General features: G+C 40.2%; 3 long non-coding RNA genes across 3 annotated transcripts; 1 reads left to right on the forward strand and 2 right to left on the reverse strand.

The window, feature by feature from the left end:
* Positions 1-15,362: 15,362 nt before the first annotated feature.
* Positions 15,363-33,671, reverse strand: LOC114137757 (uncharacterized). The gene is made up of 3 exons (XR_003594094.1): positions 33,557-33,671; positions 31,265-31,270; positions 15,363-15,372 (listed from the first exon to the last, which is right to left on the reverse strand). It is a non-coding gene; the product is annotated as an uncharacterized LOC114137757 (long non-coding RNA).
* A 4,994-nt stretch (positions 33,672-38,665) lies between these two features.
* LOC114137755 (uncharacterized) lies at positions 38,666-55,028 on the reverse strand. Its single transcript, XR_003594092.1, has 3 exons — positions 55,018-55,028; positions 54,878-54,880; positions 38,666-38,772 (listed from the first exon to the last, which is right to left on the reverse strand). It is a non-coding gene; the product is annotated as an uncharacterized LOC114137755 (long non-coding RNA).
* Positions 54,982-55,910, forward strand: LOC114137753 (uncharacterized). Its single transcript, XR_003594089.1, has 2 exons — positions 54,982-55,344; positions 55,617-55,910. It is a non-coding gene; the product is annotated as an uncharacterized LOC114137753 (long non-coding RNA).
* Positions 55,911-72,089: the final 16,179 nt, after the last annotated feature.

Consider the following 72,089-nt stretch of genomic DNA (forward strand, 5'->3'; position numbering starts at 1 on the left):
CTACTGTCATATAAGGGACACTAGAGCCCACAAAAAAGACCCCTGGAGGGATAAAAAAAATAAATAAATAAAAATAACTCCCAAACTCTGTGAAAAGGAATCCTGTTTGAATAACTTTCCCTTCTTTTAAATTCGCATGGAATACTAGAAGAGGTTTTCAGAAAGTAGCAATTGCCAAGATTTTTATACGTGAAAGAAAATTACCCATTCATTTAAACTAATCTTGAGTGGAAAACACAATAAGCAAAATGTTCCTTTTTATTTTATTTGTAATCCTGTCCTAATTACATTTTAAAACTCTACGGTATCAAAAGATGGTTATGAAAATATGCCAGAGGAAATATTCACCTATTGACTATAAATAGCAAGGTTACATTAACAGGAACACTTTTGAAACAATGTGCTTGAAGTTTAACGGCTCACTTAGCGGTCGCCAACTTGGCAGCATCACAAGGAAGACAGAGAGACAGCGACCCATTACAGAGAGACAGGCAGTGGAAAGAGGCCAAGAGTGCAGAGTGGAGGCTGTTAGAGAATTTGATTATCTCCCAGTCATGATGGCTGGAGTGAAGTTTTGTTGCTGACTTTCCATTCATAATTCCTGCCGATTTATAGAAAGCATGCAGCAGAAAAGAAATAAAGTAAATGATGCCTTTCAACACTCTTTCATTGTATAGAAATAGCAGTACAGTGTATAAACTACATACTTTTTGGAGTTTTATACTTTATTTAAAATCAGAAATAACTGACTCTAACTGCATCATCACTACACATTTTCAAGTGAAGCCTAAGGCACCATCAGGACGTCTAAGTATGAACCATGTAAAGGAGCATAGAGGTTAAAGCAGACTTGGCTGCTGCATTATATTGACCCAGAATGCCCGGCACGATAGTCCACTTCCTGCTTTTGGAGCGGTCTCTGGTCGAAGTCGAAGCGCACCAGAGTTCACTTCGACAAACCAAGACCAAGGTTTACAGGTGGAATAGAGTGCGGTTTTTTGGGTCCCTATCAGAGTTTGATGACACATTCTCTCTTTCAGGACAGACTGGAGTTCCTCTAGCAGTGAATAGAATGTGAATACTGTGTGGAAATTTTAGTATTTTTATTTTTTTTGAATGCCTTTAACAAAATCTTCAGGGCTAGTAACTCTAACCGGAGCACTTTTAAGACATTTACAGTTGACAAATGGTGTTCATGAAGGTTAGGAACCGCAGCCTCATACAAAGATCCATGAAGATCCATCTAAAAATAGGATTTTGTGTTAAAATAGTTAACAATATTTTAATAGTTAGCACACTAAATATGTCTTAATATGAATTACTACAAACAATTTAAACCATCTTACTACTACTGCAGACGCACCATCTTACTACTACTGCAGACGCTAGCACATATTTCTACTTTTGGAGTGTCCGTTATCCTGCAATAGCTAGCCCCGCCCACTTCATCACAACCCTCCGGGGCTGACTACTGACCAGTTCTCTGTCTAACAGGTCCGGAAAATCTCTAAGACCTGGGTATTACCCTAAATGAGATCTATAAGAGATAATCTATTCAAACTGGTGTCGAAAGCGATTCGTCTAGCTCTAACTACCTTCAATCCAGAAGCTACGACCCTTTTCAGTTAAGGAACAATCAGCTGAGTAGCCCTCACAGCTGCATAATTCCAATAACCACTCCTGTTAACGGTAGCTCGCTTTCTAAAATATAACTTGCTCTTGGAACCGGCTAGATTAAATTTAGTGACTTGGATGTAAGTCCCTGGGTCATTATTTTACTCTCGCCAAAGGAAATTATGAAGCCTCCTCTTTACTAGAACCATGTACATTAGTTTTACCTTTATTAAAAGAACTGAAAAATGAGTAAATGACTCAATTAATTCCAATGTCCACCAACCTCATTAGCATTTTAGAGTGTGAATTTATTAAGCAAGCTTAAGCAGGGATATGTGACATACAAATCAATAATCAATTGTATATAATTCAAGAGCAGTGTAATACAATCAACATGTATAATCATACCCTACTGTCTCTTTTCCCTAACCTATGTCGCGGATTCTGAGATAGCTTTTTAGGAAGCAAGTTCAACTCATACCCAGTTGGTGGTGGATCTTTAGCAACAGGAACGTCCGAAAACCTTGGTCTGAATCTTTGTCCTTTGTGTGGAAAAATCCTCTTTAGAATAGAAGCAAAGTAGAGAGGGTTCAATTGCTTTGAAAACCCAACTCCTTATCCCTCCGGAACCTTTGTCTTTTCTCCAAGTCTGTTGCAATGTTTGGGTTGAGGCAAGACCGACGATCGAATCAGGAACCCGGGTTGGACGAACTTGTCTCCCTTTGGCGGCACGAAGCTTCAGCTTTTCCCGTGGCTCCAGGGTGTGGTCTGCTGCTGTTTCCTTGATCTGCTTCTTCGTGTTAGCTCTACTTCGGTGCCGCAGACAAAGAACAAGAACTTCTCCTTTTCCGTCTGCTTTTATACATTTCTCTGCCATGTATGTGTATGGGGAGTTTTACTTTACGTGGTTTCCTGAACATCTGCTGATTTCACGGAAACCCCCTCTGCCCCTCCTGTTTGCTGGCTGGGATGGAAAGTCCCGTCCTTCCCTCAGCGTGTTGATCTTAGCCAACCATACTGCCCCACCCATCCTGTGCGTCTGGCCATCTGTTCAGAACTGCTTGCGACATCAGGAACTCACAAGTTCCCCTTCTCTTTTCACTCACCCTTTTCTCTGATTAACTATTAAACACAGTCAAATATTAAAAACTATGTGCTGATTTCCATTAAGCATTAATCATAAGCATTAATCACCTCTTTCACTTATTATAAATCATCAAACCTTAATCATTTCACTTATTATAAATCATCAAACCTAATCATTTCATTGTTATTATGTCATTACAGATCATGATTCGTACACTTCAGAATCATTCAATGATTACTTACACACAGACATTTTACCTATTGTATTCATACATGTCCAACTTAATCATTATAAATCAAAACACAAGATTGCTTTATTTCCTTCAGGCCTTCATGCACCTTTTTCTGCGTGTACCTGGATAGATCTCAAACCCCATACCAGTTTTCTTGACAGGAGGTAAAGTCAATCAGTCAATCAACTCCAAAGAAAATACATGATGCTCCTGGATTGACTGCTTTGTATGTATATATATATATATATATATAAATTCCCTTCTCACCCACCGCGGGTGGTTCTTATCCTCTGAGCTCGGGTCCTCTACCAGAGGCCTGGGAGCTTGAGGGTTCTGCGCAGTATCTTGGCTGTGCCAAGGACTGCACATTTCTGGACTGAGATGTCTGATGTTGTTCCTGGGATCTGTTGTAGCCATTGGTCCGGTTTGGGGGTGACTGCCCCGAGGGCCCCGATGACCACAGGCACCACTGTGGTCTTCACCTTCCAGGCCCTCTCCAGTTCCTCCCTGAGGCCCTGGTATTTCTCTAGTTTCTCGTGCTCCTTTTTCCTGATGTTGCAGTCGCTTGGTATTGCTACATCTACCACAACGGCTTTCCTCTGTTATTTATCCACTACGACAATGTCTGGTTGGTTCGCCATTACCATTTAGTCTGTCTGGATCTGGAAGTCCCACAGGATCTTAGCTCTGGCGTTCTCCGTCACCTTTGGGGGTGTTTCCCACTTTGATCTCGGGGTTTCCAGTCCATATTCTGCACAGATGTTTCTGTACACTATGCCTGCAACTTGGTTATGTCGTTCCATGTACGCTTTCCCTGCCAGTATCTTGCACCCTGCTGTTATGTGCTGGACTGTCTCAGGGGCCTCCTTGCACAACCTACACCTTGGGTCTTGTCTGGTGTGGTAGATCTGGGCCTCTATTGCTCTGGTGTTTAGGGCCTGTTCCTGGGCGGCCAGGATGAGGGCCTCTGTGCTGTCCTTGAGTCCAGCTTTTTCCAGCCATTGGTAGGATTTACTGATATCAGCCACTTGGGTTATTTGCTGGTGGTACATCCCATGTAGGGGCTTGTCCTCCCATGATGGTATCTCTGGCACCTCAACCTCCGTTCCCTGTTGTCTGAGACATTCACTGAGCACATTGTCTGTTGAGGCTTTGTCCCTGATGTATTTATGGATCTTAGTTGTTTCGTCCTGGACTGTGGTTCTCACACTCACTAGTCCTCTGCCTCCTTCCTTGCGGCTCGTGTACAGTCACAGGGTGCTGGATTTGGGATGGGACCCTCCATGCATTGTTAGTAGTTTTCTAGTCTTAATATCCGTGGCTTTTATCTCCTCCTTTGGCCAGCTAATTATTCCAGCAGGGTATCTGATTACAGGCAGGGCATAGCTGATTATCGCACGGATTTTGTTCTTGCCATTGAGCTGGCTTCTCAGGACTTGTCTTATTCGTTGGAGGTATTTAGCTGTGGCTCCTTTCCTTGTGACCTCATCGAGGTTGCCATTTGCTTGTGGTATACCTAGGTACTTGTAACTGTCCTCTATGTCTCTCTCTCTCTCTCTCTCTCTCTCTCTCTCTCTCTCTATATATATATATATATATATATCCAGAAGCCCTGGATGACTCAGGAGGTCCAGTGACTGCTAAAGACCAGGAATGCCGCCTTCAGGTCTGGGGACAGGACCGTCTACAGTACAGCCCGAGCTAACTTGAAGAGCGGCATCAGAATGGCTAAGTCTGACTACAGGAGGAGGATAGAGGGCTACCTTGACAGCAACAACAGTAGGCAGGTGTGGCAGGGAATCCAGCATCTCACCAACTACAGGACCAACCTCGCAGCTGCGGAAGGCGACGCCACGCTGGCAGAGGAGCTGAACCTCTTCTTTGCCCTCTTTGCGGTGAAGCCAACAGAGGCAGCCACACTACACCAAGCAACCCACAACACCACACCCCTCGTTGTAGAGGAGCATGAGGTGAGGCGCACAATGCGGGCTGTCAACCCAAGGAAGGCTGCTGGACCTGATGGCGTCCCTGGACGTGTCCTGAAAGACTGCGCCGATCAGCTGGCTGGAGTCTTCACCAGGATCTTCAACCAGTCCCTAGCCCTGTCTACAGTCCCATCCTGCCTGAAATCTTCCACCATAGTCCCCATACCCAAGAAACCTCACATCTCCTGCCTCAACGACTACCGGCCAGTGGCACTAACCCCTGTGGTGACGAAGTGTTTTGAAAAACTGGTCTGGGGTCACATCACAGCACTTCTCCCTCCTGGCTTTGACCACCACCAGTTCGCCTACAGAGCCAACAGATCCACAGAGGACGCTGTGATCACGGCCCTCCATGCTGCTCTGTCACATCTGGAGCAGCAGGGGAGCTATGTGCGGATGCTCTTTGTAGACTACAGCTGCTTTTAATACCATCCTCCCTCACAGACTGGTGGACAAATTGGGGGACCTGGGCCTCCCTCACTCCACCTGCATGTGGATTCTGAGCTTCCTGACCAACCAACAGCAGAGAGTTAGGGTGGGAAAACATACATCCACTGCCCTCAGCCTTAGTACTGGCTCTCCACAGGGCTCTGTGCTGAGCCCCCTGATCTATTCTGTACACATACGACTGCACCTCTGCCCACCACAGCAACAGCATCATCAAGTTTGCTGATGACACCACAGTGGTGGGGCTCATCTCAGGAGGCGACGAGTCCGCCTACAGGGGTGAGGTGGAGCGGCTGTTGCAGTGGTGCAGGGAGAACAATCTGCTCCTCAACAACTCAAAGACAAAGGAACTCATAATAGATTACAGGAAGAATAAAACGGACATTACACCACTAACCATTGGGGGAAAATGTGTGAAGAGGGTAGCTGATTTCCGTTTCCTGGGGGTCCACATTGAGCAGGGCCTCACATGGAACATGAACACCTTCGAGCTGATAAAAAAGGCCCAGCAAAGACTGTACTTCCTGAGGGTTCTCAGGAGGAACAACATCAAGGAGAAGCTGCTGGTGTCCTTCTACAAGTGCTCCATAGAGAGCATACTGACTTACTGTATCTGCGTATGGTATAACAGCAGCACTACGGCTCAAAGGAAAGCTCTCCAAAGGGTTGTGAATACAGCCCAAAAATCATTGGCTGCCCTCTCCCCTCACTGGAGGACCTGCACAGCGACTGCTGTCTAAGAAAAGCACAACACATCACAAAGGACACTTCTCACCCCGGACATTCTCTGTTCACACTGCTGCCTTCAGGCAGAAGATACAGAGCAATCAGAACAAGAACCAACCATCTCAGAGACAGTTTCTACCCGATAGCAATAACAAAACTAAATGCAATCAAAAACAACCATTAATCATCATAAATGATGTATGTGAGAATGTGGCTGTTCTTACTTTTTTTTTGCCAGTTTGTTGATTCTTGCGTTGTGTGTGAATTGTGAGACAGTTATTTTTTGTTTTTGGGCATGTGCACCAACTGATGGCACCCTTTGAACTTCATTGTCCTTGTGACAATGACAATAAAGATTTATCTTATCTTATCTTATATATACATATATGTATATATATATATATACATATATATACTGTATATATAAATTCATTTTAACAAAGTTGTTCTACCATGGTACTGCAGCTGCGGTTAGCAAGTAAAAGAATGGTCTTTTTGCCCTCTAATATTGTCATGCACAAAATCTCTGAATGTAACAATAACATGCAACATATCAATATGATTTTTTGCCCCCAAACTAAGGGGGGGCAAAATAAACAGAATTTGCACAGTTTCAAATTTACCTTTAAAACTACATTTCTGATTGCGGGAACAACAATAGCAACTGAGTGAAATATTTTCAAACACTTTTTAGTTCTTGACGACCTAAAGCAAATTTTACAAGTCTCTATCACCCATTCACACCGCAGTTCTGGTTTTTAGTTATAATGAGGCCATTTAAAGCCATTTTTTTGTACCAAAACTTTCTAAAAAACAGAATACATGTATCTTTGTGGAGTCATCACGAGGTACAGCGTGTTGGCTGAGTAGGCACGCACGGGTGGGCCAGCAGAAGAAACACTAATGTCCATGTTCAACGGACTGAACAATGTAAAGCAAAGCCTGAAGCTAGAAAACATTTCTGGCTCATTTGCCAGTGAGCAGGTTTTGCGTGGGGGCTTTGTTTGAGTTCTGTATCCAGGTCTTATTCGTGGTTTGTGCTCTGCAGAGTTTGTGTGGGCACAGTGGGTAATGGAGATGAAGAGGAGGTTTTTCCATTGATGATTCTCCTCGTTTTCTATTCTTTTTAATACAAGCCTAGATAAGAGTCTGTACGACAATAACTCAAGATGTTTTTCCAAGCCGAGTCTTTAATCAAGAGTAGCAAGAAGAGGCCTTTTTTGCTTCGTCACTGTAATCAATGGCTGCCCGGATGTTAATGAGCTATCGGCTCCAATGAAATGCCATCAAATTGCATGTAGTACTGAAGTTTCAGCTAAACACAAGTAAAAAAAAACATCAGATTCCAACAAGTCGGATCTGTTGGTACTTCAGACACATTGGTACCAGAACATTCTGGGGCTGAGAGAGAGCAGCAAAAAGCTGCTCCTCTGTTACTTCTGTCTTACAAAAGAATTCTTGTAAATAATTTTCTTTGTAACATTAGCAATCAAACACCACTGTGTTCATCAATAAAATGCTGATTATTTTATTGGTATTTTATGTCATAGAACAACTCCGTGATGTACAGATGTGAAGTAAAACGAAATTATACATGTTTTTTAAAAAAGTGAGATGGATTCAACGTGTCTGAGAATCACCATTTGCTGCAGACGCAAATTTTTTGATTCTTTGTTTCTATACGTTTTACTCATGTAGAGACTAAAATATTTGTCCATTCCTCTTAGCAAATGAGCAAAAACTCAAGCTGGTTGAAAAGCATCTGAAAATACCAATTTTCTAACACTAGAATTTCTCCCATTCACTTGGATTCCTCCAGTAGTATTTCTACCAGTTAATTCAACAAAGTTCTGAATGATGATTTTGATGCTCTGTGCTGTTTTAGAATTGTAGTCTGCCTGTAGTTTTAGCAATAGCATTGGAGAAAGTGAATGAAGCTGTTCGTTTTGGCCACGCCTCCAAATACTGAATCAATATTAACAGCCGCCTCGTTTGGCTCGACACCTCTACCTTCAAAATGGAGGACGGTTGTTCACAGTGCAGGCAATTTCTGATAAGCTTCGTAGCATCGAACTGGCTCATCTCACATGCTGCAGGCAAACGATAATGATAGGATGAAATCAGATCCAATTGTTTATCTTCTACAGAGTCCACGACTCCACAAAACTGTTGTATATCAAGAGCCGAAGGTTTAGACCCTGTTTAGGAAAAATCTTTTTTGTTTTTGGGAGTGAGCGATACACCAAATCAATCAGAGAAATGCCCATTTGTCTTTAGATATTTCATTTAGAAAATCAGAGTAAATATCAGTGTCTGAGAAAAGAAAAGTGAGAGAAGAAAGAAGAAGAAGAAGTGAAACTTAACACATACAATACTCCTTTTATATTTGATCAGTCACGTACACGGTGCCTTCCACCCATCTCTCTCCTGTAGGGAGTTTCTCTAAGTTTCTCCCATCTTTGGTTAATTGATAGCTCTGTCCCTAAATCAAACCTGGTTCAAATGAGTTTCAGTTGGAAAGAGAAGAAACTACCTTTATCAGTTCCATAAGTATAACACCTGCTCAGAAACCTTTATAATCAGTTCATTCTTCACAGTAAATAAGCAACTTTTATTTTCCAAGACAACTCCATGGACGAAGTGAAGCGTAGAACAAAGGGATGATTGTATTTAGAGGCATCAGAAAAATAAGGCTGACATAAAATTTACACTATGCAATTTCTATATTTTTTGTAAGAACATTTTGATACAATACAATGTCTCACTGTTATTTTTTCAAAACACTAAATCCATAAATGAAGGTATGGACTATGAGGAGCAGCAGAGCCCAGTCATCTGTCATCTGCTGCTCACAGCTGCAGCTGCATCACATTCAGTTGTGCCTCATTGAAAACAAAAGGCCAAAAAGAGCTGCTGGCAGTGACAAATTCACACATATTACAGCATCATGTTGCTTCTTTGATCTAATTATGCGAACAACGTGAAGTAGTATCCAAATCCCGGCTCTGTTTACATGCAGTTTCATGTTTACATTTCAAAGGATTCTTTATGCACTCTGAAGATGGTTTAATGGGTCTTTTGTGTCTGCCTCAAACAGAAGACGTGAGCAGCAGGAGTGAAACATCCCCAAACACCAGCCTGCACACAGCGAGTTTTCTGTTGGAGCACATCACAAGATGGTGAGCGTCATTATAAATATCAGTGGTAACAGCTGGGAGGAACTGGCTGGTCGGGTTGAACGTGACTGTTGCTGATTTTAAGAAATAAAGCAGAAGACATTCAAAGCTCTGATTATGGTGAGCGAACCTTAAAGTATGTACTGTTTACTGACAGAAAACCTTTGTTCTACTCGATCCAAATTTTCTTCTAAGTTCATCCGTCTTCCAGTTTCCACTCTGACACACGATGCTTCCCTTAATTCACTGCTGTGACCCAATTAGTTTATGTGCAGAGTTTAATGTAAAATGGAGCTCTTTAAGCCAAGCATTGATCTTTTTTTAATACTCAGTGCAGTTTTTTTTTTATTTCTTTTTGTAACACGTTTTGTTTCTATAGCTGGTTGGTACAACAAAAATATTTTAGGGAGCCCAAAATCTCTTGGGACAATTTAGGGGAAAACACTACCTGTGTTGTTTTTCTTAATGATGATGATGATGAAATAATTTTGTTGACAACAAACACATTTATGTGTGATTTTTTTTTTCTTTCTTTTTTTACATTAGTAAAATATCGACAAGGTCTTGCTCACATTTGTAACGGAAACGCAGCTGTTGAGATAAACACGGCTCTTTGATGACTAAGACATGACAGTCTTAGTCGAGATCCAAGCTTTTGTTGATGAAACGAGACTCGACAAAAATGTTAGTGGGTCGTCTGTCAGCCACTGTTACTGAGTGGTAAAAACCAGCCACTTGTTTTACACTTTGGTTTGTCCAGAGATTGAGAAACAAATCCTTCCTGGAGGCGTGGACTATCAAAAATATCAATGTCATCGTTCACAACTTCTCCTTCTGTTCACTGATTGGCCTGGTAGCAAATTGACCATAGAAATCCATTTCAATGGGAGAAAGCCCAGACTTTGGTGTGAAGGAAGATGAGAATTGAGGGAAATTGCGTAGGAAGGCGACGGCCAGGCTGCCAGATGTTAGTTATTTCTATCACATGTGGCAGTGCATCGCACATGCAGTGATTTGGAGTGAATGCTTCCGGTTTAAGCACATTTGAATACTCAAATCTACACTTGCATCAATATTTCTTCCTCTATGGAAATATTACTAAATATTGTATTCAAACTCTTTGTTATCAAATATCATCACACATGTTTTGATACCAGAACAAAATGAAGAGTTCTCATCCTGAAACATGTTCTCTCAACGTATGCAGAGTGAAATAAATGAGCGGTTTTATTTATCGCGTGTATGACAGAGTGATCAGACAGTTTAAGTCTGTCCTCTGTTGATTGGCTGTTAGGTCTCTGTTAACGAGCCTCTGTTGGATTTTAAAGCTTCTCCACAAATCTGCACATTTATTTGACTTGCATCTAAAGCAGCGGTTGGAAAGCCACGCTTTCTGCTCGTCTTGCTAAAGTTATTTTTATAGTATTCACAACAACTTTCCTGATACATTCAAATATTCAAATTAAGGCAGACTGGTAAATTAATCTTTAACCTTAAGCACTTTGATTCAACTCATAAGGAACAGAGAAAAAGAGAGAGAAACAGATGAGCTTATGTTGCAAGACTCACTACCTCCATTGGACGGATGCTTCCTGTCTCTTTGTGGCGGCGCCGCAGCTACAGCTTACTGACTAATCATGCCAGGGGGAAATCTAGCTGTTTCAGTATGCAAATACTCTTGATGCGACACATGAGAACTCTGCTCAGCACAGCAATTACACTGATCTTCAGATGATGGCTTTCCGGTGTAAAGGAGTTTGATGGGGGAAAAAACCAACAACAGTGATTTAGATAGCATCTAACAATTAAGTTATTTTTTAATTACTGCCAAAAGGCTATTAGTAAGTAAGCTAAATGCACTTTGTACCATTCAAAAATAACTCTTTTGTAACTTCTTTTAACATGTATATTTTTGTAGATGTTATTCTTTAGTCTTTTCATAAAACAAAAGGAACTGCTGTTAAAAATATTTCTTCTAGTTTTGCTTTTTTTTGTCACCAAAATGTTTTAGATGAGTAAAAAAACAATGCAGCTAAAAAACCCAAATTCCTTTCATTAATGTAAAAAAATCTACATTTGTTAAGTAAGATGCCATCCAACTGATTCTTTATTAATACAACAAAGAAGATTGGACATAAATGTTCACACACATGGCATAGTTCATCAGAGGAAAGACAATAATTCCACAGTATCTGTGTTTCTATTGCAAGTCTTTAGTGATTTCTTGATTTTGCCAGTCAGACTGTAAATTAAGTCTAATAATATTGAACTCAGCTTTTGTAATTAGTTAATTTACTATTTTACACGTGGAAAAGGATAATGTTTTAAATTGAGCCAGGTTGGTTTGGATAGTTTTTATAACTGCATTTTGTATTTCCTCAAGTCTGATATTTAAATCCATTTCATGATCTGAAACAAAAAGGGGCAAATTAAGTGCACAATCTGTTTATTACATTATTTGCGATGTGTATATATATTGCTAAGAAATGTAGCCGACATGTCAGAGCTATAAATTTCCTGAAATGGAGTTCACCAAAAACTCTTTTAAGCAAAGAGCAAGGGGAAAGATGGATGGGGAGTATTTAAATGTCAGTCTGCATTATACGCACAGAGCATTGAAAGCTAGCAAATGGATGAGATGAAGAGAATGGGTGAGAAATAGCTTTTAGTAGAAGCCTGATCAGACAGGAGACGGCAGACAACAGCAGAGCGACAGAGGGATCAAAGACAGAAAGCTGTGGGAGCATAGAGGAGATTGTCAGGTAAAACCACCTTATTTGCTCAAAATGCTTTGAAAGCCAATCCTGGGAAGCTCTGTTCCAGATTTAAGGTATCAGAATTCGGCTAAATTAGTCTGAGCTCAGAGCTTAACAAAATCGTTGTAAACATTCTGCCTTCTCAGAAGGAGGAAGAAAACAGACAGTACAAGCACCTTGTTGCAGTTTAGTTTCGTCTTTAGTGTTTTTGTGTGTTTAATTGTGTTTTCATTGATCTATTTGTTTCCCTGTTCCAAGTTGAGCAGTCAGTTTTTCTGTGTTGTCCCTCTGCTTCAGTTCGGTTAAATACTCTGTTCCTTTTACCAATAATCTCACCTTATCTATCAAAACGTCTTAAATATTCCACTATTGTCAAAAACCACAATTTTGAAACTGTGGTGTTTCCATTACATAAGAAATGTAATTAAAATCACACTGAAGTTTGTTCAATAAAACACATGCCGCTCCATCTTCCTGTCGTCTTCCTCATGGTTTGCACCAGTGGCAACGTCCTGTTGTTGATCATGTGACTCGTGTGATACAAAAAGAAGTTGCGGTTTGCTAAATAAACCAGGTTTGATACAGACAAAAAAAACAAAACAAAAAAAACTCATGCTAGCACTAAAGCTTTTTATTTCAAAAAAGTTTCATGAAATTGATTGTTTCTGTTCAGCGAACCTATTTTCAAAATGTTAAATTGCACATTTATATGGTCAGTGGAGAAGCAGCTTCAGCCTCCAGTTTTGTCATCATTGTCAGATCATCTTCCATGGATTTGTTTTTTATTGTTGTGACAAAATACATCACAGTCTTAACACAGGTTGAATGCAATCCAGAGTAAACCTTTGTGAAAGAATTAGTCTCTTTATTGAACATTTGAGTTTCTATACAGCAATAAGAGTTAACCTTTATTATTTTGTGACAAAGTTTTGAAACCAGAAGTGTGCAAAACTGCATATTTGAGCATTGATCCAATACAAAAATACAGTTTTGTTATCTGTATTGCTAATACATATTCAATACTTATTAAAGTTTGATGTTTCCTATTTTAATTTTTTATTGTACTTTTGAAGGGGTTTTTCTTTGAATTATGCTAAAACCACTCATGGGATTCTTCTGTTCCCAAACCTTTCTGCAGTTGCAGTTTCCTTTTCTTTGTACATTTTTTCACATAAGTCTGTGTTAGATCAGTTGGACTCCAAAAGGTCTTCTATTGTCATTTTTTGTTTAAAGAAATCACAAGACTTTAAAAGCCTGAAAAAACAGAGAATTTGTTTGAAATTTGGATTCAATGATGGACAGCAAATTAAATTACAGAAGAGCTAATAGAGAACAAATGAAAGGCAATTTTCTCTCTTGTTAAACAAGCTCTATGTAGAATCCACATAGCATTTGCCTCTTCGTCCAACCCTGATATTGTTACGCTTTTGCTTTAATAGAACATAACTTTACACTGGAGCTCTGTTTGCCATTTACTCTACATTTTAAAGCTCTTCTACCAATTTTCCTTACACAGATGGCACAGCTAATGCGATCAGGGATATCGGCGCAGTTGTCTCTATCGCTCTGCAGCCATTTGTAACCCATATCAGCAATTTTCTCTGCAAACAGAAAACGGTTGAATAAGCCAGTGGAATATTGCAAACTCTTGAAATCTAGCAGCCGTTATCAGAGCGAGCATTCTTCTTAGCTAGATGAGCGCTTCAGTTTGAAGTTGATGAGCACATTTACTTGCTTTTATGTTTAGTGACTTAAATTACCACTTGGAGAGCAGGATAATTTATCATCTGAACCCTAGCGAGAGTGGAAATCCTATATTTATGTGATTTGGAAGGGGTTGTATAGGTAAATGGGGCCCTCATTTAGTTTGTGGCAACAAAAACTGAAGGTGGTGATTATTCTTTGACTGTTTTTGTTTCAAGCTCCAGCAGCCATTGTCAGTGAGCTGCCTGGAAGCGTTTCTCTGGCCCTTCACATGGCTTATTTCTCAATAACTGCACAGACGCAGCACAAAGTCAGCCATCGATCAAAACCTGGAGGAGTACGTGCCATGGACCAGGAGGCCAATTTGAATGTGAATGAATATCAGATCAATAAATGATGCTGCAGCGTCACCACAACACACAAAATGAAAAGTTACAGTGAAAAATGAACAGCAATAATTTGGGTTATTTAGTCTGTCAAGAGAATAAAATGGTTCATTGTTCAGTCATATTTTCACCATGTTGTTCATTTAATTATAAATGTCAGTTTCAGAATAAATATTTAGTTAGCGAGTAAATATTTAGTTTGAAGCTAAACATTTATCTCAGAGCTAAATATGGAGTTTATGATCCCTACTAAATATTTAACTAAATGCTTAATTTGGAGCTGAATATTTATTTGGCAAACTAAATGTTCAGCTTACTATCTGCATATTTATTTTAAAACTCACATTTATTAAATGAATAACTAACATGGTAAAAATATGACTTTGAAAAACGAACCATTTTTTCTCTTCTGGTAAATAATAAAATAAAAATAACCAAATGATTTATTTCTGTTCATTTTAGACTGTAACTGTAATCATTATAGCACATATGCTTTGTTTTAACATCATGCCTTTTCTTAACCACTACCATTAAAATACTGAATAAGACTTTTAAGGGTATATGTATATACATACAAAAAGAGGAGTAAACTTACATCAAAAAACAAGATTCTTTTAAATCTTAGAAAATTTCCAAAAATTCAAAATTTTCAAAGTTTTTCTAGAAAATTTCTGAGATCAATCTCAAAATTTCTTATTTTTTTCTTGCACATTTTTGACTTTTCAAACTTAGAAATTTCCACATTTTTCTTGATGATTTCTGAATTTTTGGCTGAAGTGTGCTCCTTTTTTCTATCTGCAAGGGCCCTAATATGATGTCGTAGTTGTAACTCTGGTTTTAGTTGAGAAGCGATGGTCCTTTTCAGAGATGTGCTGTCGCTCCAGTGTTTGCTCTGGTTACAGGCAGCAGCAGCCAAACCATGACTGGTCCATTTAAAGGAATTGCTGCCTCGCTGCCTCCAGATTGCACATTTCCACCTGACAGAAAACTGTTTTCTGCAGGATTACTTTTAGACTTTGTAGAAACTGTAACGATCTGGGAGAAAAAAAATCTAGTTAGTTTTCAGTAAAGGGATTTATTGAATGATCTGATTTATTGTTATTGCATGGTTGGGATTCATGGTTGGGATTGTGTTTGCTCTTGTGGATGCTAAGGTTTCCTAACATCCTGACATTCTAAGGGTTTTTTTTTTTTTTACTTAGCCATCTGTCGTATTAGAAGTGGAGTCTGGGAGTCAGCATAATGAGTCCAGAGAAACACTTCTTCTGGATTAACATAGACAAGAACTAGAACACGTTTACACAACTGAGCTATTACTAAATAGCTAAACCAGTTGTTTTGTCTGAGTTCAAATGTTCAAATCAAATGCAATGGTTGCCTTGAAATGATGAAATGTTGGATTTAGTATCAATTCATATAAGTAGACCAAATGTTCATGTACAGAGAACATTTCACTAATCCAGTAAAATGACTCTAATTTCACTGGATCATCATTTTAGTAAATACACTTCAACAAATGCCCAAATTTTAAAATAGAAAAAAATATTGCCTAAATGTATTTACTGTTGTAATATTAGCCTCTGAAATCATCAAATGGATTCACAGCCACAAACACAGATCAGGTCAGGGACAGTATGTGGTATTTGACATTAATCTTACATATTCTCTAGAAGAAAAGCACATTTCTAAGCTCCAAAAGTTGAAAATTTGTAAACATTTTCATGAGTTGAAAAATGTTGACTTTTTGAGCTTGGAAATTTTCACTTTTTTTGTGGAAAATATGTGAAATTAATCCCATAATTTCTGGGCTGTTTCTCACTAGTTTTTGACTTCTGGTGCTCTTCTGTAGTTTTTTGGTGGAAATGACTGTCTACAGTGGTCCTAATATGCTGTTGTGGGATGATAGTTGCATTTCTTTAAGAATAATTTAATGTTTTTTTCAAAGGTACAAGCTGTCTTGTACCTTTGGTTTTAATATGTCAAAATTGGAAAATCTTTAAATATTTTTGCAAAAGAGTTTTCACGTTGTTACATTAAGGGCAGCACAGAGAATAATCTGCCAACCTTTTGTTCTGCTCTGTGTCAGTAAGACGTGTGCAATACTGCATATTTTGGCCATAAATATATGGCCAGTATTGCTGATACTGATATTGATTCAGTACTTTTTATTATTTAGGTCTGACATAGCATCAAACGTCTGACCTTTGGGTGTTCTTGTGGTTTTTCCTTTGGATGTTTTTGTCAAACAGAACTTGGCTTCTAGAAAATGATTTAATAACATAATGACATAATAAACAGATACAACAGAAAAACAAACCTGTGTGCAATTTTTCAACCAGCGCACACAGATTTCTACTTAAGAGCAAAACAAAATCTTTTTTAAGGAAAAGCATCAATGTAATGAAGAGATCTTCATTACTGGGACTATTTTATTGAAATCACTGTATTGCATTTTTTAAAGTATTTTTGCACTTTATTAACAAGCACTTTATTTAGCACTGCACTTTAAGCATAGATTTGGACATCAAAAACAATTTGCACACAAGAAGTTTTAATTGTATTTATTGAGTATTTTTAGACATTAGCATGTAGCCTTTTGTTCTGGGCTCTGCACAGCTGCTCCTCATTGACAAGTGAGGTGGTTGCCTGTGGAGGGAGGATAATTGTTACTCAGAGCAATGAGCTACTGGTGGGTAAAACTCAGCAAATGTTTGTGCATAATCTGTTAGGTGTGGAGTGCTAATGTAGAGTGACTCACCTGTCTTTTCTGTGTCCTCTCCAGGGTGTTTGGACAAATACTGCCCTGGGGTCCAGACACCATATATAGCCTCTGGGAGAGGCCATTGAAAAGTGTGGGGGGGAACTTTTTATGGGTTTTGTGGTGTTTCATATGATGTAATGATAAAACATAAAATATTTATAAAAAGTAAATGGAAATGTTTGTATTTAGTAAAAGGTATTTTAATTAAATAAGTGGATATTGATGAATTGAGATTCCCCTGTGAATTAAAGGTGGTTTGATCCGTCATAGCTGGGACTATTTAAGACTGCAGTTTCACCTGTGAAGTGTTGTTGATTTTGTGTGAAGAACTGCTGTTTTCCACCTGACTCTGCCTCAAAGCTTCATCCTCACTGTAAAATCCAACCGCGAAAGGCTACCTTGTTACAATCAATTTTACCACACTAGTATCAATCCAACACTGATACTGACTTGGCATTGATATTATCGATCTATCTGCCCACCACTGTCAGCATCTATCCAAAAACACTTGTGTTTTCAAATGTTTGGGCTGCTGTGTTCATCTGGGTAACTGCTGGTAGAGTCCAGCTTGATCTGCTGGTGGCGGCAGTGTGGATGGGCTGCTACAGGGCTGAGAGTGTGTGTGTGTGTTTATGGGCAGCTGATATCAGTGGATTCCAATAAGGAAACTCTGTAGCCCTACAGACACGCATAAAAACACACTGATACAAGCCGCCGCCTGCAGTGATGTATAGATCAGGGCAAAAGCAGCAGGTTGTGTTGACGGCCTGAGGGAACAAGGACGACTGGATGAACAGAGATGGAGAGAAAGACAAACTGAGGCCAACGGCTTTACACATGTGGTAGGTGACGTCACCACTCTGTTGCGTTTAAACAGTCGGCCAAAGATTAAACAAGACATGAAACATCTATTTGTTTTATTATTATTATTATTTTACGAATTTAATTGGAATCAGATGGAGACCAGAGATTGATTTTGTTTTTTTAGCTTTACACAGTCAAACTACGATGGAGTATTAGAGCCAAACTGAGAAAAAATATAAAGATAATCAAATTACAAGAATAAAGTCATATTACGTGAATTATGTCAGTATTGAGAATAGTCATAATATTCCTAGAATAAAGTCATAGTATTACAAGAATATAGTTGAACAACAATAAAGTCAAACTAAAATGAGAATAAAGTCAGAATATTTTTAGTCATTATGACTCTTAAACAAATGAATAAAATCATAATATGACTTTATTCTCAATGTTACAACTTTATTTTCATTTTATTTCAACTGTATTCTGGTACGTCTTTATTCTTGTAATTGTATGACTTTATTCTTTTGTTATTTTGACTGTGTACTTGTAATTTTTTTTTATTTTCTCAGCCCTAAAACTGCATCATAAGAAAGAGAAAAACTAATCATTTGCTGCTTTCTGAACGCAGCAAATGTCTGATGGTGACTTTGGTTTACAGATCCATTCATGGCTGTGGTGTAATTCCTTTTTATCAGGCTTCTGTTTAGACTGACTGCAGTTCGCTACAAGAGAGCAAAAAATTGCTGAGACAACACAGAGACAAAGCTACACAACATGCAGCTCACGATCGATCTCATTAAACTGGAGCAGTAACAACTAAACGATCGTTTTCGTGTAGCTTAATATGTAAGTTTATCCACTGGGAGTTATTGAAAGAAGCCGGTCTCGTTGGTACTCCAACACAAAGCTCTATTACAGAAACAGTCAACACGCCTTAAACCCCTTTTTCTGGTGAGAGCATGAACCAACACTGAAGTATTTAATTCAAGAAGAAGAGAGGGGGCTTTTGTCAGAGGCAAGCTTTGTACTGCCAACATCAAACTTTTATCTTTCATAGCCAGAGGGCTGACTTTGAAAAGAATTTTAATCTCCAAAGGCCATTCTGATGTTTCCCATCACTTAGAGTCAATACTCCAGTGGAAAGTTTGCTCCTTGCAGATTTTCACAGAGTTTCGGATGGAAAGTTTGGGGATATTTAAGTGTTAAACCCTCCATCTTCCTAAGTGCTCTGATCAGGAGCATCCCTATTTTTGCTACCAAATTTCGATTCCAATCACCCATGAGGGCCGAGCATTGCCAATCACCTGGATTGGCTGTTAATTTTTTGCTTTAGGTATAAATGCTTCTATGTGATCTGGCAAAATGGAAAAATGATCTGGCAATAAATTCACCTACGTACTTTAGACATAAAACATGCAAAATACTTTCAGGCACAATACAGCAGCTACTCAGTGTAAAGGACAACTGAAAAACCTAAAATAATATTTAACAGTAAGGCTCTCCATCCATCCATCCATCCATCTTCTTCCGCTTATCCGAGGTCGGGTCGCGGGGGTAGCAGCTTCAGAAGGGAGGCCCAGACTTCCCTCTCCCCAGCCACTTCTTCTAGCTCCTCCGGGGGAATCCCGAGGCGTTCCCAGGCCAGCCGAGAGACATAGTCCCTCCAGCGTGTCCTGGGTCTTCCCCGGGGCCTCCTCCCGGTGGGACGTGCCCGGAACACCTCACCAGGGAGGCGTCCAGGAGGCATCCTGACCAGATGCCCAAGCCACCTCAACTGGCTCCTCTCGATGTGAAGGAGCAGCGGCTCTACTCTGAGTCCCTCCCGGATGACTGAGCTTCTCACCCTATCTCTAAGGGAGAGCCCAGCCACCCTACGGAGAAAACCCATTTCGGCCGCTTGTATCCGCGATCTCGTTCTTTCGGTCATGACCCAAAGCTCATGACCATAGATGAGGGTGGGAACGTAGATCGACCGGTAAATCGAGAGCTTCGCTTTTTGGCTCAGCTCTCTCTTCACCACGACGGACCGGTACAGCGCCCGCTTGACAGCAGACGCTGCGCCAATCCGCCTGTCGATCTCCCGCTCCCTTCTTCCCCCATTCGTGAACAAGATCCCGAGATACTTAAACTCCTCCACTTGGGGCAGGACACCCCCCCTGACCCGGAGAAGGCACTCTACCCTTTTCCGGCTCAAGACCATGGCCTCGGATTTGGAGGCACTGATCCCCATCCCGGCCGCTTCACACTCGGCTGCGAACCGATCCAGCGAGAGCTGCAGATCACGATCTGATGAAGCCAAAAGGACCACATTGTCTGCGAAAAGCAGAGATGAGATCCTAAGGCCACCAAATCGGATCCCCTCAACACCTTGGCTGCGCCTAGAAATTCTGTCCATGAAAGTGATGAACAGAATCGGTGACAAAGGGCAGCCCTGGCGGAGTCCAACTCTCACCGGAAACGAGCCCGACTTACTGCCGGCAATGCGGACCAGACTCTGACACCGGTCATACAGGGACCTGACAGCCCGTATCAAAGGGCCCGGTACCCCATACTCCCGGAGAACCCCCCACAGGGCTCCCCGAGGGACACGGTCGAACGCCTTCTCCAAGTCCACAAAACACATGTAGACTGGTTGGGCGAACTCCCATGCACCCTCCAGGACCCTGCTGAGGGTGTAGAGCTGGTCCAGTGTTCCACGACCAGGACGAAAACCACACTGCTCTTCCTGAATCCGAGGTTCGACTATCCGACGGACCCTCCTCTCCAGGACCCCTGAATAGACCTTGCCAGGGAGGCTTAAGAGTGTGACCCCTCTATAATTGGAGCACACCCTCCGGTCCCCCTTTTTGAACAGGGGGACCACCACCCCAGTCTGCCAGTCCAGGGGAACTGCCCCCGATGTCCATGCGATATTGCAGAGTCGCGTCAACCAACACAACCCTACAACATCCAGAGCCTTAAGGAACTCCGGGCGGATCTCATCCACCCCCGGGGCCTTGCCACCGAGGAGCTTTTTAACCACCTCGGCGACCTCGCCCCCAGAGATTGGAGAGCCCAACCCAGAGTCCCCAGGCTCTGCTTCCTCAGTGGAAGGCATGTTGGTGGGATTGAGGAGGTCTTCGAAGTACTCTGCCCACCGGCCCACAACGTCCCGAGTAGAGGTCAGCAGCACACCATCCCCACTATAAACAGTGTTGGTGCTGCACCGCTTCCCCCCCCTGAGACGCCGGATGGCGGACCAGAATCGCCTCGAAGCTGTGCGGAAGTCTTTCTCCATGGCCTCTCCAAACTCCTCCCACGCCCGAGTTTTTGCCTCGCAAACCGCCCGAGCCGCATGCCGCTTCGCCCGCCGGTACCCATCAGCTGCTTCCGGAGTCCCACAGGCCAAAAAGGCTCGATAGGACTCCTTCTTCAGCCTGACGGCATCCCTCACCGAAGGTGTCCACCAACGGGTTCGAGGGTTGCCGCCGCGACAGGCACCGACAACCTTGCGGCCACAGCTCCGATCGGCCGCCTCGACAATGGAGGCACGGAACACGGTCCACTCAGACTCCATGTCCCCCACCTCCCCCGGGACGTGTTCGAAGTTTTGCCGGAGATGGGAGTTAAAGCTCCGTCTCACAGGGGATTCCGCCAGACGTTCCCAGCAGACCCTCACAACACGTTTGGGCCTGCCAGGTCTGACCGGCTTTCGCCCCCACCACCGGAGCCAACTCACCACCAGGTAGTGGTCAGTGGACAGCTCCGCACCTCTCTTCACCCGAGTGTCCAAGACATACGGCCGCAGATCCGATGAAACGATGACAAAGTCGATCATCGAACTGCGGCCTAGGGTGTCCTGGTGCCAAGTGCACATATGGACACCCTTATGCTTGAACATGGTGTTCGTTATGGACAATCCATGGCGAGCACAGAAGTCCAGCAACAGAACACCGCTCGAGTTCAGGTCGGGTGGGCCGTTCCTCCCAACCACGCCCCTCCAGGTCTCACTGTCGTTGCCCACGTGAGCGTTGAAGTCCCCCAGCAGAACAAGGGAGTCCCCAGGAGGAGCACTCTCCAGTACCCCCTCTAAGGACTCCAAAAAGGGTGGGTAATCTGAACTGTCGTTCGGCCCGTAAGCACAAACGACAGTCAGAACCCGTCCCCCCACCCGTAGGCGGAGGGATGCTACCCTCTCGTTCACCGGGGTAAACCCCAACGTACAGGCGCCGAGATGGGGAGCAACAAGTATGCCCACTCCTGCCCGACGTCTCTCTCCCTGGGCAACTCCAGAGTGGAAGTATGTCCAGCCCCTCTCAAGGAGACTGGTTCCAGAACCAGAGCCATGCGTCGAGGTGAGACCGACTATTTCTAGCCGGAACCTCTCGACCTCACGCACTAGCTCCGGCTCCTTCCCCACCAGAGAGGTGACATTCCACGTCCCAAGAGCCAGTTTCTGCAACCGAGGATCGGACCGCCAGGGTCCCCTCCCTTGGCCGCCACCCATCACACAGTGCACCCGACCCCTTTGGCCCCTCCCACGGGTGGTGGGCCCATGGGAGGGGGGGCCCATGTTTCCTCTTCGGGCTGAGCCCGGCCGGGCTCCATGGGTAAAAGCCCGGCCACCAGACGCTCGCCATCGTGCCCCCCCTCCAGGCCTGGCTCCAGTGTGGGGCCCCGGTGACCCGCGTCCGGGCGAGGGAACACCAAGTCCAAGGTTTTCTTTCATCATTGGGGTCTTCGGGCTGCACTTTGTCTGGTCCCTCACCTAGGACCTGTCTGCCTTGGGTGACCCTACCAGGGGCATGAAGCCCCAGACAGCATAGCTCCTAGGATCATTGGGGCACTCAAACCCCTCCACCACGATAAGGTGGCAGCCCATGGAGGAGAGTAAGGCTCTCAGTTCCATAAATTATATGAGTCAAATACATTTCCCTATATCAAATAAAGAAAAAAAAACATTCATTCAAAGTCAAATGCAGGTTGCATTAACATAAACAATCCTCAGTTACTGAATCAAAACTTCCTGAGAGCATGGCTAGCTGATTAGTGCTGGTTCTGATTGGCTAGCTGATCAATGCTGGTTCTGATTGGTTGTTTCTGACCAAGCTGAGTAATTCTGCAGAACACAGGGAGGAGGCAGAGGAGATTGATTATTTTCCCCAAAGATTATCTGTTTTATGTTAGGACATAGCAAAAGTTTTAACACATGCGTATTAAGGTAATTTTTCATGGCAACACGCAAACGTCCCCATTCACTCTGAGCGTTAAGCAAAGTTCTTCACCACTTTGCTTAGGATTTGCTACTGTGTGCTTGAGCAGTGTGAAGGAAAAAGGAGATGAGCTGCATGCATAGGTTCTGAAGTAACAGGTGATCGGCAACAAGAGACAGAGATCGGCGATCACCGATCATACACTTTTTCATTGGCCAATCGATCGGCACACCTCTACTAAAGAACAAAAAGCCGGTTACATAAGGAGTAGTTCTCTTTTTTTTTGCTGATGGAAAACCTTTTTACTGAAAAATGTCAATAAACATGGAGGAAGCAGATAAAGAGGAAAGAGTGTTGGTAGCAGTGTTTCCATTGACCATCTAACTGGATAATTTGACATTTAAAAATATTTTTGCTTAATAGAAACATGCCAGTTTAGAAAAAAACACTCTTGTTTTTCGGTAAAAAAAAAATAAAGTTGGCACTTGGTTGATGTTTTCCTTTGGCCAAACAGAATTTGGATTATTTAGGAAAACTGTGACGGGAACACTTTATTTGCATCATGAATCACGTGATCAACAGTTGGATGTTACTCCTGGTAGAGGAAGAGTGAGAATTGGCAGCAGACATTCCAGTGATTTGTAACCTGATAAAAGATTGTTGCGTTCACAGCGATGTCCGTTTATGACCAAAGTGAGTTCTGGGACTTTGGTGACTAGAATGATTGTTGTATAGGAGATAGATTGGCACAAAAGCCATGTTAGCATTAGCCTGTAACCTGGACAGCTTAAGCTAAGCTAGTACTCTGGTCTATGTGCGTACATGTTAGATACATGTACAGTCTGTTGATATTTTGTGAGGAGTATTTTATACTTTTGTCATTCAGCATTTAATATTGATACTTTGTTCATAGTTTTTCTTCCTGTATTATAGACGCCAGAACTATTTCCACATGACTCCTCTCTGTATATGAGCTCTATTGTGAAGACCTTAAATATATTGAGCCTTATTGATTCTGCCACCAAACAATCCCTGAACATTGTTGGCCCTTAAAGAGACACTCCAGCGTAGTAACAGCTGCGAAGACGCTGTGGCCCCTACAGATCAGAGGTATTTGTGAAATATTTCTTTGCAGCTCCTTCACACTGTACCTAGAGATCAGTAGCAGAAAAGTGAAACTGTGTTTTTATGTGACAGAAGATAATTCCACCTGCAATCTTGTTGTAAGAAGTCAGTTCCTTGTCAGCTCAAGAATCAATTTATTGGTTTTATTGGGTTTTTTGTTATTGATTCTTTGCTTTCTAGGGTCTCCATCCAATGTTACTGAGTGCATGCAAATTACAAATAGTTTGTTTATACTGCAGTTCAGCAAAAAAAAGCCATTCATCAAAGGGAAACCTTAATATTAAAAAAGGTTTTTTAAAAAAGGTATGTTTAAAGAGAAGCAATGACTAATATATTTTCCAAAATGTCTATCTACTTTTCCTTTCAGCTTATTTCATCATAGACTGTCATTACAGTGTACATTCATTTTAAACATCACTTGTCTTTATTTAATATTGGCCAACAATGATAAGAAAGAACTGCATTTAAGTAATGAAATCAAATATCCATTTAAGTAATGGAACAAAATATAATTTTTCATCATTAAAAAAAACCCTGCATAATTGATTTTCTTGGAAGCCATTTCATATCTTTGTATCCTCTGATGTGTTTGACGTTTGCACTGCAGGGATTAAAATTTTTTTTCACTGTCTGTCCTCAGGAGTCTTTCAACATATCCAGAGCTTTGACAGCAGTGAACACCTGGTTTATTTGAATGAGTGTTTCAACCACAAGACTGAATTTCCTCCAGTGTAGATGGTCAACATTCTGTTTTCATTCATTTCAAAAGACCAACTGGGTCTCTCCTCCATTTACCAGCAGCTCCAACTCTTGTGACTGCTAAACTCCTTTACTGCTCTTTTTATTTTTAAATAGTTTACAGTAAATGGTTTTTAAGTCTTCTTCTTGAATACAAATACAGTAATAGGCTATTGAAAGGATAAAAATTACATTATATTTAATTTAATTTATGAATATTGTACATGTTTATTATTTTTGCACATTTAGCATTGATTAATTAACATAACGTAACAAAGACTAACCTTACCTTTAGCCTAGCCCATATGTTGGCATGTCTGTGTGAATATTAATGTGAAGTGATGTTGGATAAACAGCTTTGGAAAAAATGAAGAGACCACTGCCAAAAGATCGGTTCTCTGATTTTACTCTTTATAGGTGTATGTTTGAGTAAAATGAACACTGTTCTTTTATTCTATAAATTACTGACAATATGTCTCCAAAATTCCAAACAAAATTTTAGTATTTACTTGCAGAAAGTGAGAAATGGACAAAATAATGGAAAAAGATGCAGTGTTTTCAGACCTCAAATAACGCAAAGAAAACAAGTTCATATTCATTTAGAAACAACAATACTAGCATTTTAACTCAGGAAGAGTTCAGAAATCAATATTTAGTGGAATAACCATGAGGGTTCAGTTCAGTGGTCTCTTCATTTTTTCCAGAGCTGCTTATGTTTTTCATGTTCTGCAAAACAGAACCTGCTGTAAAATAGCAAATATGCTGAGCCAGGCCCGATTCCTTTTAATCCTTTCCTGTTTAAAAAAAATAAATAAATAAATAAGCACATATACAATATAAAAAAACCTCAGAAGTTGATATACCTATGAGCAATGCTACGCAACACTCTATTGGCTGTTTGTAAAACATTCAATCCAGGAGCACGATTCATTTTCCTTGACATTGATTGGTTAATGTGTTCATACTATTAAAATATACAAGTGTTTCTAAATGTTTTAAACAGTTTTTAAAATGAATTAAAGTCAATACAAAATCACCAGCTTGCATAGAAGCACAAGTGTGTGTGTGTGTGTGTGTGTGTGTGTGTGTGTGTGTGTGTGTGTGTGTGTGTGTGTGTGGGTGTGTGTGTGTGTGGGTGTATAGGTGTTTGTCCTGTGTCTCTATGCTGTGGACCGGTGACCTGTCCTGTCCAAACAGGGTAAACGGGTTTAGATGATAGAAGGAATGTAGGAATCTGTTTCTGTCTGGAGCGTTTTTCTTTGCCATGCGTCTCCACTCCTCTTTAAGAAAAACACAGTTCCAGTTTCTGTCTCCCTGTAGAGAAACTGAGGAGCATTTAAAATGTGACAAGGATTTTGCTGAGCAACTGTCTGGGTGTGTGAAGGGTCGCCAGGGGTTTACCTTTCAGACAAAACAGATGCTGAGATCTGCGAGTCCAGCAACACATCCATAACCCAAACAGGATAACAAATATGTTGGGCAACTGATTGGAGGAGAGAAGTGGACGAGTTCTGAGTGAAACATATAATCAGGCACATTCTGATGGACAGATGTGTTACAGTGACGAGTGAAATACCAGTAATATTCTCAACTCTTTAGAGTTATTGATTCACTTGATGTCACTTCACATTATCACACATATCCTAATTTCTGAACTGACTGACAACAGCAACACTAAAAACACAAAAACCTTCCTCTCTAGGAAGTGAATTTCTGGCTCCAGACAGAGTTGATCTCGTCTGGACTCAGACCTTTATTCTGATTTTACATAGAATCCTCAGCAATGTCAAAGTGACCTTGTCTCCTACAGCCCAAATGCTAATGACCTTTTAATACCAGCATTATGTTTTTGCCATACAAAAAACAATAAAGCTTTACCAGAGAAGACAGGAAAACCACCAGGAAGTATGAGGACGCCTGAAGCGCTGGCAGCCTTGCTCTCAGTCATGCCTCCTGTTTATTATGGAAATGAAAGTAGGCGCTGACGGGGGAGAGGCTTCACTGCTCTGAGATCGTGCACCATTCATCTGCATTAGGACCACTTATTATAAAGGCGGCAATTTTTTTTCCCAGGCACATTTTGCTGTGAGGCTGAATATTGTAAGTGGGGAGAAAAAGAAAGGAAAGGAAGGTAAAGAGAGAATTGATTTTGGTGGATAAATGAAGCAAAGGCTGGATAATATTTATCTCCACTAGACTGGGTGTTTGAAAAAAAAAAAAAAACAGAAACAGACGGAAGCTTAATTAAACATTTCCAACATCTCTCTTTTTGGCTGTTGTCAACTCACTGTGTGCCCTTTTCCTGCTTTTTCATTCTTCACTCTGGCAGGATTTTGAAGGAACAAATGAAAAGGACAGCAGTTACTCAGACAGAAAAACACTCAATTGCTCCAAACAGCTTTAGTAGCAGTAGACTGAAGTCCAGAGACCAGACTGCAGCGCACCCAAAGGTCCATCTCACACTGAAACTAAGGCAGCTCTGAACAGCTGGCTTTTTAGCCTTCATTTAAAGGCACTCAGCGTTTCAGCTGCTTTGCAGTTTTAAAAAAAGATTGTTCCAGATTTGTGGTGCGTAGGCCAGAACCAGAACCAAGAGACCTGAGAGGTCTGAAGGTTGATTCAGCAGCAGCAGATCTTTAATCCATTCAGTGATTCATAAACTACCAGCAGTAGTTTAAAGTCTCCTCTCTCAGTGAAGGACTGTAGAACTGGGTGATGTAGAACTGGGTGATGTGCTCTATGGTCCTGGTTTTAGTCAGAACTCCAGCAGCAGCATTCTGGATCAGCTGCAGCTGGAGGATTGATTTGTTAGTTAGACCTGTGAAGAAGCGGCTGTAGTAATCTGTGCCACTAAAGATAAACACCTGGATGAGTTTCTCTGATGCTGGAACATTAGTCCTCTGATCCTGGAAATGTTCTTCAGCTGATAGAAGGCTGACTTTGGAACTGTCTTTATGTGTCTCTGAAGGTTCAGGTCAGAGGTCATCACCACTCCCAGGTTTTGGGCTGATCTCTGGTTTCCAGCTGTAATAACTGAAGTTGTGCGTTGACTCTAGATCATTCCTCTTTAGAGAAAAAGAGGAATGATCTTCTTTCCTCTTTTGTTTATTATTCCGTCTTCAACGGAATAATAAACAAACATGTGAAAAGTCCTCAATAACTGCAGTTGTATACTTGTTATAAGACTAAAGAAAGTCATGTGACCCAGTTCTGAAGTTTGTTTCTAAAACAGTTTTGAACATATTATTTTTTAGAACTATGGACTGATTCAGCAGTGTCCCTCTCTCTGCGGGTTTCTGTCTCTTCTCCTCAACAAACTTCAGTAAAGATGTACAAGACTATCAAGGCAGCAGCTCTGACACATGAACATGGAATCTACCAGAAACATTTGCATTTATCCCACACCAATCCTGAAGCTCTCAGCTCTAACGAGACGAGCAGCAGTCTCCCAGGAGTGTATTGAAAGTTTTTCATAAACATTGCAGGCACTCTGAAGGCACACCTACACACACCTACCGCTCTCTCACACAGTCAGGCACATTAAACACGCTTTGCAACAGGGTTATTTTTAACATGGCAGTAATCACACATAAACCACATAAACCAGAAACATGTTTGAATATGAAACTAAACACCCAAAATGTTTCCATCTGCCTGTTTACTTTTTTAAAAGCCAAAACATATTTTACATTCTGTGCATCTATTAGGTTTTGATCAGCTGAGAGGTTGAGGAAAAAAAATAAATACAAAGTGTTGAGAAATGTCAGGCTTGTCAAACCCCTCATTATGCCAACATGAAACCCAGGAAACAAAATACAGTCTTATATGATGTAGTGCAATATTTTTATTTTTGGGTATTTTTCATTTTCTTAAAAATTCTGTATCTTTCTGCTTTGTTTGACCTCAAACCTTATTTATAGACTACTCTTTTCTTCTTTCTAGGAGTCCTAGGTACAAACTTGTTCTCAGGATGGAGGATTCATTAGCCTAGTAAAATCAGCTCCTGGTTCTACGCTTCACTTCATCCAGAGGATCTGAACCCTCAGCTATTAAGAAACATTTTCTTCCTGCAGACGTGGACTCTGTTAAAGTTTTACATTTTTGCCCAGTGATGTCTGTAATTTGCCAGTTTGACGCTATGAAGCTTACTGGACATTAGTGGAGCTGTAAACAACTGTCTTCCATCGTGAAAAGAGAAGTGCCGATCCGAACGAGGCGACTGTTAGTCCTGATTCAATAATTGTAAGAATGACCAACATGGACTGAAGAGCTTCCTTCACTTCTTCTGCTGCTTTGCTAAAACTACAGACTATAATTCTAAAACAGAGCAGAAAATTAACGTCATCGTTCACAACATCTGTTCGCTGATTAGTCTGGTTGACTGAGACTTAGTCAGGTGAGACTTATGTTTTTTCCTCTTCATCTCACATTTTTTGATAGATGCGTTGAATGTTAATTCATACAGACTAACATGATCCAAGAGGTAATGATTACTGTCTGCAGTCAGGCAGAAACCCAATCACTGTTTGAATAGGAGGAACCAGTCCACAGATGGGTGCTTGAAGAAGGTGCCCAGGCAACTCCACACTACAGTGAAATCTCCACACTCACCCAGTTGTCAACACACAAAATTCAGGTCTCAAATAAGCTTTCCTGTCATTTTAGCATTATTAGCAGCTTGCTGCAAACCTCGTTTCCATAGAGAGAAGGAGCTGACCCTCAATTACATGAAGTCATTCAATAAATCTCTCTTGATACTGGTGGAGGTCCAGAAGTGCTCCAAAAACGGACACTCCACTCTGATATGGAAGGATTCCAGACACTTTGATGATGTAAGGAATGTTTTAGGTGAATACATGCTAGACCCAAACATTTTGACTTGTCTACTTGCAACTTCACCATAACTGAACTTGAACTGCAAAATTGCTGTGAGGAAAAAAAAAAAGGTGGATCCACAAAACTGATTAGCCGGAAGTCCATGACCTTGTTTAGCAGTTCCACAGCAAATGCAGTGACATCATAAACAATAAAATATAGTAGGCAATAGAGAAAACTGAACAGACTAAAATATATAACACAAAAAGAATATAAAGATATCTATGCAGGAGAGAATAAACATCATTGTTTTGCACTCCTGGACACTCAAAGTACACAAAAAATTATTCAAGGGCTAAAAGATGGATTTTGCATAATATGTTCCCTATAAAGCAAAAACATAAAGAAGTCTCATTCTTATGTTTCAATTTCTGTATCTCCACATTTCTTTCACCGTTAAATAATAGAGCAGATGCCATTATAGTGGAACATGTCAGGCAGGCCAGCAGTAAACCATCATCAGGTTCCTAAACAGAACAGCCTCCCCTATCATTCCTCCCTATTTTGATTTAGTTATTATCACAGTCCATTCTCTCCATGGAAGAGCAGCAAGCCATGCAGTGGATGATTCACTCTCTTGTTCATTAATCTTGCCTGTCATTTAATCCACTGGGAGCAGAACATTTCCAGAAACAACTTTCCACCAGCACCCCACCAGCCAATTACAGCAACTCACCTGCAACCCAAGTTGCACATCAGTATAGTGGAATGCAGTTGAGAATGGCAGCCTAACAAGAGAGAAATTCAATCTCAATTATCGGGCAGCACCTGTCCTGAATGTCCTTTGAATGCACAGAGCTGTACAGGGAATTTTTAGCTTTAATGACAGAATCAGCAGGCAGTGCGACTCTTACACTACTGTTGTTCAGGTTCTGTCATCCATCTCAACTTTCCCACCTTTATCAGACTTTCTAGCAGCGATGGGAGGCAGGCTCCCTGCCTCTATCAGTGAGTGAGGCAGGCTCACTGATAGAGTTTATATTTGTATTTTCCTCATTTTTATCATTGCAAATAGTACTAAAGTTGCACTCTCTAGCATGATTCAGACTCTGGTTTCTGTTTTGTACTTAAACATTATGGTGACCAGATATAACAAGTAGTTCATTTTGACTGGTGCCTGCTGGATGTTTAGCTATGTAACAACAGGTATAAGGTATAGTTGTAAAAATTACAGCGGAAATAAAGGATTTCTTAAATACAATACTCCACAAATCTCAATATTCCCTAAAAGATATTTACCAAAAATTATAATCAGTTTATTTTTCTAAAGATCATGTAACATTTGCAGGCCTAAACAACTTTATTTAGGGCAACATGTCTCAGTCCAGCCCACTGGAAACACATTCTGAAAGTAAAATCATACATAAAAGACAAGTTTGAATTTTTTTAAAACAACGCACTAACCAAATCATCCACTAGGGATGCAGTATATGAGTCAGAGTAGAGGGGAATTGATTTGCAACATGATGTACTGTAGATTTGAAGGACAAGTTGGCCTCACTGGGTTTGGACACATTTTATAACCATTTCTTGCCTTATATATCCCATCCCTATTTAGGGTGTTTCCCATCTGATAGTCCAGTAGAATTGGTTTAACTGGGGGCCAAAAACCCAACATCTGTTCCATTTTTAGCTGCTGTGGATTGCTTTCACACTGCACTGTCAAACAAATCAAGCCCTTTGAGCATCCTGTTTCCCTCCTCACCTGTGGGGGGCGCTGCACCAAGAACCACTGAAGGAAACAACAGAAAAACCTCATAAGAAGGCTCTGAGCGGCTTTTCCTTTTTCATGAAATGTAAACAAAAATGGAGCAGCATCAGATTTTGGTGGCTGGAGGGATATTTGGTGGGATATTTGGTTGCAACAGGGATGAGGAAGGTTTTTGACGAACTGCTTCCTGGTAGCACTGTAGATAGAAGTAGCGTTCAGGAGGAGAGGACGTCATCTGAGTACGATCTTTTTGACGCTTTTCTTTTTGAACCTTCCAAGACTGGGAAGCAAACCTCCCAAGCTGAGGAAGTTTGTTTCTCTGGTTACGATATTTTTGATTCTTATCTGTTTGATCCGTCCCCGGCTCAGAACCAAACATCCCTGGCTGGGGAAATTTGCTGTGAAAAGGAGACAGCTGAGTTTGAAAGCTCAACTTCTGCCATGAAAAAGATGACATTTGAAGACACTACACACGAAGAGAGCGTTGTCCAGACCACTGTCGCAGGGAACGATCTGGCCAATCTTCCCAAAGAGCAAACTTTGGGAAGATTGACGGTTGCAAATGTTTGCTGTGAAGAGGAGACAGTTGAGTGTGAAAACTTTTTTGCTTTGATCAAGATGGCAATTGAAGACAGTAGCCATGAGCAAACTTCCCCGACTGAGGAAAATGTGTTTTCTCACAAAAACGACAATATATGGGAGCCATTTTTGTTAATGTTTTTTAGTTTGTGTTTATTTTGCCTTCCCTGGGTTATTATGTACTATGGTGACTTTTTCATGTTTTTATTTGTTATATATTTGTCAGGTCTAAATACCTATTAAACAAACACAGGAAAGACAAGAGAGTTAGATTCTTTGTTTCTCGCGAGGAGAGCAGACAGAGATGTGCTTTCAGTTACAAATCTCCAACCGCTCTGAAACACATCTGTCTGTTCCTCTCTTTTATTGCTCTTAGGAACCCTCTCACACTGAGCACTGCAACTCTATGGGGTGGGGTCAAAGCATTTTAGTTGCAGTGCTAAAAGACAATCACTAAACTAAACACATGTTATCTACAATCTAAATCCTTCTTGCTCCAGGCACGGCGTCGAATAGGACACGTTGTATAGCTTCAAAGCAACGGCTTTGTAGCACAGAGCAGAGTTTATTGCAGGCTTGTAAAACTCTGCTGGGAGCAACTAACACCTCTGTCTTGTAGGAAGTCCTGCAGGGCAACAGCTGCTGAGAGTAGCTGTCACCTCTATTTCTCAGGGAAGTCTCAGGATAGAATCAAAGTTATTTAACACACAGAAACATTATCTAAATGTAACTACAAGGCTACATGATACAACAAATATTTGATAATACTAATAATACAATTTACCCAACATTTCCCTCCTGTTTATCAGATATTTGGTGCACTTCTCATATCCCTCCAAAAACAGTCACTTCAAATGATTTTCAGCTGGGAGATCATGTTTTGGAAAGCAAACATGTTTACACTCAGGGGTCACACCCAGTCCAAAAGCCAGGATCTGGATACCTGTCAGAAGAATCCTCATCAGAGTATCCTTTGTCAACGTCAGATTTTTTCTCTAATAAAGGATACATCTGTGCCATCAACTATCACAAGTTGTTAAAACAGACATTACATCATCGACAGGAGTTTCATTAGCATCATAAACATAAGCACAACATTCTCTAGTGTCATCGTCATCATCAGTGTCAGCATAATCAAACAATGGCTTAACTTAAAGAAAGTAAATTTGCTTTGTCATTTTCCATTAAGGGAATTACTTTAATCTTTTTTATCAAAGAAGCAGACTTTGAATGAGACCACATCCGCAGGGCACCAGGAAAACAGCTGCAAAACTGTAATGACAAAACAGAGATCAGATTCTCCAAAGGCATCAATTCATTTGTGTAGTTATCACAAATATCTTCAATTCACTGTGTCCGAGTGAATTCTCCAACGCTCGTGGCTCTGTGGCTGCTATCGTCAAAACAAGTGTGCAACCACTTCTTCAAGCAGTGGCACTCTGCCTCAGAGACAACAGCTTGTGTTGCAGAGTTCAGAGTCAGGCTTGGAGCTCAGAACTCCAAGCCAGTCTGTATGTAGTTAGCCATGAGCAACTCATCACGTGAAGCCTTATCTCCTACTTTGTCCAGTTCTGCTCATTAAATGGTGGATGTGATCTATTCAATCTATGCTTCAATTATATATATATATCACAACTCCAACTGATGGAAAATACCAAAACCCTGTAATCACCAGCTTCAAAAGACATGTTTCCAAAGTAATGTTTTGCCAAAATGTTAAACATATGCAGATCTTCCTTTTAAACCAATCTTATAAAATAGAATTAAACAAACAAAACAAAACAATAAACAAAAGCTTAAAATTTGCTGCAGTTGTACAGTTTACATTTATCATCAAAACAATGAATATCAGTGTGAAGTAGACAGTCCAGTTTAAATTACTTTTATAGTACAAACTGGATCTTACTGGTTATTTGTCTAAAACATTCAACATGCTTTCCTTAAACAAAATTCAAAAGAGTTAAACTTGGAGAAATTATAATGTCAACTTAACAAATCTAGACATTTTCAAAATCTACCAATTTTACCTAGGTCTTTTACTTGTCGTTGAATTTAAAGTTTTATTCAAAATCGTTTTAAATGGATGTAAATCAAAACAAAAATCAAGTTTAGAAAATCATTATAATCCCACCTGAGTACTTTTACTGATTAGTGATAACTTTAATCAATAACAGATTCTTCAAAACATTTCTTAAAACATTCTTGCTCCATTAAATTAATGCTCTGAAAATGGCTAACACAATAATATTTTTAATTTCTATAATTGTTTTCCCAAGTTAATTTACCAAAATATGCTTCATTAATCGCTATAAATTTGTTATCTATCGTTTCAAAATACTTTAGCCCATTGTCAGAACATCTTTCAATGGAGAACGACTCAAATCCATTCAAAAGAAACATATTTCACCAGACCATATCTTTCCTTTCACTTTTTTATATGTAACACAGATCAAACATGTTCTTCAAATAAAAAATTTTTATTTAAGTAATATAAAAGATAAACCTATAACATATTCTCCCCCCTGATGATGCATTACCTGCTAATGCATCACATTTCTACTACTTTAAATAACAATGTTTATGAAACAGGTTTATGATGTTCCCTGAGAAATTCTACCAAATTCAATGCTGCCTTTTTCCCAAAAGGTAAACTCGTCAAAACAAACAAAACAATTTATTTTAGCATGCTTTAAATCTTCAAGATTGCTATTTTCCCAAAACACTTCACGTTACAATTTTAAAGCTCCTTATCTCATTTTACTCTTATGATTGTCAGATAATTCATTTTACAAACTCCTCAAAAATTTTCACCAGTGTTTGACAAGGCGTGTTTACCAATTAAGACTCTGTGAAGGTTTTGCATTAACCAGCCAGAGAGACGTTGAAGAAAATTCAAAATATAGTCTACAAAGAAAATCCAAAAATGATAAATTGGGCCCAAACTGAAATCAACATAACAAAGTACAATTCAGTTGGTAACGGAACAAACTCGAGCACAAACTGACCTAACAAACAAGACATGAGGGGAACTTAAATAGTGGCTGATCAGACCATTAACACACACTAGCGGTAATTAAACACACAAAAACCTAACAAATACTGGTCAGAATATTACCAAATCTACAAATGAAAGAAATTAAACTAAAGACCAAATTTCCCCCTCCCTGGGTGAACAAATGGAATGGCCCGCTAAGGAAGTTTGACACCCATATATGGACACCAATCAGCTGGAGCTCATCTGTATGATTTTCAGCAACAGGTCCAGAGGAAACTGGTAACTCAAAAGAAAGAAATTAATTTGTTATATTTAACAAAATATAAAGAACGGACACTTAAAGTTAACTAAATGAGTGCACAACAAATAGCCAACCAAAAAGTCAGACCAACGAAAACAAATTCAAAAATAAAACATCCAAACTACTCACTACTCAATATATAAAGTAATATTAAAGGAAAAAAGTAAATCATTACCAAGAGTATCTGTGTGTGACAGTCAGGACAGCTGTCACAGACTCAGTGTTTGGATGCAAAAAACTTATATTTAACATTTTCCACATTATTTCAATGCTCACTAAGTATTTGCTTGTTTAAACTATCTACACTAATCTGAGCAACCTCTATTGTCAGATCACAAAACAAATCCCTAAGCCTACCATAAAACCCCTCCCTCTGGCAACCACGAAGGGACCGACTTTATGGCAGGAAAGAGAATTAATAAGGATTTTAGGAGGAACTCTTAATTTTTCTACTGCTTTATTAGGCTTTGGCACTCGAATCATCAGATATGTTTTAGTTTCTTCTAATTTTAAAATTTGAACTTAAAAACCTTTTGTCGTTCCACTACTAAAATTGTAACTTATATTCTGATATTTTGTCAGGAGGTACTTTTAGATGATGGGAGAGAAAGTGATTTACATCACACCTTCTCGTTCTGTCTTGCGGAGCTACTGCAAGTGGGGGTTACTTCGCACTTAAAAAATAGTGGTTTGCAAAGAGGCTTCACATGTTAATTAGTTGAATCTAGTGGGGTAGCAGTTACAGCCCAACTCTGTGGCCCCCCTGCGGAGCTGCTGCAAGGGGGGGCTGCAAGTCCCCTGATCTACATTATTCTCTACAAAAGTTCCACCAGATCCTCTTTGATTAACCCATAAGTTATTTCTAACTTAATATTATCCTTCAACAACAAATTTGTACAGTGTAGCAAACTTTTTCTATATTCAATCAATTTCTAGTCAACAAGTGAGTTACTTCTATTTTATTCTGTCTTAATCATCCATAATTCCTGTAGATTTAATAATATTTTATCTATCCTAAAGTTTTGGTCAGTTTAAAAAGACTGATTGTGAAACTATCTAGAATCGGTTGCATACTGCAGTTTGTTGTTATCTGAGCAATGCCTCTTACAGTTAGAGCCTGTTTCTATTTATTTATTCACTTTATTTCCTTATTTCATTTGCAGCCCTCTCTTCTTTCTGTAGGCATTTTTTGAAATGAAATGACCTTTTGTAATGCATTAAAAGTTCTTAAAAAAAGAAATAAATCCATAAATAGAGTAATGTTAATGTATCTGTCTTACCATCCCCCCAGTTGAGACATGCGAAAACGCCATGGCTCAATATTGCAGCCCACTTATACAAGTTGTTTTTTGGCAAGATAGGCCTATTTGCAGGTCACTTATAGATTTGATCTTCTATTTTTTACTCCATTATTAATCCAAAGATCTTTTTCTTTTTTTTAGGACTTAATTGTTGCATGTCTTTTAGGATCTATTTCATACATTAGTTTGCGTAAAGGAACCACTATTACTGCATAATTAGGCACCCAGTTTCGACAATAGTTAGTTAACCCCAGAAAAGACATCATCTGTGTTTTGTATCTGTATACAGATAGGTCACTGCGATTTTAGCTGGAGTGACCTTGTTGAGCCTGTCTTCATAATTCTTATCAGGCCCAGCTGCATTTTTGAACCAAAGAATTATGTGTAAGTTGTCTGGAGGCATTTGATCCTGGGGGGCAGAGATGGCTCCCTCAGTCAGGAGTGCCTGAGTAAAGTTAGGTGGGGGTCTGTCGGGCACATCTAATGTATAACAATAGTATGGATTTCCATTGCCCTTAACAACAAAGAAATCTCCCCTTTTTTTGTATTTCTGACTGCCTTTTAACTGCTATGTGCCCATCAGTGGTTGGAATCAAAGCTAATCCTAGCTACATAAGGCCATCTCTGCATGAAAAGTGTTATTTCTGGTCTTACACTGTCCATAGATAATAAATCCTGTAGATGTAATTGGACCTCTTCACTCTCTAAACTTTCTGATTCTAGTCATGCTGACTGATCTATGTATTTTTTTCTGGGCAACATCTGGCTATGTGTCCTTCCTTCCCACAACACCAACATCCTCCTAAGTTGTTCTGTCTGAAGTTGTTTTGTTTGTAGTTCCCTCTTCCCAATCTCCCTCTCTGTCCTCTGGGGTACTGACCTATACCCCTAAAGCTTCCTCTTCCTCTCCTGTCTTGATAAAATATTTGCTCCTCATCCTGGAAAAAGGCTCCTGAAACCTTTTTCTTTTCTTTTGAGACCTTTTCTGCGTGTATAGCGTGGTTAATGTATCCATCTAAAATCCCAGTTTTCAATCCTATGTAATGTTGATGCATTCTCAGGCTGTATTCATCAAACGCTTCTTCCTCCTCTTCTCTTTTTTGTGCTAATTCTAACCAAAATTTTACATCCTCACACCCTTCTTTGCGCATTTTCTTTGGTTTTGACTTTGTTTTTTGTTTTATTTTATGCGGATCCTGATTTTCAACATATTTCCAGTCATTTGTTTTTAAACTGTCTGTTGGCTTATTCTTGCTTATACTTTTCCCCATTTTTTTTGTTTTATAAAATTTTGCCCAGTTTTTGTCGACTCCTAGGGAATCCTATAAACTGGAGATCTTTTCAGTAGGCCAGCAATTAAAAATACCTGTAGTGGTAACCCCCGCTTCAACTCTTTCGAGTGGGGGGTTCTTACCTCTGCATCCAAGACAGGTTTGCTGGTTACAACCCTACTGTTTTATATGAGATAAAACACCAAGTGGTATTTATATCTCCAATTACACTCACACGGAATTTAAACGCCTGCCTCGTCGGACTCCGCCATCCGTTCCAATTACAATTTTAGTGCCTGATTTAAATATTTTTATTGTTGAGTAAATTTTATCATTATATATCGAATTGAACATTTTTAATTATTTTTTATTTTTATCGCCTAATTGATTAAATTACATTATTTTTTATTTTTTATCGAGAAAATTTTATTTTTATTTTTATCTTCCAATTTATTAAATTTTATTGCAGGTCTGCACTAGGCTCCGTGCGCCTTATTTTTCCACGAACCTTTGCGCAAGGACTTCGGACGTCCTTCACGGATTGTGTGCCCTATTTTTACCTGTTAGAGTAAAAATCTAGAGTCTAGAATTTCCAGGGTTTTCTTATTCGCGCAATGACCCTCAGTCATTCGCCACACTTTTAAACAAGAATCCACTCACCCTCTGTCTTCCCCTCAGAGCCGTCAACCGTCAGATCCCAGCAGGCAGGCAGAGCGCCAGCCCTTGAACAGGTTCTGATAAGCTTCCACTAGGAAACTTGCCGTGCGCACGGTCTTTACTGGGGTCCACCATGCCCGCTGGAATCCTTCCGGTATTTTGGCCTCCGGCTCGAAGGACCAAATAATGTCAGGTCTAAATACCTATTAAACAAACACAGGAAAGACAAGAGAGTTAGATTCTTTGTTTCTCGCGAGGAGAGCAGACAGAGATGTGCTTTCAGTTACAAATCTCCAACCGCTCTGAAATACATCTGTCTGTTCCTCTCTTTTATTGCTCTTAGGAACTCACACTGAGCACTGCAACTCTATGGGGTGGGGTCAAAGCATTTTAGTTGCAGTGCTAAAAGACAATCACTAAACTAAACACATGTTATCTACAATCTAAATCCTTCTTGCTCCAGGCACGGCGTCGAATAGGACACGTTGTATAGCTTCAAAGCAACGGCTTTGTAGCACAGAGCAGAGTTTATTGCAGGCTTGTAAAACTCTGCTGGGAGCAACTAACACCTCTGTCTTGTAGGAAGTCCTGCAGGGCAACAGCTGCTGAGAGTAGCTGTCACCTCTATTTCTCAGGGAAGTCTCAGGATAGAATCAAAGTTATTTAACACACAGAAACATTATCTAAATGTAACTACAAGGCTACATGATACAACAAATATTTGATAATACTAATAATACAATTTACCCAACAATATTCTTCCTGTGGACTTGCTTATTTATTGGGATCATAAAGCCAAGTATTGAGAGCTTAACTTTAAATTTAATTACACTGTTAAATTTCCTGTTTTAGTTCAAATTCAAAAATACTTTATTGATCTCAAAGAAAATTAAATGTTATAGCTCATCAAGATTCTTCAAAGAGCCATTGAAAATGGCTGTCGACAGGAAAGCTCTCCTGAAGTGGTCTGTACCACACTGAACCTGAAGAAGCCTCTGACTGAGGATGGATGCTCTTCCCTTCCAAAACAGCCTTGCGAAGAGGATGGTCAGGATTGTCCAGAATTTTCTTGATCCTATGAAGAATCCTTCTCTTCATTATCATCTCCAGAGGTTCCACGGACATCCCCAGAAGAGAACAAGAACAGAACCAGCCTTCTTTATCAGGCTGGTTCTGCCAGGGATCTTTTTAGATCATTGGCTGATGCTGCCATAACAGATGGCGCTCTCAACAACAGACTTATAGAACAGTCGTCCCCAACCCCCGGGCCGTGGACCAGTACCGGTCCACACACCACGATAGTCGGGCCAAGTCAATCAACATGTTGAAAATGCTCGATTTTAGATTGGAGAGGTCCCAACGTTCTACGTAACTGACCACACAGCAGGATGATCGGATACGATTATCGCAAGCCACACTCAGAACGTTCTAAGACTGACGTAAGGAAAAAATTGGGGCAAAAAAATTAAAATGGTGCCATGTGAACTAAACTTTAGCGGGCACATGCAGAAGCCTGTCTGACGGTTCACACTCCCCGTACCCCTCCTACCGGGCGGCAGTAAAAATGCCAAGCCTTGACCGGTCCGCGGTGATAAAAAGGTTGGGGACTACTGTTATAGAAGATTTGCAGCATCTTGCTGCAAAGCTTGAAGGATCTTAGCTCCCTCCAGAAGCCCAGTCTGCTCTGCCCCTTCTCATAGACACTTCATTGTTGTGTCTCCTGTCCAGTTGAACACCGAAGTGTTTATATTCTTCAACCACCTCCACTTCTTCTCCCATAATGGAAACAGAGTTTGATCTGATCCTGTTCATTCTGATATCAACAATCATCTTCTTTGTTGGAAGAACATTTGAAATTGTTTATAATAATAATAACAACAATAAAAATTTGAAGTAGCAATAATAATAATGAATAACATTAGTATTGATATACTAATAATAATACAAATGTTTTAATATTAGTATATTAATACAATTATTTAAAATTATTGTTATTACTACTACAAATTTTTATTGTTATTGTTATTAATAATATTAATAGTAAATTAATGCTAATATTAGTATTAATATACTATCATATATATATTAAATAAACAAAACCTGTTAAAATTTATATTCTCAGTAATTATTCTTTCAACAAGGTGTTGCGCAATTCAGTGCGTTTCAGTTCCATTAAAAAAAAGGCGACAAAGACAGACTGACTAGCAGAGCAGGAGTTTGATTAGCTAATCAACCAATAATCGAGAAATAAATATCAAGTCTGGAAACTTGACATTGTAACGGACTGAATGTTACGTTTTTAACGTCGCTGCTCCGCTTGCGGGGCGCAGGCAGTTGCCACGGCAACGGGTGTGCTTAACTACAAAGAGAGAGAGAGAATGTAAAATATAGAATAGAATAGAATAGAATAGAATAGAATTACTTCATTCATCCCAGCAGGGAAATTATTTTGCAGTTACAGCATAGAGACAAGACACACAACAACCACCACTGAGTAGCAATTGTAGACAAATAAAAAAGTAATATAACATGCTGTCAATATAAAAAGCAGCTTAGAGCAGTCCTTGCAAAGATTCAAAAAATGCAGATACAGTATGTATATGTAAATATATGTACACCAAGTGTGCCACAGTGCAGTTGTGCAAAATTGGACTGATTAGTGCAGAACAAAGATTTAGCTTTTATTGTACAGTGAGATGGCATGTGGCAGGAAGGATTTCCTGTATCTGTCCCTACGACAGCGGAGCTGGAGCAGCCTATGTGAGAAGGTGCTCCGCTGTCTGTCCACTATGTGGTGGAGAGGGTGCTGTTGATTGTCCATAATAGACAGAACCTTCTTCAGTGTCCTCCTCTCCACCACAGTTTCCAGGGACTCCAGCCTCAGTCCCAGTACAGAGCCAGCTTTCCTGATAATTTTGTCCAGTCTATTAGAGTCGCTGGCTCTGATGCTGCTTCCCCAACACACAGCAGCAAAGAAGATGGCACTGGCAACAACACTGTGATAAAAGGTCTCCAACATCTTGCTGCACACATTGAAGGATCTCAGCTTCCTTAAAAAATAGAGTCTGCTCATCCCCTTCCTGCACACAGCTTCAGTGTTAGATGCCCAGTCCAGTCTGTTGACGATTACAACTCCCAGGTATTTGTAATCCTCCACCTCCTCCACCACTTCCCCTTTGATCTTTAGTGGCCGTGAAGGTATCTTCTTCCTTCTGAAGTCAATCACCATCTCTCTGGTCTTACTAATGTTGAGCCTCAGGTGATTCTGGTCAGACCACTCCACAAAGCTGTCCACCAGTGTCCTGTACTCCCCCTCCCCTCCATCCCCTATACACCCGACAACCGCTGAGTCATCAGAAAACTTCTGTAGGTGACATGATTCAGAGTTGTACTGGAAATCAGTGGTGTACAAGGTGAAGAGAAAGGGAGAAAGCACAATTCCCTGTGGAGCTCCTACGTCACTGACCACCACATCAGACAGGACACTGCCCAGACGGACAAACTGTGGCCTGCCTGTCAAGTAGTCAGTCACCCAGGAGATCACTGAGTCGTTGACACCCATCCTCCGCAGCTTCTCACCTACCAGCAGAGGCTGGATGGTGTTGAAGGCACTGGAGAAATCAAAGAATGTGATTCTCACAGTGTCTCCTCCACCATCCAGGTGTGACAGTGCTCGTTGCAGCAGGAAGATGACGGCATCGTCAACTCCTAAGTGGGGCTGGTAGGCAAATTGCAGGGGGTCTAGAAACGTCCTCACCTGAGGCCTCAGCAGGGCCAGGACCAGTCTCTCCATGACTTTCATTACATGAGATGTGAGAGTGACTGGTCTGTAGTCCTCTGGGTCGGCTGGCCTTGGCTTCTTGAGAACAGGAACCACATGTGATGTCTTCCACCGCAGCGGGACTCTCTCCAGCCTCAAGCTCAGGTTGTACATGTGTGCCAGTACAGGGGCCAGCTGGATGGAGCAGGTCTTCAAGATCCGTGGTGTAATGCCATCAGGTCCTGCAGCCTTCCCCTGGTGTAATCGCTCCAACTGTCTCTCAACCTGGCCTGTAGTCACAGTTAGTTGGGGATAGGTGTTGTTGTCTGCAGTGGCCGAAAACGGTAGGAGAATCTCACTGAGGAAGAAATATACTGCATTAGGTTTTCTATCACTTTATTATTTCTGCTATAACTGATGTATATTCGCATATAAAATAAGTCAATAGAGTTTAATTTACAATTTTTATGTCTTCGTGTCATGAGGTAGATCTTAACTGGCTGGTGAGAGAAAAATTAGATCTTGGTCTCAAAAAGTTTGAGCAACCCTGCAGTAGATCATCGTGGCCGCTCTGATCTAAATCAGGGGTTTTCCCTGACTGGGAGCGTTAACGCAGCCTGTTGAATGTGACAGGTAGCCAATCAGAAAGCACGGATTCTCCTCTGTGCTTTGTGAGGGGATATTATGGAGGGGAATCCCAAACAGCTGTCACAGCGCAACCTGAAGTCCAGAGGACATTGGAGATGATATGTGGAAACAACATTAATGTTTATTCAACATTTTGTGCAAAGAATATAGAAATGACAAGGGGAGGAGTTGGAGCAAAATTGCTACTGCAGTTGATAAACCCCGTAACTTTTCAGCTGTTCTTCGTTAACGTGACGTAAATAGGTTATAATGATTTTCATTCAGTCAGGACTGACACTAGCCACATGCATTTCAGGTAGATTGTAGTAAAGCATTGATTAATGCCTGGTTTTAAAATTAGTTCACTGGACTTGTAGCCATTATTTTGTGCCCATTGTTGGACACCACACTGCAGGAACGAACTGATGGAACAGTTATACCTAGGATTTCTGTCGGCTAATGTGTGGTCTGTCACACATTAGCCGGTTTTGGAAATGGGCCGACAATCGACAACTCTAAGATCGTGTCCTGTGCGCTGGGCATAACACTAAGGAAATGAGGAAGGGAGGAGTCAGTGGCGAGCACCGGAGTTGAGCCTTTTTTCATTCAGTGTCATTAACCGAAAGAGAAAAAGGCCGGAAGAGACGATAGTGCCGATAATTAAAATGAGGTTGATAGTTTTCATTTATCCTACGATTAATTGATTTATCAATTGATTTATCGTTTATCGCGACAGGCCTATTTGGTTCATATCAGAGTTCGATTCTGCATTCACACCTCCACCAACGAAACGGACTTGAACTAGGCAAATGAACTAGAACAGTGGTCTCCAACCTTTTTATTACAGCAGACCGGACCATCAGATAATGCTTCTGCATGTTGGTGTTCCCGCTAAAGCCTTATTTTTTTCCCCCGACTTTTCCTTTACGACAATCTTACAACGTCCTGCAGTGTGTGATGTGTTACGTGGTGGTGTGTTGAATATGTCCGATCTAAAATCAGTCATATTCAACATTGTCTTGGCCCGATTATCGCTGCCTGTGGGGTTTTCTCTGACTGGGAGCGAGAATGCAATCTATTGAATGTGACAGGTAGCCAATCAGAAAGTGCTGTGACAGAGGGGAATCCCAAACAGTTGACATGGCAACTGAGAGTCTGATGGACAATGGAGGTGATATGTGGAAATGTTTGTTACTATATGTAAAGGTCATTTTTATATATGTTTATTATATGTGGTTATGTTTTTAAAAATGTTAACTATGAAAAAACATAACTCACCTCCAAATCATAGTACATAAAATTATAATGCATAAAACGGAAATATTTAATTATTTCTTGCGCGGCCCGGTACCAATTGGTCCACGGACCAGTACCGGTCCACAGCCCGGGGGTTGGAGACCACTGAACTAGAGTTTAATTAAAGTGAACCAGACAGAGCTGGTGTGAACATGCCTTAAGACACTCACAACTAACTGGACAGTCATATTTTAGTGATAAATGAGACCACAACTCATAAGACTTTCAAACACTAAATGTACTTCAGACTTAAATGGATTTTCTTCAAAAAGAGCAAAATGAGATAACGGCACCAAAAAAAAAATAAAAGGGATCGCAAGACAAGATGGCTGCTGCGAAATCTTTACATAGTATGTAATCATACATTTTGTTTGAAGATCCTCATTTGTTCATGTTCAGGTCACTTAGAATGTTATTCATCACGCCGTACCTTGTGGGAGGCATCTGATCAATCTCGGATCCACTTTGCAGCATGACGACAGCAAACCCCACAGCCAGAAACACAGGAACCGTCTCCATCAAACAACGCAGGCAGAGAGTGAATTATCATGTTGTTAAGTCAGCATTAGGCAGTTTCTGCTGTTGTGTAGCTGTGTTTTGTAAATGAGGTTTCTAAGACACTGCTCAATCTCACATTTGTCTTCAGATTATGGAGTGAATCTAAGCCTGCTTCCATGTAGACCAGTTTTTTCCCTAAGCTGTGGGGATGATGACATTAGGCCGGGCTAGTGGGGCTACAAGGTGCCTTTTCTTTGTCCTTTGAGCAAATGACAGGCGGTACTTTCATCATCCGCTTCGTCTCTACTCCTGCTCTCTGCCCTGCTGGATATACTTTGATCAGACATAATGAGAGCCTCACTCAAGAGCACAATATACACACTCTGCTTCATTTGCCTTAAGTTGTCTTTGTACCACTCCTTTATAAATAATTATATTTATGAAATGACTTCATTTCATGCTACTCGGCAACTGTTGAAGTGTAAGGTGTTATACCTTGTTTTTACAAGGTGCATGCAAAAGGTGAATTTCAAGCTGTGATCTTGGAGCATGAAAGTTAATGTAAAGTCTTCATTTTAAGCTCATGAACACAAAAGCTAGCAAACGTTTCTCTAAATGAATAATGAAGACATTTTTATGGTGTCCAACAGAGGCTACCACTAACGCTGGATAGATATTACTGCACAATTTCAGCCTCTTAAGATAAACATCTTGGGACTATAAAATAAAATACAGTACAGACCAAAAATTTGGACACACCTTTCTAATTCAATGGGTTTTCTTTATTTTCATGACTATTTATAAGGCAAGAAATCCCACTTATTAACCTGACAGGGCACACCTATGAAGTGAAAACCATTTCAGGTGACTACCTCTTGAAGCTCATCAAGAAAATGCAGAGTGTGTGCAAAGCAGTAATCACAGCAAAAGGTTGCTACTTTGAAGAAACTAGAATATAAGGGGTATTTTCACTTGTTTTACACTTTTTTGTTTAGTGCATATTTCCACATGTGTTATTCATAGTTTTGATGCCTTCAGTGTGAATCTACAATATCAATAGTCATGAAAATAAAGGAAACTCATTGAATTAAAAGGTGTGTCCAAACTTTTGGTCTGTACTATATATACATGTACATATGTACATGTATATATGTACATATATATGTACATATAATACCCAAAGCATAAGACTGAAATATAAAAAAAACGAAGAGAAAACTTGGGGAAATATTGGCAAATCTTAATGTAATGTTTCATTTTAAGAGGTAAGGCAATGGTTGCTTTAACACTATATTGTTTGTGTTTAACAGGCTTGACCCAGTGACACTGGACCGTCACGATTGACGAAAGTTTGCAATTCGGTCGTGTTTGACAACATGAAAATCCAAAGGACAAACAACCAGAACCACCCACACACACACACACACACACACACACACACACACACACACACACACACACACACACACACACACACACACACACACGCCCACCCCTGCACACCTGACAACAATTTATAGAGACCAGGTAATCTAACATTGTTTTTGAACTATGGAAGGCATCTGGAGTACCAGGAGAGAACCCATACATGCACAGGGAGAACATGTTAAATGTCCTCCAGCCAAAATTCAAACCCAACTCCTTCCTGCTGTAAGGCAGCAGTGCTGCCACTGTGGAGCTCTGCTCTTTCTGCAGTCTGCAAATCAGCTCAAGTATCAGGTTAGCCATGCAGGAACCAAAGAAACATCTAATGTCTAAAACAAGCCTGAGAACAAACAGAGTTAAAAGATTAGAATCCCTTCAGTAATACATGGCGGCTCTCTTCTTTATTAAAAAACCAAAAACACAAATACACATTTTTATGTAATCAGATTTAATTTTAGGACATAATTAAATACCATTAAAGGTTTCAGACTTTATGCCATGATTGTTGCTGATCCATAAGGAATACATTTTCAGCACAGATGTTAAAAGCGTAAGATATGTAACATGAAAGTGTAATCAAATTATTAAGACACAAACTTCTACTTCATATCTGAAACATGCAGTCAAGACTAAAATTATTCATACTCCTAAAACATTTACATTTAAAATAATCTACCGGTATGCCCAAGATGATATTCTACCTGTTGTTTATCATTTTTGACACGCCCTTTTTTGAAAAAGAAATAATTAAAAATGGATCATTTCTCTTTTTTTCATTTGTTTTATTATTTTTTGAGAGATTCCTCATTTCCTGTCAGAAACAAAAATCTTTGTTGGACTGAAAATAATTTTGAATCTGAATCATTTTTGACTTAACTCTGTACAGTCTATGTTCTTGTCATTTTGAAGGGTGATGAAAAGCTATGAACAGAACTGGTGTGTGAAATCTGTTTTTGAAACACATGGCAGGTATTTTCCACGATGACATTTCATGTTGACCATCTCGGGGTCATTCCTTTGACCAACAGTGATTTGAAAAAGGATTCGTAACCTTTAGTGGAATTTTATGTGATAGACCAACATATAGTAGTGCATATAAGTGAAGGGGAGGGAATATGAAATATATTTTTCAGCATTTTGTACAGATAAAAATATGAAAATTGTGGCATGCATAATAGGACAGAGTGGGATCAAACTCACAGCTTCTACTGTCTGCCATACAAAAGGTTTGTTGATGTCCATGAATTGCATTAACTAAATAAGCAGACTTCCCAAATGTTCCTCCACTGAGTTTTCCTACAGGGACACAGTGGCACTCATTTCCAGCCCAGCAGTTTCCTGCCTCTTTAGATGATTCTTGTCTGTTATTATCAAAATCGTAATTATAATCTTACATGTTAAATCTACAGTAGCACATTTTTATGTAAATTACACTGAATTTCAATTCAGTGTATTTTTAAAAAATATTTCCAATTCACTGAGACAAAGAGTTGACACAGAATGAGAGTGAAAAGAGGCTTTTGTGGCCCAAACATCAAACCAGCCCACTGGGAAAAGTCCCAGTTCTCCTGATGGCCAGTCTAACTCTGTGTGATGTGACTTTTTTTCTGTTTCTGAGCCAAAGTGACTGCATCAGATGTTTAGAGTTTGTGTGACATGAAATTTAGTTTCAAGTGAGCCTAAGAAAATGAAAACATATGATCAATCAAGATGTTGATGTTAGAAACTCTGTTGTGTTAAACGCAATCAGCAAACACTTTCAAAACCATGAAATCATGTGAATCCATAACTTTCCACTTGCCTGTAATCTTTGTACAGATAAACCTGAACTTCCCCACCAAAGGACAATAAAGGTTATTTCTACTCTATTCTCACAAGAAATGGCAGAGTGTTCTGTTTTTCATATGATCTGTATTATGCAGATTGACTGATACGGTCCTTTCTGTGGATGGTTTACGTTATGCTTATTTGTTTTTTCTTATTTTCTGATTAATTTAACATTTGCTCTGTCATTCATTAGTTCAGATCCTACTTTCATATAGGAGTGGGGCCTTCATCGTGAATAAGTGAATAATTCAGTCAGGAAAAAAAACAGAAAAGAGGCTAATTAAGTGCAGGTTGCAGCAATCAATTGACCCAATCCAGGCAAAATCAAGGCGTTGGAGAGGAAGAAGGAAGTCCCTTTGACATCAAAAGAGCAGGATAGAAAGCACTGCCACTTTTAAAGGAAACACAAAGGACAGAAAATACCCACAAATATTAGCAACTAAGGATTTGTTTTGAAGAGCAATCCACAGACATCGAGATAAGTCTTTTTTTTAAATTTATTTTAATTTCTAGATGTTTGTACGAGAGTATCCACCAGTTTCTACCAAGATTACCTGAATCCAAAACATTCATGCTCCAGTTAGAACAATGAGCTGGATCAGCTTAAATATCTAATCCATCTCTACTGTAAGTTCCTTCAATGGAGGCCAGAGGACAGAGAAAGCAGCAGACCCCATATCTCCACTCTCCATTAACATAGTCAGCAGCTGTGAAAGGGCAGAGCGCCGGCCGCTGCAGATTTATCAGAATGTCATGGTACGCCACATTAGCCCTGACACCATATGCGCCGCACACACACAGATACACACACATTCATAACCGCCACACTTGAGCCCTGGGTCGGCCCAGGGTCAAACTGATATGTCACAGGCAGGCGTATCATCGGAGGCTGCTCTGCAGAGCAGGACTGCTGCTGCTGTAGCATACTGCCGTGTTTTTCTGCACGCGCTCACTCAGCCACTCAGACTTTCTTCTTTCATCTTCAGCGACTGAAAGACAAACAGAAGTCTGGCAACACCTGCGTTTCCACTCCGAAAGCAAGATTCAAAACATCAAAGCCCAGAGAGCGCTCCGCCGCTTTCTTAATTCATTAAACTCTCCCTTTAATCACTCTGAAACACACGGCTGCATCACTTCTTTCAGCTGCAGCCAGTTTTTCAAAGAAGCCTGAGCATTTTTCATAAGAGATCAGCTGTTGGCTCTAAAATATAAACAACTGGTGGGAAAAAGGCTTAAATGAAAAGTTCTTAGCTATTTTACTGAAATTAAAGGCCCGTTTTTCTTTTTTAGTAGTAGTGAGGCAACATACAGTCTATGTTCTACAGAACCTCACCTATTCTACCTACAAGCTGTACTGGGAATGAGTTTTTACGTAGGTCAGATAAAACCATACTGAGCTGGCTTAATGTGTCTGAGGAAGGCAGAAGCCAACGAGAGATTACTTGATGTTTTTCAGTCATAGTGTTCACTGTTGTAATCTGGGTTCCACCAGAACACATGGGAGATGTTTTTCTGTCTGCAATACATGAGGAAGCTGAGAAAATGGGTTTTCTTTTGTTTGCTCTCTCCTGGACAGAGATCTCAAAGGTTTTTCCTGGATCTCCAAGAGTCTCTTCACTCAATTAGTGGAGGGAGTCCTGATGTTCTTTTTTCATCATTTATAATGGCAGCAAGGTAAAATAACCATGATTTTAGATCATGGCATCAAAATGAAACTTTGAAATGCAGAAGAAAAGTCCTACAAATCTATTGTAGAAAGATTGTAATATATCTGCATAATTCTCTGTCTAGTGTGTATGTTATTAAATAATAAAAAAAACCCATGAAGAACTTTGATCTATAATCAAAACTGTACATAACCTGAATTGTTATCAGTAATCAATTTGACATTTATGTGTAGACAGTTGATGTGGGAAAATGCTGATAAGATTAATTTTCACAGGCTTGAATAGAGAGAAGTGCTAATTGCTGTCAGGGAAATGTCAGGACTATTTGTGAAGCAAAGATTTTGTCTTCAGATTCATTCTTCCTTATTTGCTCTAGAACAGACAGGGGGGGCATGCCACTGTTTATTTTTAACATAAATAATCTACTAATGAATAATGTGAGCTCCACACATGAGTTTAGACTCAGCTCATCAGTCTCGGGCCATTACAGGCTCCCAGCAGTGTCAATACGGCAGCAGCAGCAGCAGCGTGGGATGTTGGTGAGTTTGTCATTGAATCCATCAGACATCTGAGCTGCTCTCTCCTACTCAACCATGTGGGAGGTACAGGCCAGTTAGAAATGACACTCTGCTTATTTCTCTGCCTCAGATGGATACTTCCATCACTGTGCTCGCTCACATTTTTCAGCTTTAGAAGAGGTCCGTGTTCTCTCAGTCAGTGCTGATGTGAGTAAACAGCATCCTGGTGAATCTGCTGCACTCAGTGGTTCATGTTGTGAAACAGACACAGGATTTTTTTAGGCTCAACATTTTGCTTGGACAGAAGATAATATTTTTTCTTGACAGAGCTTTTAAACACCAAGTTGCTTATTCAGTCACTGACTCTGGATGGGATCAAAGTGGTTCTTTTTAATAATGTAAAGAGTATTGGTGTTATCTTTTAAAATTACATATCATTTTATTTCCCTTTTAAACAGGATATATTATTGTCTAAGCTACAAGTTTCCTGTCCAAGTGTGACACAGAAAGCTGGATAACGCATTTGTTATTTCAGCTGTTATATACAGTTACAATAGTCCAGCTGTTATATATAGCTGGACTATTGTAACTCCCTATTCTCTGACAGGTCAAAAATTCAGAAAAGAGCCTTTAGCTTCTCCATAAAGGTGCAGTGACAGTTCTGATATGAATTAAAGATTTATTTCTCAAATTCAAACATCTTTTCGTCGACTCTCCAGGAAAACAGGACTAAAAGAAAAAAGCTGGTGTTGAATTTCTGGACACGAGCTGGACAGGCACAAGTACTTATTAATATTGATGTGAATATAACATTTGAAAATTACATTTCATATTATTGTTGCTTTATGATTGCATTTTTTCTGATATGTCCATTCTGTTCTTTAATTTCAACTAAATAATAGTGTTTATCTGAGTCAATAAAAACATCAGTGCAGAAAATGATACGTTCAGGCAGCAGAGTTGACTTAAACGACAGCCGGTCCTGATGCAAGCCTTTATTAAAAAACTGAATATAAACAAGACAAAAAGGTAGAAAATATGGCATCAAAAATACAGAAGCTTTTAACCTTGAAAAATGTTTGAAATAATTCATGCTTCAAACTGGATGGATTATTTTTGTAAACTTAGTCAGATTGGATTGAGATTATCTGAGAACACATTAACTTTGACATTAACTTTCTAGTGTACCATTTATGCCAGAAACCATGAAGAATTGTGAATAACGATGTCTGTTTTTGAATTCTGATCTGCCTATGATTGTAGTTTGTCAACGGCAGCAGAAGAAGTGAACAGAGACACAGATCCAAATATTGATGAAATAAAGTCGGATGAGAAGAATATTTAAGATGTTTTCTTGCTGGGAAATATGTTCTGGCCCCACAGAGATCAGCATAAGTTCATTGAACTTCATAGCATAGCTTCTTTCTTGATCGAGCTAGTGCCTTACATGTCACAACCAAACGTTAATGACTGGGTTAAATCAGATCCAATCATTTCAAACTTAAACAGAGTCCATGTCTCCATTGTTTCTCTGTACGAAGCAAAGCCTAGACAGGCTAGGAAAGATGCTGCACCTGAATTTATTTCTTATCTCTGGCATTGGATTGATGGGATTGTTACTTTTACTACTTTCTCCATTGATTGATTGTTCAATATTAATATACTGTAAATATCAATATATTTATTTATATATGATTAAGTGCAGTTACTCTGTGCAGTTTAGTGATGTAAATCATCCTCCTTTTTGTGACTGATGTTTTAGCATGTTACATATCGATATGTTTATCAAAATCAGTATTTGTTTGTGGGGTTATAATCGCTGTTCCATGTTGTCACAGTCATACAGTTACCTAAAAAAAGTTCTTATTGTTATCACAATACTACTACAGAACATTGTGATAAAACTTCAGGTCACTCCTACTGTGGCAGTTACTTTGTTAATTACCAGACTCGTAGACGTGTGATCTTCTTCTAAAATCCTCAGACAGTCTGATGGTCTATTTTTCATGGTCAGGACAAACCAGCCGTCACCCATGACTCCGCAAACATCTGCTGAGCTCATTACAGGAGCTACTTCTCAGAATAACGCTGGTAAAAACATTAAAGGGTTAACTTTGTGATGACTTCCTGAAGATGGAGTTTCAGAAAGAGCAGGACTTTTTAAAGAAACAGAGGCCCCATTTTAAGGCATAAAATTATGACGTAAAATTTATTTTCAGTTATATTTGAAATATACAGCATTCCTTATCAACTGAAGATAACACAGTTATTTGAATGTGTTATGAAATGGCAGTATATGCAGAGAAAACACATAATACCGCGCCTTTAAACCAACAGCAGAAAAAAAGTCCGACTTAAAAAAATAAATGCGGAAATTTGCGTTTTCTTTCCAAACTGGATTATTGGTATTAATGAGGCGATGCTGCTTCCACCAACTGCTTTCATACATATATTGATTCTACAACGAAGTGACTCCAGAAGGCCACTGACAGGTCCAAGCCTCCCCTCGCAGGGGCAGCAGGTGAATTTAACAAAGTCAGCTTCCTGACTCTGAAGAGCAGAACAGAGGCAGTGGGAGATCAGGGAGATGTGTACGTGTAAACAGGCTGCGTACCTGTGAAGGTGATATCTGACACAGAGTGTCATAACATTGTGGATACAGAAAATTATTCTGGAGCTCTGTGGACTGCTGCTGCTGGGCATCAGTTAAAAGCAGGCCTCTGTACAGGTTTGAGGTCTAAGCACTTTGAAAATGTGCTAAATGGCTCAAGGCTACTGGACATCGGAGGGCGTTTGATTTGTCTCGGTGAGGATATTGACCACCAGGCTTGGTTCAGTGCAGCACCAAAGGGATACTTTTATCTTTCTTCCAAACTCTCACTTCCATGAACTTATCCATCATTGAACTGAGAAACAGGAAAAAGAAATGTATATATAAATGAAGAATTGTGTATATGTTAGAAACCAACTGAAAAATAAATTCAATACTTTTAAAGTTTTACTTTTTAAACCTTTCTTCATCTTGAAAATATATGGCATAAAATGAACAATATGAAACAAAAATCAATGAAAGAAACGGAGGTTTCACTGTGTGACTCTGGATTGTATTATTTCCTGTGTGTAAAGGACTGTAAAGCGCTGTGGCTTATTATTTTTATATGAGGTGCTCGAATGCTGTGGTAAACTTCAATTTTGTCTTTTCACACCTTTAAGGCATTGGCTTAGACACTCCAGCAACTTCACCAGCTACTTTCAGCCAAAAAAAGTTGCTTTTAAATATATGTGTGTAGCTCCTTATCATTGCAAAACATACTTTTCTTCAAATTGTGACCAAGTTAGTGTTCTAGGAGGGTAACAAGTCCAAAATAGAGACCCAGATAGCCCTCTCCCCAGCAGCACTCACCAGCCTCAGTTTAGAGAAACCCAAGTCATTCTGAGGCCAGAAAGATTGTGTCTATGGGTTATTGTAGGTCTGCCTCCTCAAGGGAGGCACCTACCAGATTCACTTCAACTGACTCCCTTCAATGCAGAGGAGCAGCAGGGGTCCACCCTGCGGAAGACACTCATTTAGACGGGCTCAAGAACTCTGCTTTCAACTTAGTAATACCTCCATTTTTTCAGACAAAGCTCTGGTCCATTCACCCAATTCATCCAACCATCACCTCTCCACAGAATCACCACCTTAATGGGGTGAAGAGGTTAGAGTACCCCTGTGATGCTGGGGCCAATGTTGTTTGGAGCCTCTATCAGGATCGCCAATGGCAAACTGGCCTCAAGGGAAAAGATCAGAAAATGACCGGCTTTGCTAAATGGTGGACCAGATGAAACCTCAAACCCAAGCACTCCGCTCAAGTGGTCGAGACTCGCTTCCTGGGCTTTGAGGTCAGTCAGGTTGTCAACAGTGGGGAACTGGGTAATTCCTGGCATAACATTCCTACATACTTAACTTAGCAATAGTTGCCCTGTAATGTAAACAGTTGAGTTTGTTCAAGCTTCAGCTACAATTATGTATCTCTTTACAGAAATCAGAATAAAATGTTGTAACATGTAATAGGCGATGACTATTACATCAAAATAACTCATTCAAGTTGCATTAGATACCTTAAGTTGAAATCTGTTCATGAACATTTCCATCTTATAACTTAAGAATTTTAAGATCCCTGCATGGTCGAGTCAAACTGCCAGAATTGAGTCTCATTGTTGCAATTGGACAATGGAAATCACCTCATTGTGTCCTCAGCCTCATGTCATTCAGCAAGGAGTCAAAATTTTTCGATCCTTCTGCATGCAAAGCTATTGCTTGATTGGTCAGAATTTCATGGCTGTGTATGATAATGTGGAAGACAACACCAGCTATTCCATTTCCAGAAGTCAATTTTTCAGCCACAGAGCAGAATGGATAGTTTTGAGGAGCAATTGTCCAAGGTCGTAATCTTGAATTTTGTAAATACGCAATGTTGGACTAAAACACTAAACTCCTTCTGCATGGGTCTGGTCCAATACAGGCATCACACCGATGCCTTCCATTCTTTTTTTTCCAGATAATTTGAAAAAAGAGCTGGTGAATTATTTCCTAGTTCCCTGAATTTGTGAATTCATAATAATCGTTAATCTGTGCCATGATCAATGTCTTCACTGTACTGTTGGAAATCACACATGGAAAAACACCATGACATATACTGCAGTAAAAAAAGCTCAGCTTGGTGTGTCTTGTGGACCATAAAGGTGTGTCCAAAAACCAACGTCTCAAACCATGTAACCACATGTCAACAATTTGACATCAGTCAGAACACACTTGGTCCTTTAATTTGGCTTGAATGTGAAGGAAAGTACACCCTTCTGTTATGGCCTGGACTTTGACTAGTCCATCCTAACACACACATTTTATAGCTCTGGATGTATGTGTAGCAGCATAAATGGTACGCTTCCACTTTAAGACCAATTTCAGCTGCTGCATATAAGCAGGTCTCTACCTGCCACAAGACTACTTGCGTCATGACGTCAACTCATTCTGCTTCCTTTGTTTGCTGAACTGTGCTGGGTAAGCGTGGCTGTTTCTTTGTTTGTCAGCTTTTATCGTAGCAATTAATGCAAGCTGGTCTGATCTGTTTAGCCTCCCTTGCTGCTCCTCCAACTCCTGGACCAAACTGTTCGGTTGTTTGTTGCCGGGAAGGTAAGCGCTAGCGTGGGTAGGTAACATCCATCTCATGTAAACGAAGCCTTTATGTAGTATTCTGTTACAGCTGCGCTCCACAGGCGAACTTGTGGATCTGTTTATCTGGCCGTGTGGTAATTTACAGGTAAGCAGCTACCGTAAGTTATGGTTTTTATCAGCAGTTGTATTAATAATCTACTTTATTTTTAATCCTCCTGCTGAGTCTCTGACGGCTATTATATTTGGATGTACACTCGCTGCTGTTTTGCCTACGATGAAATGTTTTAAAAGATTTGTATGAACTTTCCCCCGCTGCAGGGAGCATTGATGGCACTACGAACGGGATAAAAAGCAATATTGTAGTGCTATTGTAACACTGTTTTACTCATATTGTTTCATTTTTTGTCTTTCTTTTAGGGACTGAGGCTTCTGTGGTGGCGGTGGTGATCCCTGGTGGCGGTGTCTTGTCTTGTGTGTTTTGTTGGAGCACCGTGTTTTTGTAGTGTGAAGGGTGATTCCTTTTCTTCACTGGATGTTGCCCCTTTCCTCGCTACTCTCCCCCCACTGGTAAGCCTCAGTTTCCTTTGAAGTTTAAACATTTTATAATCAACTTCATTAAAAAGGCATTCACTGTTTTAACCATTCAATTTCATGTTGTTGTTAATTTAAACAACATATTGAAGTTTAATACATTTTTTTTGTAGAACTGTCTAAATCTTGTCTCATTTCCAGTAGAACGTACCTGTGTCCTTATTACCATTCTATTTTCCTGGAGTTATTCCAGGTGGTGTTGTCGGTTTCCCCTATCGTAAACTTTAACATCTTACATTTGGGTTTCATAATAAAGAAAGCCTGTCCAGTGTGACCCTGCCTCTCACCCGAAATGTCTCGCTGGAAATAGGCACCAGCACCTCCCGACCCCACGAGAGACAAGGGTGTAAGAAAATGTTTGGATGTACACAGTCTATGTCCCACTAAAAAGTGAATTTTCTCTGGGATTGATTGTATTTGGCTCCACCCATTTTCCCCATCAGCTCTGAGCACAGCATGATGCTGCCACTACTATCTTTTATATTGCAGACATTTTTTTCCCAAAGTGATTCCAGTGCTGTTAGAGTGCTGTGATAGTCAACTTGTTAACAGATTAGGCAATCCTCCACTCCCTACCTGAGTGGAGGATCTCTACAGCTCCTCCAGAATTACTCAGACATTTTGCTGCTCTCTGATTAATTATCTCCTTCTCCAACATGTCAGTTCCATATTTTAGTAGATTTGCATTTGTTCCTTCACAGAACAGCTGGATTTCTACCTTAATTACACTACTCACTGGGTACACCGAGTTCAGGATGTTTCAATACATGTACAAGACACTTTATACACATTTAGTAACATTTGATAGAGAAAAAAAGAAGATATCTTTAGACAGATTTTATGCCTAGGAGAAAGGTTAAGCATTCAGTTACACTTCCTAGAAAGCAAATGTAGTTTCCACTTAAAATGGTATAACCATTATTGTGTGCGTTTCTCATAGCAATGGGACTGGAGATCCTTTACTGATTATCATTTAGGGCCTTGGGGATTGTGAGAAAACATGGCAAAGAAAGTAATGGAGTCTTTTTTCACATTCAGTTCATAAGGACTGGGCTGATGGCAGGCTTCAGTCAGACTTGGTGCTAAAGGAACAGTGGTGGATATAAGGAGAAAACGGATACTGATTATAATCCAAACATGGCTAAAGATGTCAGAAACAGCAGGAGGAACACTATCATCCAGATGTCACATGATGAGCCTAACAGTAGTGAGCTGGGTCTTTAGTATCTCATCAGGAGACCAAAGAGGCCCAGTTTGTAGTTCTTATTATTATTATTATTATTATTATCTTCAGACAAACACAACCGGAAATACTTTGGTTCATTGAGATCTACCTTTTTCAGAACGTTCTTCACTCAAGTAAAATCTAAAGCATAATTTGCATTCATTATCTAAAACATATTATTCACGCTTGAATTTTATTTTTTAGGTAAATACATTTTTTTAAACTACAAGACAACAATTTTCATGCTGTATTCAGGGCTCATAGTCAGTCATGAAGCAGTGTTAGATGAGACCTGGACGGCTGATGGTAGGATTGCTGTAAAATGAGTTTAGACGTCCACAGGCCCTAAACTTGAATTGTGTGATATCTTTGGAATTCTCTGACTTGTCTGCTGGTGTCATTGTCATTTTAAAACTCCAATATCAGTAAAAAAAAAAGGGACTTCTTATACAATTCCCCCCTTTGTACTGACTTTAATAACACAGAGGTCAAGGCTTTGGTCACAAGGCTCTGTGCTGGGAATCAGATACAATTTAAAGACCAATTTCAACTAAATAGGCAATCCCTGAACATAAAACTCACTTTAACATGGATTTTAAAAAAATGAACATATAACAAAGCGGTGGGTGATTTTAGATACAAAGACATTGGGCACATGCCATAAAGGCCAATTTTTTTTAAAGCCTGGTCTATACAGTTGCCAGCTTCAGAGTCTTAAAACACCGGCAATAACAATGACATATGAAACTACAAAATAAAATATGAAATAGAAAAATATGTTGATCAATATGGTCTGCTTTTGAACAGAACTACTGTGGGGGATGATCACAACAGCTGAGAACCCCGACCGCCTGAATGAAGGAAAGCCTGGGACAAGGAGCTGGAATTTACTAGGCTTGGTTTTATGCAGAGTTCATGCATTTTAAATAAGGTTGAATTTGATTCCATTTCAGAAGCCTACCTAGCATTCTTTATCCATTTTACGGTGTTACTGTTTGTAAAATTTATTGAAACTTTGTCTTGCAGCATTTGTCATCACTGAAAAAAATCCCAAATAGCTTGAGCACATCATTAAAAAGATAAAATGAATTTTGCTGAAGTAAATTTCTGACTGCTGCTTTTTCTACCTCAGAAACCTTCTAACTTTTTGTCCTGCTGCCTTAGGGTAGTATTGTCATTTGATCAAGACTGGCATAATGAGAACTTTTTTGTTTGTTTTTGAAAATAGGACGAAAAATCCTCATGTTTTATCAGCGAACATATGTGCTTTTTATGCAGGCTTTAATTAGAGCTTGCCCGAGTCATAAGGTCGGAGTGCATTCAGGCAGGAATGAGGCGGCTCAGCATTATGCTCAAGGACACGCTAACCAAAACATGACCTGCTGTGACCAGACACACAACATCAGCGCTCTGAAGCTGTCGCTTTGGGTTGTGACATCTCCACTGCTATCACAGGCCATGGCTCAGCCCTCAGTGAACTGTGTGTGTGGGGGGAGGGGGCGTGCGTGTATGTCTGTGTGTGCCAGTAGGGCACATTAAGAATGGACACACAAAATGTTTTAAAAAAATAGTGAATATTCATTCTGAACATATCGCTAAAGCTGGAATCCTATTAGAATAAATAAATAAAGTTTGTGCTGTTCAGGACAGAAAGAACAAGCAACTAAGTCATAAAATAACATTTGTATTTTATGTGAAAATGAATGTCATCATCTGCTTCTGTAGTCAACATTAAACGTTATGGCTCTGCAATGCAGCATTGTCAGAGTGTTAAAGAGGAAAACATCTTGACCTTGAAGAAAAATCATTTCACATTAAACACGTTCCAATGGCAGAAAATGATTGCAAATGGAATTCTTAGCGAACTCCCTTCTTTTAATGAATCTATAATCCGGTTTTTATGGCCTGATGTTTTCCAGCCTAATTGACCCATCATTTAGGTTTTTTCCCTTGTGATGAAGTTTTAAATGAAGGCAGGATAAGGGGTCCATCTGTTGTGCATCTGCGTCGGCTGATGCTTTGCAGCGTAACGTGGATTATTACTGCACACAAGCCTGTTCAGCTCCTGGTTTTCTATTGTCTGAGGGTTTGTGGAAGCTGTCGTCGATCCGCCATCGCCCTTTGATACAAAACTGAGATTAGGTGGGCAGGACGGAGACAGCTGAAAGACTGCAGTATGAGAAAAGGAGGCGTGAGCTGTCAGCTGTGAGTTCAGTGTTAGTCATGTTGGGATAGACATGAGTCTGTTTACAGTCACAGTGTGAAGAGACTTCTGGGCCGAGAAAATCCTTCATAAAATCATTCCTGGGTTCATTTTTGTAACCAGCAGAGGCATGGCACTTCCTGAGCAGGTCAGCACAAAAAACTCAACCTTTATTGTAATAATTCTACTAAGTAACAGATTGTGTGTTTTATTAGCATGTACAATGCCTTCCTACACAATGCAGTCCCAAATGTCCATGAATTGCCATTCGTTTGTGTGTAAGATGTTCCACTTCGGCAGGATGTTGCCTGCAAGACCAACAGGAACACTTTCCATGCAAAACAGGGAGGAAACGGAACATTTAGCACAGATTGCAGCACAGAGATATTGGGAAAACATAGAGGAAACTATGGTAATACACCAAAATTACATAGGATGTCAGGATTGTCTTGATTTTTGTCCGGTGCCCTTTGTGCCAAGTTTATTAGGCCTATGGGCTCAGGTTGGATTTTTTTAGGTCAGATTTACTCTGGATTTGTAGAAACTTGCTGAGTTGAGAGGTGTTGGAATTTCCCTCCTGTACTTGTAAGCTTTTTGACCTGACCTTAGGAGAAGAGTCAAAAACAGATTCATGGACACAGATTCTGTCTAAGGCAAAACAGAGAGGAATACCTGAACTGAACACAAAAACCAAGACAAGGAAAACAAAAAGGCAGAAAATACACTCTGTCACATTTGGTTGGCACAAACCAATGTTATGTCTTTGGGTTTGTTCCTCAGAAAAAACATTGGTTTTAGTTTGAAATGGACAGAATCTAACTTAAAGAGGTTTAAAGCAAAGAGTCTAATTTTTCTATTGGTTTGAATTGATGAAGACAAAGACAATTTTAAGAGATGAATTCAGGAAGCTTAACAATTAAAGTGTGTTTCAACTTTCTTTAACTTACAGATAGTTCATTTTATTTACTTTTTCACCTTTTCCTCACCTCTGTGCATTTTCAAATAGCCCACAAGACTGTTAGCAAAAAATACTCATCCAGGGCATCCACCCACAGAGCATTAAGTGAGAAGGTTTCATGAAATGATTATTCTCCCCCTTTTTTGATTGTGTCGTTTAAGCAGAGTTTCTCCACCAGAGCCGAGCCATGGTTCTGGTGGTTAATCACTTTTAATTGCCTTTTTTCAATGCTCCTTCAGTTATTGTCGATTTCACTTTAATTGTGATATACTAACTTCCAGACAACTGCCCCCCGAGTGGAGGGTAAAGGTGCAGAAATTATACAAGATTGCAGCTGAAAATCGAACTGGCATGCTCTCTGTTTTTTTGTTTTTTTTTTGTGAGATGGTGCCATCAATAAAATTAGCAGTGACACAGGCACAGGACAGCTAAGTCAGTTTGGTGAGAAGATTACGGGGAACAAAAGTTACCGGGAGATTGGCAGTCAGTGGGGGGAACTAGGTCGCCTCCATTACAGAGACTTGAATTATGTTTAACATTATCATTTAGGAGCTTAAATAGAGAAAAATGGTTGGCACAGTAATGAAGGAAGGAAATGCAAAAAGAAAAAGATTGGATGAAAAGGAAAAGAGGGAGTGGAATAGGTTTTCTAATATTTACAATGTTGCTGGCCACATTAAATGACATGGTAAAGATGTGTAAAACTAATTAAAATAAGTTCATCTATTTTGTGGGTGTGATTATGCTGCTGCATAATCACACAATAATTACCAGTGTTACTATAGTTACAGATTCCCCATGAAAAAAAAAAAACTAGTTCAATTTTATTGTATTTATTTTATAGATTTTTTAGATGAATGCATGTCATTAATCTAAAAGCTTTATTATTACATTACAGATACTAATCACATTACTTATTTTGACTTAAAAATCTCTGCTAGCCTTACTTACAACAACAGAGTCACAAATGTGAGTGAAAAAATGAGCGAGGAGAATCAGGCTGGTGAGCTCAGCAGCAAATTGTACTTTAAAGGCGTGTTAGGAGCAGGTGCTGCGTGTACAGAGGCCTCAATGCGACCGACCCGAGTTCAAAGTCTGTCCTCAGTTCCTTTCCCCTTCTCTCTGCTCCCTTCCTGTCAAATTTAGTGGAAAAACAATTCTTAGGAAAACCCACAATTTTTTGGGATGAAACCAAGATAGTATGTAGCCTATTTATTGCAACTGTGAATTATTCTTCCACCGAAGCACAACCTGTTCATAGTTAACATTTCCAAATTACGTGTGCTGAAGCTGGCTCACGGGAGGGTGAACATCAGGAAGACACCCAGCCCTGTGGAAGGGTGTGAGTACAGTTCCTGGAGGCTGGACAAACACCTCCAGCACGGCCGCCGGGAGCTGCAGAAGAGAGAACGGATTGCTGCGTAACGCCTTCCAGACTGCTCATACGACGAGACCCTCAAAGAGCTGAGGTTGTTGAGGGGGACGCAGCCCCATCCTCCTATGGCCTCCTCCTTACACCTGAGGAGTGACATGGAGGAGGGAGTGGACCTGGTTTCACCCAGGAGCCCCTCTCCACCCCCCCCGCACACCGACTGCAGCAGCTGCCGCAAGCTGGGGAGGGAGCTGCAGCAGGAGAGGCAGGAGCTCCATAAGCTCGGACCGGATACAAGTACCTCCACACTCCAGCCAGGGTCCAGCCAGCCTTCACCCTCTGCCTCTGCAACTCCCTCTACTCATGGGCCTACAGCGCCCTCTCTCCAGGCCACACCATAAGCCGAGAGCCAGAATCCCCAGACCCAGGCCTTGGCTGTGGATGAGTCTGTCATGGGGGATGAGCTGAACAGACATCTCCTCCTCCCAAAAGCCATTGGTATATGATTTTTTTCCAGACCTACTTTTAATGCTGGTAAATGCTCAAAATGAAAAGATCACTTGACAAATATGTTCTGATTCTTTACACAGGATGTTCCGGGAAAGCGCATGCCCCACGCCAAACCAGAGACGAGGCTTTCTCCAGGATGTTCAGGGTGAGGTCAGGGTGAGGGCCTGTCATCATGTCATCCGGGAACAGCCAGCAGGATGACATGGTGAAAATCCAGGGGCGAGCAGCTCTCTTCTATTCATAGGAGAACTGCCAGGCCACTAAACAATAGATACTTAATTTTCACCTCTCTTTCAGCTGGATGGCACATCCACCAGTTCCTCAAGTATTTTAAGGGACACTCCATCCAAGGAGAGCAGGCTATCTAATGCCCAGAGGGGCGTTAGATAGCCTGTCTAACGCAAGACCGTCCACTCGTGTATCGTGCAGTTTCAGAAGACGCTGGCCATCCTCCTGATGAAGGTGAAGTCTGCCAAGGAGCTGCGTATCTTGTCACCGGCAGATCTGGACCGGTGCCAACAGTTCTTCAGATCCCCAAATGTCTGGATAAGATTTTACCATCTTCCTCCAGAAGTTGAATGTTTACAGGAGGTCTGTAACATCCAACATTTTTTTCCTTTTGAAGGAGGACCGGCAGGACCTGGAGTTCTATATTGGGGCCAAAACTGGGGCCAAGAATCTTCTGAAGCCTCTAGATTGCCTGGGGGGGGATGAGGAGGCCCACCTTCACAGACATCTGCTCGGCTGTTGCAACGCGTGAGCTTTGCTTCTCAGTTTACTGTTCTTACTGTCCCCTTGTTTAGAAAAACAAAGATTAATAATGTGTTTGTTCTCAGTACGTCGGACAAGTTCTACGTCCGGTACCTAAACACCAACCAGTCCAAGGAGGCCCAGCGCCTGTTGGAGCTGGCCACTCATCCAGTCGCCTCCCTTCCTGCCAGTGCCCCCCTCCAGGAAGACGACTACTCGCTCCTTTCACCCCTCCAGTTCTTCCAGAGGAAGACAGGAACACATTCTCCTTGCAAGAGACGGGCTTCTCGGAACTGAAGATAGAAGAGGAAGAGGAGGAAGGGTTTGACAAGAATAACAAGGTGAGGGTCTTTCTTATTAAGTGACCCAAAAAGAGAAATGAGGGGAAACATACTGGACATCATCCTAAACAGTTTGTATCTCATCATAATGAACTTGCAGCATTTCTTCGACAAAGCTTCCTTGTGGATGGAAAATATTAGGTTCTGAAAGCACAATGACATTCAGCCATGTTTGCTGAAGCTCCAGGAAAAACAAGAAGTGTTTCGCTGACACAACACTGGTTCTTCAAAATAAAAGCCTTCAACTTTACAAGTAACTTAAAATGCCATCAAACCTTACAATATCCATTAAAATATTAAAAGAAAGTGTTGTCAATGCAACACTCATAATATACCATTAAAATGCTCACAATTACAAATAAAAAGCCCCGAAAAGAATGATTAGACTTACTATTTCTTAAACTTCCTGTTCCATGGGGGTTAAGAACAACACAATAAAGTACAAAAAGAATGAAGTGGGACTTCTAGAGAAACACTATCAGCAACACTATCAGCAATAATAATGCATACTCATAAGAATATAAATCATAGTTTCTCACCTTCAGTAGATGTCTCCAGACCTCATCTTATGTCAGAGCAAAAGAAAACCCCTGGCATCACTTTCTTTCCGGAATTTGACCTCACATCATTGGGAATGCTACTTTTGCTCAGTCTCTTTCATGCTGTTGAATCAACATTGACCTTCCCACTGTTTCATGTTGTCTCCAAAATAGTAAAGGATCTCTCTGTCATACAATTAAGCTTCAAACACTTATAGATTTTTTGTAACCCTTTCTGGAGTGCTACATTTAAGTAAATGTTAATCTGTAAATGCATTTCCTAAGGCTAGGTTACAGTTAATAAGCATACCAGGTGAGGCTAATGAAATTTAACTCATCTTTCCAAAATATGATTAAAAGTTTGTTCCTGTTTACAATTGTTATTTTTTACACTGCACAACCACACTCCAAAAGATGCTCACAACTTGGAAAATTGTGCTGTTACCTGTAAAATTATCCACAATTTTACTGATTGAAGTGAATTGAGCCTGACGGTATCTAATTAGATTGAATTATGACTGTGAATGACAAAAGCAAACGAGGTGGATTAGCAGTGCTAGCCACCAACTGATGGACATGTTGGTGTGGAATAACATCTTCATGAGATTGTCATACAATAACAGTAGCTCATTTTTCATTGTGCAAAACTGTTTTGAAGTTCTGTTAATGACGTAAAAATACAGTTTTGCAATTGTGGTATTTCCATTAAATAGAAAATGCCATTAAAATCATATGTGAGTAAACTTGTTCACATGATAAGGCATTAAAAATCATTGCAGTTACAGATGTTAACAGATACATGATATCTGAGCTGAATATGTGGCATTTTGGGGAAAGTTCTGTGAGTGATTTTTGCAGAAGAGCTATGGATTCAACACGTTTGACTGACAACGTTTGAACTGTACGATGCTGTGAGACTTAAAGGAGGCTAATCCCTGCAAAGAAGCACTATGCTGCTGTGTACAAACTGACATGATGTAAAAAAAAAAAGTTTCCACTGAAGTTCTGCAAAACATGCAAATTTTGATACAGCTGAAAAAACACCTCATCCTAGAGAAAACACTTTTTGTTGAAAAAGATGAGTTTTTTCAAAAGTTGCCATCTTTCTATTAAGCAGATTTATTGTAGTAATTTCAATTCCCCAATTCTATAGTCAATAAAAATGCAGCTATAGTCTGAAGTCAGAGGCTTCTTCACAAAAAACATCCCTTCCCACAGATTCATCGTCCATGACTCTGTAAGCATACTTGAACGAGATACAATATTTAATTTTCCTTTGGGTTAAATGAAGAAAAAATAATAATAATAATAATAATAAACTCTTCATTAAATGAAATCAGAGAGCTGTATTTGAATGGTTTAGCTTTGCAGGACTCTTATATACCTTTCAGAATCAAACTCAACAGCCTCCCTGATAACAGTTTTTATCTTGTTTATGCTCGTCACTTAGAAAGCAACAGAAAAAAAGTCACACGCAGCATTTGTCATTTAGTGATTTAGAGAGTTTACTGGTCCTCAATGTGCTTTTCAGGAACAATAAAGGCTCAGTGGATCAAAGAAGTGGCTGTGACAAGGACAAGTGCTTTAAAAGGTGGAGGGTAGCATAAATGCTGGTAACAGTCATTTAGGGCACTTGGAGTTAAGGAGTGATGATGGTCTGACAGCCTCTCGCTGTTTGGAGAAAGTGAGACGTGAGCAGCGGCCTCGAACATCAGCCAGACGATTTTGTAGCAAGATTCCTGCTCAGTCTGAGATTTAATGGCGCTTCGCAAAGTATCTGAAGCATTAAATGCGACAAGCTTTAGTCCCGGTTGGAACGCCTTGCATCATGTTTGTCTCATTATCCCACCACCCAGTCTAACAGAGAGAGGGGAGGTAAAACCTTTTTATGGATGAAACTGGTTCTGCTGATAGAGGTGGGGATTTGAATGCACATCTCTCTGTAGGATGTCTGATTTATCATTCCAACTGGAGAAGGAAGGAAACAAGAGAAACGGAGGAGCGAGGTGTAGCCTTGAATCCCTGGGTTTTTCCTCAGATAAGAGGGTGACTGGACAATAAGACGTCAGGCTCAGATCACTTATCCCACACTGCCATCTGTGGGCAAAATAGTGAACACTATGTCTCAACAAGAAATAAAAACAAGAAAAAAAAAGTATCACCCCTTACATAAGTGATGTATGAGCTGCTTCTTCACAAGGCGCTCGATCGACTGAAGATGTGGATGTGTGACCCACATCTACACCTCAGACACGCCGAGTCAAAGCAAAAGATGCAGAAAGGGAGATAGAGGCCGCCATCTTCTACATCCTGCTACGTCTCTCTTGCCTCAAAACCGGCACATGCGTAATTCTTCCACCCGATCCCATCTGTTATAGGAGAGTAAATCCTGGCAGAGGGAATTTATCCACAGTCAAGATTTATTTAATGGAACCAACTTTGAGTTTTTGTTGTGAAGTAGTCTGTCTCTCATTCTGCTCCCCTCCTCTCTCATCCCTCTTCTCCCCGCCGTGCTAGCTGTCCCGCGGGCTCGCCGCTGCTTCGGCCCTGGTCGATAGCCGCTAATGAAACGCGCCTTTATGAAGGCATCAGCTGCTTTCCCTCGTGGGGTAAGCGGCTCTAATTTGAAGTAATGGCTATCAGCTGAGCCACTGATTTATTGAGCCAGTGATTAGTCCGCAGTGTGAACACCGGCAAAAAGGAGGGAGGAGACGAGGATGGAAAGGAAGAGAGAAGGGCAGGAGTAGAGCAGGATGGAAAGGAAAATATGGGTGGTAGTGGCTGTGATAGTGGGACAATGTTGGATTACGTCATCAGGGGCGCCTGCAGGATATTATCGGAGGGTACGCACAACACCACCACTGCACCTGACCCACAACCACATCACCAACTCACATCATGTTGCACAACAGCAGCACAAACCTAAACACACAAATACAGGCCACATGCACGTAATGCAATCTAATAGGCTTTCTTTCTTTTTTTTTTTTTTTTTACAAATTATACTAAAGAATAAAGACAGGGAACAAAGCCTTTCTGTGTGATCCATGGGAGGTGGAGGATGGAGATCTCCAGATGAAGAGTCTGAGATATTCAGAGGAGGAGAAGGTGAAGCAACAATGTTTAATTTCTACTCTTTTCAGAACGTTTCCACTGGATTTAACTGCCTAACTCCCCCGCAGCCTTAGCGCGACACGCAGGAAGAGTGCAGCAGATATCACGGTCGGTCAACTGGGTGACCCATCAGCTCCTCGGTTTGCAAAACCACACAAAAAAATCTGTTCAACTGCCCCCCCCGAACAGCACACATGATAAAACGCTCAGGCACGGTTCACTCGACTCTGGTAATTCATTTTAGCTAACTTCACTGCACAGACACATTTAGCAGAAGGAGCACCAAGTTGCCAAATAAACATGAGTAAACTGACCAATAACATTCAGATTTAGGATGGATACGTGGACAACCCCACAAACTCACACAGATGTGGACTACGTACAAGAAGTTTTCACACAAATCAACTTTTTTCTCCTCTATTTTGATCACAATAAAAAGAGTTAATAAAAAAATTTAATAACATTTTTATTTACTTAGAGAATCTCAAGGTATGCACAGTGCGTACAGCTGCAGGCGCTATTGTATGTTATGATACTAGAGTCAATATTTTATAACAGCTTCTTCTAGTTTAATGCCCTATTAAGGTTTATACATGTGTATTGCTGGAAGAACTGGAAGCTCATCAAATTGTTGTTTTCCTATTATTTCTAAAGTCTGGAGGAGTTAGTCTGAATATTAGCAGGATGACCAATTCTGACCAGTGACCAGCCAATCAATCGTCAATCAAGGTGAACTATTTTCAGTATCTGCTCACACTCCTGCTCTTTAATTGAAGTAAACATTGTCTACAAAAATGTTTTATTTGTTCTGTTCATTTTAATAAAGTTCAGTTATGTGTAGACTTCAATTGTGGGTGCACAAACGTTTTATTTTGCTAAATCGGAGGGAAACTTGTAAAAGTAACATTTTGGTACAGATGCGCTTAAATGCTGAAAGTGCTTCCTGACCATATACTTACCATTGGACCATAACGTCTCCCTCTGCCACTGCTTGCTTTCCTGCTGTACAAAGAAAGTGCCTACTGCGAAGCAAGAACCAAAAAAATATCCTGCTGGCTATTCGCTGAGTTTATGCTGCAGGACAGAAGTTGTGTGGTTTGAACCAAACTGGGTCAGATATTGTGACCTAGTTTATGGGGTTGGATGAGAAACTAGAGGAAACCTCAACTTTCTTCATGGAACCTGAGAAGAGTTCACTGAACCACCAAAATGGAACAAAACAACACCGATAAGATGTTAAACTGTTAATGAGTTTGTCACACCAAGATCAAGACTATTTATTTAAGACAACTTTAAACTTACCTTCTAAGTAGTTGCTGGCGATTCAGTCACATTTGGACTGAGAAACTACTCAAAACTAAAGTGATTACAGCTTCTTAACCTATTTTGATTTATTATGTTTTCTTGCAGTTGGGTTTTACTATCATTTTGCACAGAGGTTCTAATGCCAGGAGATGACCTTTGGGGCTGCAATCCCCCAAAGCATTTCATGTTAAAACTGTTGTATGGGTTCAGAGTGACTGGGCTGTGTTTGTTTTCCTCTTAATGAACTAAAGTAAATATTTCATATTGAGTCATGTTCTTTCAGCTGCATCATTAGAGTAATACTAAGCATTAACAGTTTAATAAATAATGGATGTCCCCATGTTTAAAATGCTAAAGAAACAACAAAATTTTGAAAAGAACTTATTTAAGCCAAGAGATTCCTTTTTTATTTAAATACAGTTTTCAAAAGTATGCATACCTTTTTTTAAGGAGCAAGGTCTCTGTTAAGTAAAAAAAGGCTTTGATAATTAATTTATTTTTAAATATCTACTGAGACAAATATCTTAAAATCATTTATTTATTTCAAACTGATTTCTAAAATTAAGAAAAAAACAATCAGTAGGAGAGAAAAAAACATGTGCATAAATAACCAAAAACAAAATAATTTACCACTACTTTTCTGTTTGAAATCCTACCCCTTATCTCAATCTAATGAAATATATCAATTATAATTACATGGTTTTAATGACACATTAAAACCATGTTATCAGACTCATGAGCCTGTTCCATATACTGTGCTAAAGAGCCATTCATTTAAAAAGAAACTTTTTTGAGAAGATATGAAAAATATCAAACCTGTAAAACACTTTATAGCATGAAATATTTAGTTGTTTTTCAGTTTCAGTCTTCTTGAGCTCACACCTGCAATCATTTGCATTCATATTCAATAAATTGGAATATACTGTACATACCAATGAGCCTAGTTTGTCAGATTAAAAGTACCTTTTGAAAATGATAACTTTCTAAACAGGTATTAAATGTATTTCTCAAAAAAAAGATTAAAAGAAGAGAGTGAAAAGGTCAGAGGGGTTGCCAACAAGTTTTGGACATAACTTACTGGTTGTGTTGTTCTTCTGTCCAGTGGAGTGACAAATCTACCTCACACACACACACACACCCAACCCCTTTCATACAAATATCGGCTTTGCCGGCTGTATAGAATCAGTCCACCAAGGCAGCCGACCAGATCCAAGTCCGTGCGCTGATGAAGCAGCAGCAGCAAGCAGACGCCATGGCGATAGCCAACAGGCCACAACAACAACATCAACAGTAATGCAGAATGTCTGTTTCTTAGCTTTAACATCCCATCCAAGAGAGAGAGGGGTGAAGAGAAACTGGCATTACCGGGGGAAGCGGCTGTCCCGCATCACACCACCGGCAACTACCGAGAGGAGAATAAAAGGTTTAGCATCCAATCAGCAATCTAAGACAACTATCACTCACCTCTGTGTGGATCTGAATTTATGCCAGTTTGGCCTCCATCAGGACCCCTGATCTGAACCTGGCAGCTCCGGTGGATCCCCAACCCGGAAGTGAACGGTTTGATTAGGTAGGATAAAGAGAGGGAGAGGTCACCTCTCTGTGGTGGACTTCACCTTAAATACAACAATCATACCTGCCAAAATACATTTAATCAAATTAAATTTCACTTTCCATTGTTACGTCTGGTCATTTGTTTGAAACTCTGCAAAAATATTGCAAACTAACCAACAGTTGCATCTACTTTGCTTATTTTCAGCAGAGGCAGCTGGCGCTCTCCATATTCCCAGCACTGAATAGAATAAAAACGAGAACCGACATTTTCCCTCTGCTGTTGTGATGTCTGCAGCTTGGAGGAGCCGAGCCGGAGTCAGGGCCACAGATAGGAGTCACGTTTTCATTAAAAGGCTAATGACGTACGGAGACAAGAGGTGCTTATTAGCTGCAGGGAAATCTATTAGACATGAGCTGGAGGCCACTGTGATAAGGAACTGATTACAAAATCACTGAAAAAAAAATGACTTGGCAGACAAGTACAACTTCAGCGCCGATTTCCAGTCACTCTGGAAGTTTAAGTTAATGTCACAGATTGAAATGGAGGGAGGCCAGTTGGAGGAACTGAGACTTCTACTTATGGGAATGGATTTGTTAAATTACTTGTGAGCAGTCAGTAGCTGCATTTCCATTACAAATCTTTGTCTACATTCTGTTAATGTTGAAAAAACACAATTTTGCAATAGCAGTGTTTTCATTAAATAAGTGATAAAAGTTAAATCACAAGTGAATAAGCTTGTTTACGTAAAAAGCCACCCCAGTTCTTCACTAAGAGAATAGACATTAAAATACTGCTGGTACTTTAGAAATCACTGAATGGCTTAAAGATCTGCTGTTGTTGGATCAACCTTCCAGACCTCTCAGGTCTTCTAGTTCTGGTTCCGCTCTGCATCCCCAGAACTTTGTCTGAAAAGTCACAATATCCAGTAACTTGTTACAAATTACAGTTTGGGTTCATATGAGAGACTGAGATAAGTCCAAACCGAATCGAGTTATAAAACAGCTCCATAAAAAAAGATGGCTCAATATAATTATAATCAATATAATTATAATAATAACATATAATATATAATAATTATATTTTATATAATCAATATAATTTAATATATAAAATAATATATAAAATTAAACAGAGGCGGTGGTGCCGACGGTTGTAGGAGTTCGCCCCCAATCAGCAGGTTGCTGGTTCGATCCCCTTTCCATTCACCTGGGTCATTCTGACACTTCATCCGCCTGACCTGCTGGTGGTGGTCAGAGGGCCTGGTGGCACCCATGGCAGCGGATGTGCACGTGTGTGTGAATGGCTGATTGACTGACTGTAGTGTGAAGTGGTTTGGGCTCCTCTGTTATGGTCAATGACTACAAGTACAAGCCATTTACCATTCCTCACATAGAAACCGCACAATCTGCTGCTACTGCTAGAAACAATGTAAATTGCTCATAAATTATTAAAAACGCTTTAAAAATGTCAACAGAATACTCAGTTTTGCTCAAAATGTAATCTCCTGTTTTATTGTACTGTTGAATGCACTTCTCTCAGCGCCTTTTCTTTAGAATAATTAAAAATAGGTCACAGTAGAAAGGCTTGTTTAATCACAGTGTTTCTAGTAAGTAATTTTGTCTGTGTAGTGGCTAATTATATAATTATCAAGTTTGTAATTATACAGGAAGGTATGAGCACAAAATGCAGCAGTATAGCGCACAGTTCTGTTTATTTCTGTCACCAGAAAATACCAGAAAACTTCATAATTAATCAGTGTTTCCACACCTGATAGTCCAGTAGTGATTATGAACCAAAACTGCAACATTTGTTACATTTTTGGCTGATGTTCTCTTTAACTCTGCTCTGTGTCAAACCAAAGAAAGACTTTGAAAAACCTGTTCCCCTCCTCGCCTGCAGGGGCGCTGCACCAAGAACACTGAAGGAAACAAGAAAATCTCAGAAGAAGACATGAGCACAAATTACTTCTTCACGAAATGTAAACAAATGGAGTGGTGTCAGATTTTAGCTCCTGTAGAATTTCTCTTTTTTCTTTGGTAAAGACCACAAGACATTTCGCCCACTAGCGCTAGACTAACATGTTTGTTTTGTTTGTATTTACCCAGAATGCCCTGCACCACAGTCCACTTTTGGAGTCTGAATCCGCTTGCATTCAAACAGCTTTCATAATTATGTACTTAGAGGGTTTTTTTGGGGGGGGTTGGCATATTCCAGAGGTGACACGATTCCTCGAATGATTCTAGTACCTCGATTATTAAAATTCCTTGAGGAAAATGTACCTGCCTCAAAGCTTCGTTAATTTATGTTTTATTATTTAACGCTCTGTGTTCCGGACGGAACATTGTTTGCGTTGTGCAGAACTCTGACTTCCGCATTTGAGTAGTTGAAGAATGCTAAGTGTTAGCAGCATAATGTCCAATTTTCAAG

This window comes from Xiphophorus couchianus, chromosome 22 (genome assembly GCF_001444195.1).
Source record: "Xiphophorus couchianus chromosome 22, X_couchianus-1.0, whole genome shotgun sequence".
Classification (NCBI taxonomy): domain Eukaryota; kingdom Metazoa; phylum Chordata; class Actinopteri; order Cyprinodontiformes; family Poeciliidae; genus Xiphophorus; species Xiphophorus couchianus.